Source organism: Leucoraja erinacea, unplaced genomic scaffold (genome assembly GCF_028641065.1).
Source record: "Leucoraja erinacea ecotype New England unplaced genomic scaffold, Leri_hhj_1 Leri_53S, whole genome shotgun sequence".
Lineage (NCBI taxonomy): Eukaryota > Metazoa > Chordata > Chondrichthyes > Rajiformes > Rajidae > Leucoraja > Leucoraja erinaceus.
In genome coordinates this window covers 323,822-387,500 of record NW_026576443.1, presented here as the reverse complement: position 1 = coordinate 387,500, position 63,679 = coordinate 323,822, and the positions used below count along the sequence as shown (strand labels likewise).

The 63,679-nt window shown below is 46.3% G+C and overlaps 1 protein-coding gene across 1 annotated transcript; it reads left to right on the top strand.

The window, feature by feature from the left end:
* The first annotated feature begins 3,124 nt into the window (after window positions 1-3,124).
* tlx2 (T cell leukemia homeobox 2) lies at window positions 3,125-62,840 on the top strand. The gene is made up of 3 exons (XM_055630822.1): window positions 3,125-4,418; window positions 53,654-53,891; window positions 62,618-62,840. The coding sequence occupies exons 1-3, from the start codon at window positions 3,956-3,958 to the stop codon at window positions 62,835-62,837; spliced, it is 921 nt and encodes a 306-aa protein (XP_055486797.1). The 5' UTR covers window positions 3,125-3,955; the 3' UTR covers window positions 62,838-62,840.
* Window positions 62,841-63,679: the final 839 nt, after the last annotated feature.

Sequence of the window (63,679 nt, the reverse complement as noted above, 5' to 3'; positions counted from 1 at the left end):
GAGCTAACAAGAGTGGGTGAATTTAACTGCTATTTCACGCAACAAGTAGCGATAGGATGGGCCGAATGATCTCCAAGGCGGTCGGATTAATCTAACCCGTGGAAACAAAGGGAACGAGAGCCTGGATCTAATTCATAAATAAATGTATCAAGTCGGTGATGAAAACATTGTCTGTTGTTAGACGAATCAATTTCTATTTAATAGCTACAATATCCCGCGCAGACAAATGTAATGAAATATGTCATATTTTTTGTCCTTCCACCGTTACTGCCAAAGGACACAGGGAAAAAAACCCCAACAACAAATCACCCTGTTTATATAAAACATCATTAAATCTCGGGAATGTCCCATGGTGGGTCGTTTAAAAATGAATTATTTCACTGGATATTAACTTAATGTGCAGGCGAGCGGAATAATCTATTAGAGCGCTGTATCTACGCGGACACGTTTTGCTGTTAACAATGCTTGGCCGCTGCATCTGTACAACGCGCGTTTGTTCCGGAGATATTGCCCGGGTCTTTGTTTACGAAAACAGATTCACGAAATTAAGACAAGCCAGAGCCGCAAATAAGCCTTATAGGCACCAGGTTACAGATCATATGTGTACCAGGCTGATAATTAAGGCGCGCCGTACAGCAATGTAATGCACCAAATGTCTAATGTAAATTATGTGTGTATATATATATATATATATACTTTTAACGTTATCTCGATCTGTATTACACATGTCTACACACTACGGGGGAATATTATTTTTTTTTTGCACTGGAATAGCGGTTATTAATGCAATGGTTTTTAAAAATTATTACACATTATCTGTACGTGTGTTGCGTTCACAGTCCTGTTAAGACATTGCAGGTAAGAATTTTATTGTTCCGCTGTGGGTGTAGATGACAAATAAACTCTATTGATTGTAATGTAACATAATGTCGATTGTCCGTTGAAATTTTCATTAATTTATTTTAGCTGTGATTTAATTTAATTAATTTATGTGAAATCGTTTTTTTTTTTTAATAACAAATTAAATTAGGGATCATTATCAGACAGGCTCTATTGAAATCTGGAGCAGGATGGATTTAATTTCACGCTCCCCCCGTCTTTGGTAAGGTGGTGGATTTTAACGTGCATTTATTTTTTCAAGCGTTTTTAGACGCGGAGAAAATGAAATCAAAAAATGCAGGAATATCGTGGCGCACTCATAAACCCCTCTCCCCTAAATTCGAAATATCTGACCACAATTTCCAAACCATCCATTAAATATATATTTACTCGTTTGCCAAAACACATTCATGGAATTAAGACGGGCTGACCACATTGGCAAAACAAACCTTGTGTGTACTATTTGAAATTGGCGATGAAATTTGCAGGAGATATCACCTTATATTTCAGAAAACAAAAAGGTTCTTTGAATGGTAGTAAATTCGGATTTCAAAATTAAGTACCCGGCTTTTTCCGTGTCTACGGTTTAAACCATCATCTGAAGTTCCTTCCTACGCGTTTACCTGTCTATTAGTAATTACATGGTAAATCTCTTATTTATTGTGTGAATGGTTATAACGTGCCCAAACGTTTAGTGTATACCTGTATAGTTAGAGCATTACATTGCAGTATACTGCATATTCATTATGGTACACGTACAATCTCTAACATGGTGCATATAAGGCTTATTTCCAGAGATACTGTCTGACCAGCCGAGTTACCCCAGCATTTTGTGCCCATCTTCAGTGTAAATCAGCTTCCTTCCTACACAGCCTTATTTGCGAGTCTATTTCATCTTAATTCCTCGAATCAAATAAAGATCCGACCAACTTCCCCTGAACAAAGACACCTTTTACAGATATTATTGACTGCTATTAGTGTGCGATTTAAAAAAAAAATACCATTATAATATTGTACATTATCAATATAATATTGTACTATTTTAGATATTTAGAATTGTATTTCAATTTAAAATCGGTGATGAAATTTGCCGCGATAGATTTCGTAAGACAAAAGATGGCTAGCAAATTCGGGTTCTAAATTAAACATCCAGCCATCCAACCAAGGAGTGCAAACTGTATCGGCTGCTAATTTCTTAGATTTTTGCACAGGGCGTTAAATTCTGATCGCCGAGATTAAGAAAATCGTCCAAGCGTGGCAAGGAAGACGATAGCCCATTACAAAACGCGCGACAGTAAACGCAATAAGATGAATAATACTCACCAGAGAAATGTTCCGTCTGGCGGGCAAAGTCCTTACATTTGTTTTTAAAGAATATCTCCCTGTGCACTCGGGATAGTTTTGGCGCCCTGTTAAAATTCCGTGCCAAATGTGAAATGGATTTCTAAACAGACCTTGGCAAATCAACGCAGCGAGGTAGCCGTGCCCTGCTAAAACTAAATAATTGAAACCTCATTCACTAGAGTGGTATTACGTCCTGCATAGCGTATAGCGCAAAGAAGGGAGTTGATAACAAACTCAAAAGATTTTAGTAAAATTGCATTTTGATCATATTCATAAGTGATGGGAGTAGAATTAGGCCGCTCGGCCCATCAAGTCTACTCCGCCATTCAATCATGGCTGATCTATCTCTCCCTCCTAACCCCATTCTCCTGCCTTCTCCCCGTAACCCCTGACACCCGTACTAATCAAGAATCTATTAACTCTGCTTAAAAAATATCCACTGACTTGGCCTCCACAGTCGGCTGTGGCAAAGAATTCCACAGATTCACCACCCTCTGACTAAAGAAATTCCTCCTCGGCTACTTCCCTAAAAAGAGCGTCCTTTAATTCTGAGGCTATGACCTGGTATAAATGGTCCTAGACTCCCCCACTAGTGGAAACATCCTCTCCACATCCATTCCATCCCACAGTGTTTGTCTCTGTACTATACACTGCACAATGACAATAAAGAATCTGAGGCCTTTCACCATCCGGTAAGTTTCAATAAGGTTTCCCCTTCATCTTTTTTTGTTCCTGATGAGGTTTGTTTTTACCCCAGCATATTTCCTATTTTACCAGGAAACTTCTGGCTGACTGAAGCACGATCATTTGGTGCTTTTTCTTAAATGCCCAAGGTCATTTTGGCGTTTTTTTTTCCTGTCTCACCTCTTTTATCTTAAATGTTTTTTGTTTTGTTTTTGCAAAGCGTTTTTTTTTTAATTCCTTGTTCCTCGCCCCTAATGGTCACGCTGGAGTTGCAGGGTTGTTGTTTTTTTTCCCCCCTTGCTGTTAGTGTTTTATTTTTCTTGCAGCAAATGGGTCGGTGCAAATATTCGGGGCGCGCACCGCCAATTCTTCAAGCGGCGGCCAATGGCGATTGAGACCCCTGGGGAATTGAGGTGTGTGGTGAATGGGACCAATCGCCGTCGGGGATCGCCCAGATCCCGGCCTCCGATAGGGTGCCCGGCCCGTCAATCATGGCGGCCGGCGGCCAATGGGGTGCGAGGACCCCGGATTTTCGCCGCCGCGTCTCTCTCTCTGTCTCTCTCTGTCTCTCTCTATCCCTCTCTCTCTGGGTTCCCCAGCAGAAACTTGGACCTTGCAACTCTGCACAGGCGAGATGCACCCTAATTATTTTTGGCTTCGCTGTTTTCTTTTCCAATGCACCCAGATCTGGAGGAGGAAGATTTAAACCAAAAAATACAAACTCAGTGGTGGGGGAGAGGGAGAGGGAGGGGGAGGCCTTCAAACCTTGCACCGTGTGGATTTATTTTGTGTGTTTTTTCCACACAAAAAAACTTTTCTCGTTCAATTTTGCAGAGACAGACAGAGGAAGCAGTTTTTGGTGTTTAAGAAGGAACTGCAGATGCTGGAAAATCGAAGGTATACAAAGCAGTTTTTGGTGGTGACACAGAGAGAGAGAGAGACTGATTTTTAAATTGTTATTTTGCTTTTTCGTTTTTTGGTGTGTGTGTGTGTGTGGGGGGAAATAACACGAACACAAGACCAGCGACCGTTCGGGTGGAAGGACACCATGGATCATTCTGCAATTGAGCAAACGCACCCGCACGAACACGAACCCATCAGTTTCGGCATTGATCAGATACTCAACAACCCGGACGCGGGCAGCTGCATGCACGCCAGCAGGATGGCCGATTCGGATTACCACCTCGCAGCCAGCGCGTACAACTCTCACATGGCGGACGGCGGCTACGCCAATGCTTACAACAACGCCTGCGGTATGGTCGGGCTGCCAGGATCCTATAATGTTAACATGTGTATGAACATGAACGTAAGTATGAATATGAATCTTAATATGAACAGCGGGGCCGGGGTGATCCGAGTGCCCGCACACAGACCCATGGCTCATCCACAACTCTCGGCCGGTTTGCCGACAGTACCTTGTATCCCCAATCTGGGCAACGTTGCAAACATGTCCACTTTAACTTTTCCGTGGATGGAGAGCAGCAGACGCTTTGCGAAAGACAAATTAACAGGTGAGATCATCAATTTGTGTGTGGGTGTTGGGGGGGGGGGGGGGGGGGGGGATGTTTGATTTAACTTGAAGACTGACATAAAAAAATAATTTAGCGGGGAGAAAAAAAGGTTTGATTTAAACATAGAAACATATAAAATAGGTGGAGGAATAGGCCATTCGGCCCTTCGAGCCTGCGCCGCCATTCAATATGATCATGGCTGATCATCCAACTCAGTATCCTGTACCTGCCTTCTCTCCATACCCCCTGACCCCTTTAGCCACAAAGGCCACATCTAACTCCCTCTTAAATATTGCCAATGAACTGTGGCCTCAACTACCTTCTGTGGCAGAGAATTCCACAGATTCACCACTCTCTGTGTAAAAAATGTTTTTCTCATCTCGGTCCTAATGGATTTCCCCCTTATCCTTAAACTGTGACCCCTTGTCCTGGACTTCCCCAACATCGGGAACAATCTTCCTGCATCTAGCCTGTCCAACCCCTTAAGATTTTTGTAAGTTTCTATAAGATCCCCCCTCAATCTTCTAAATTCCAGCGAGCACAAACCGAACCTGAAGATTGACACAAAAAATAATTCAGTGGGATAGGCAGCATCTCTGGAGAGATAGAATGGGGCGGTCACGGTGGCGCGGCGGTAGAGTTGCTGCCTTTTACAGCAACATGGAGCGCGGGAGACCCGGGTTCGATCCCGACTACGGGCGCTGTCTGTACGGAGTCTGTACATTCTCTCCCCGTGAGCTGCGTGGGTTTTCTCCGAAATCTTCGGTTTCCTCCCACACTCCAAAGACTCACAGGTTGGTAGGTTAATTGGCTTGGTAAAAAGGTCAAATTGGCCAAGATGGCGATATGCAGAGTACTGCCCTGCCAATAGACAATAGGTGCAGGAGTAGGCCATTTGGCCCCTTCGATCCAGCACCGCCATTCAATGTGATCATGGCTGATCATCCCCAATCAGTGCCCCGTTCCTGCCTTCTCCCCATATCCCCTGACTCTGCCGACTACAAATTTCAGAAGGATCAGAAGGGTGATGTTTCGGCTCGACATCCTTATTCAGTCATGAAAAGAATCACAGCGTGATACAGCGTGGAAACAGGCCCTTCGGCCCAACTTGCCCACATTGGGTCAACATGTCCCATCTACACTAGTCCCACCTACCCGCGTTTGGCCCATATCCCTCCAGTATCTGACTAACCGTTTCTTAAGCGGCGGGGTAGTCTCTGCCTCAACTCCCTCCGCCGAAACAATTAGTTTGGATTAAAATGTTACCCTCTATAGATTTATAAAAATGGGGGAAAGCGAGAGAGAATGCTTTAATATTTTTTCCCCCATTTCATATCAAATTCAGTGTAACGTGAAACATTATTGAACCATTCTACCTTCCCTTGATCCACGTTTGTCTCGATCAGTCGTTTTCACACCTTGCCCTTCCACATCTCTGTCCCCCTCTCCCCTGACTCTCGGTCTGAAGAAGGGTCTCGACCCGAAACGTCACCCTTTCCTTCTCTCCAGAGATGCTGCCTGTCCCGCTGAGTTACTCCAGCATTTCGCGTCTGTTTATCTTCGGTGTAAAACCAGGATCCGCAGTTCCTTCCTGCGCAGTTATTTTTCGCTCATAGAAACATAGAAACATAGAAACATAGAAAATCGGTGCAGGAGTAGGCCATTCGGCCCTTCGAGCCTGCACCGCCATTCAATATGATCATGGCTGATCATCCAACTCAGTATCCTGTACCTGCCTTCTCTCCATACCCCCTGATCCCTTTAGCCACAAGGGCCACAATTAACTCCCTCTTAAATATAGACAATGAACTGTGGCCTCAACTACCTTCTGCGGCAGAGAATTCCACAGATTCACCACTCTCTGTGTGAAAAAGCCTTTCCTCATCTCGGTCTTAAAAGATTTCCCCCTTATCCTCAAACTGTGACCCCTTGTTCTGGACTTCCCCAATATCGGGAACAATCTTCTTGCATCTAGCCTGTCCAACCCCTTAAGAATCATTGTGCCTGTACGTGGGTTTGCGGGTTAATTGACCTGTGAAAATCGCCCTGAGCCTGCGGGGGAGTGGGTGAGAAAGCGGGATGGCTTAGACTGAACAAATTACACGCAGCTACTTCCTATAGATTTGAACAGTTTAGTTTATTGTTCTCACGTGTACCGAGGAACGGTGAAGAGCTTTTTCGAGCTTTAAACGTGCTGTCCAGTCCGTTTAAAGACAATACATGATTACAATCAATCAGTCCACCGTGTACAAAATACGAGTTAAAGGGACTAACGCTCAGTGCAAACGAAAGCCGAGTTCATTACCATATGCACAAGTGTGTTCCCGATGTCGGGGAAGTCCAGAACAAGGGGTCACAGTTTAAGGATAAGGGTGAAGTCTTTTAGGACCGAGATGAGAAAATCATTTTTCACACAGAGAGTGGTGAATCTGTGGAATTCTCTGTCACAGAAGGTAGTTGAGGCCACAGTTCATTGACTATATTTAAGAGGGAGTTAGATGTGGTCCTTGTGGCTAGAGGGACCTGGGGGTATGGAGAGAAGGCAGGTACAGGAAACCGAGTTGGATGATCAGCCATGATCATATTGATTGGCGGTGCAGGCTCGAAGGGCCGAATGGCCTACTCCTGCACCTATTGTCTATGTTTCAATGTGAGCTGCTTGACTCGAAACATACAGCATGGAAACAGGCCCCTCTGCCCACCGAGGCCACGCCGACCATCGATCATCCATTCACACTAATTCTATGTCCTCCCACTTTCTCATCCACCCCCCTACGCTCAAGGGGGCAATTGACCGACAAACCCAGATACAAGTACAGTACAGATTTAATTTTTTAAAAATGGTTCACTGAATCTGAAATGAAATGGAGAAAACGAGATCAGATTAAGGGCTGAACGAAAAAAGTATAACAGTTTGTAAATGAAGGAAACGCGACTTCCCGACTGAGAGATGCAACCTCCATGTGCAGAGCGCGGTAACTTACCGCATACCCTTTTGAAACAATCATCCACATTAGAGTAGACACACAACGCGTGTAATTAATGACAATCAAATGGAAGAGCAAGGCATTTATTTTAATAAATAGTTCGGAAAATAAAATCACAGCTGGAAATGAACACGGACTGAACATCCCCTTGCGCTGTCAATTGACGATAACACAAATCTTGCCACTAGGAATCATTCAGTCGAATTTAATGCGCGCATAGAACGTCGTGTTTAAGTGATTTTTTTCGGGCCCTGTTTGGTTTTTAAACCAATTTAAGATAAAGATTTTAGATTTAGATAGAATTTATTGCCACCCAACCAGGGTCGGTGGAAATTTGGGTTGTCAGCAGTAGTACAATAATAAAGAACACACAGCCACAATAAAACTGTAACACAAACATCCACCACAGCATTCATTCATCACTGTGGTGGAAGGCACAAAATTTGGCCAGTCCTCCTCCATTTCCCCCCCAATAGACAATAGACAATAGGTGCAGGAGGAGTAGGCCATTTGGCCCTTCGAGCCAGCACCGCCATTCAATGTGATCATGGCTGATCATCCACAATCAGTACCCCGTTCCTGCCTTCTCCCCATATCCCCGACTCCGCTATTTTTAAGAGCCCTATCTAGCTCTCTCCTGAAAGCATCCAGAGAACCGGCCTCCACCGCCCTCTGAGGCAGAGAATTCCACTTTTTCTCATCCACTCTCTGTGAGAAAAAGTGTTTCCTCGTCTCCGTTCTAAATGGCTTACCCATTATTCTTAAACTGTGTGGCCCCTGGTTCTGCGCTCCCCCAACATCGGGAACATGTTTCCTGCCTCTAGTGTGTCCAAACCCTTAACAATCTTATATCAGTCTGAAGAAAGGTTTCGGCCCGAAACGTTGCCTATTTCCTTCGCTCCATAGATGCTGCTGCACCCGCTGAGTTTCTCCAGCAGTTTTGTCTACCTTAACAATCTTATATGTTTCAATGTTTCAATCTTGTATGTTTTCGGGCCCTGTCCGGTTTTTAACCAATTTAAAATAAAGGTGTCCTTTCTAATTGTAAAATGAGGTGATGATAAATCATCGCCATAACCCTGATAATTCGTGCCTTGCTTATTCCTAAACCATGTCACCAAAAACCATGCATAATTTAAATCTAGACGCGAAAGATGCTGGCTTATGAAATTTCCAATCCAAAAAGCGCTGGAGTCATTCCCTGACCCGCTGAGTTACTCCAACACTTTGTGTCTATTTTTTCTCTGCGTTATCTAAATGGTTCGGTGTAAAATGTAAAAAAAGTGACTCCATTACGAGTCAGATCTTTAATGGAATGAAGGTTAGACAAAAATGCTGGGGAAACTCAGCGGGTGCAGCAGCGTCTGTGGAGCGAAAGAGATAGGCAACGTTTCGGGCCGAAACCCTTCGTCAATTCTTTAATTAAACGAGTAGGAAAGGAACCGCAGATGCTGGTTGATACCGAAGATAAATGTTAAATTAAATGGAATTAATTCTAGGTTCATAACTCGTGTCTGAAAACATGTGTTGTGCAATATTGTCGCTGTGATATGTACCACCTGAGATTTCGTTGAAGGCGTGTCATTACTGCTCGTACCTGCCGCCGTTGGTGTGATTGGGGTCGGTCTGAAAACATAATCTTGTCGGTTCTTGTGAGTTAATGTTGTCCGACAGATTCTCAGCCCGGGATCTCTGCGCTGGTTTTCTCTGTAACAAACAGTCGGTCGGGTAGGTCTTACCGAGAAACACAGCGCAGGCCAAAATAAAATCCACAAACGAGCGCGCATTGTGGTTATATTCTATATATATATATATATATATACTTCAAAATAAACTGTTTTTCGGGAAACTCACAGTTAAAGCAGAATTCCCAAATTAATTAGGTACACAAAAATGCTGGAGAAACTCAGCGGGTGCAGCAGCATCTATGGAACGAAGGCAACGAAATAGGCCCGAAACGTTGCCTAATTCCTTCGCTCCATAGATGCTGCTGCACCCGCTGAGTTTCTCCAGCATTTTTGTCTACCTTCGATTTTCCAGCATCTGCAGTTCCTTCTTAAACACGTCCCAAATTAATTAGCGCGCTGAAGCTGGCTGGCGACAAATGAATGATAAAACTCATCTATCCTAGAGTTGTGGACAGATACACAAGGGGGGTAAAAAACTGGAGTAACTGAGCGGGCCAGTCAGCATCTCTAGAGAAAAGTAAGAGGCGCCGTTTCGGGTCGAGAGCCTTCTCCTTCTTCAGATTGAGAGTCAGGAGAGGGCCGCGAGAGGTGGAGACGGTGATTATAGAGAGAGAGAGACAGAGAGAATAAATGAATGAAAGATATGCAACAAAAAAAAGTATCGATGATTAAGGAAACAAGCCACTCATTGTTAGCTGTGGGCTAGGTTGCTTATCGAAAACTGAACGTAGATTCTTATTGTGGCAATTTCATACTGAAGTGAACAAGAGGTGACTCATGTTTATGCATTATCCTATAACAACATTTCATCTTCCCATTCAATTATCATGTGAGCGTTTACAATTATAATGTTCAATGTATAATATCAGCGTTTAAAGGCAACTGTCTCACCACAAGGACAGCCTTTGCACGTAGCCGGATGCGTGTGTTTTTTTGCGATCTGTTACACATTTGCGATCTGTCACGGTCATTTCACCGAGTCCAGCGTGCGTTTATATTTGTTTTGGAGTCTCGCAATTCTCTTCGGTTGCAACTACATCAAACGCAGGGAGCTCTGGCTCACTGGTAGCAGAAGGGCATTAACGTGAGGATATTGCCTCGCGCATCACACAGAGCTAAGCAGGACTCCTCGCTGCGAGAACCAGGGCTATTTAAAGTATTCGATTAATTATATTTGGCGGCCAAATTGGGATTTATTTAAGGCACAAGTTCGATGCAGCGACGGGAAGGTTAATGTATGAATGGATGTAATCTGTCTTTTCCAACACATAACTCTATTGTTGTGACATTATTGGGGCCGGGTTTACCCAAATAAATATCCAGTCAGATAAATATGTAGCATATTTAAATATGTATTTAATATAAAATACGTGCGTGTGTGTGTATGTGTGTGTGCGTGCGTGTGCGTGCGTGTGTGTGAGTGTGTGTATGTGTGTGTGTGCATGTGTGTGTGTGTGTGTGTGTGTGCGTGTGTGCGTGCGTGTGTGTGTTTGTGTATGTGTGTGTGTGTGTGTGTGTGTGTATGTGTGTGTGTGTGTCTGTGTGTGTGTGTGTGTGTGAGCGTGTGTGTGTGTGTGTGTGTGTGCATGTGTGTATGTGTGTGTGTGTGTGTGTGTGTGTGTGTGAGGAGACTGTTTACTTTTAACAATAAATATATTGTCATATATATAGTGTTGAAAGTAGACTGTCCCTCTCACACACACACATTAGTAAAAATTAGTGTTAAGAGCTTACTTTTATATTGTAGACAAGAGGGTATATTATATACCTTTAATAATATTTAATTCTTGTTAAAATTATTATTTATAGCTTAATTTAAAAGCTTACTTTTAACACCATATATATATATAATAGTGTTAAAAGTGTGTGTATGTTTGTGTGCGTGTGTGCCATACATATATATATTTTACTTTTAACACTATATATATATAGTGTTAAATGTAAAATATATATGTGTATGGCACACATACATATGTATATACTTTTAACTATATATATATTGTTAAAAGTAAGCTTTTAACACTAATGTTAACAAAAATCAATTATTATTATTATTATTATTAGTATATAATATACACTCGTATCAACCCGAGGCGTCGCCTATCCTTGTTGATCAGAGTTGCTACCTGACCTGCTGAGTTACTCCAGCGCTTCATGTCCAGTAAATCGTAGCATTAGATCTCAAAGAATAGAATGGCTACTGCGTTGATTCGATGCTCGCGCACACACACACACACACACACACACACACACACACGCGCGCGCACGCACACACACACACACACACACACAAACACATGCACACACACACACACACGCACGCACGCGTATATATGTGTGTGTGTGTGTGTGTGTGTGTGTGTGTGTGTGTGTGCGTGCGTGTGTGTGTGCATGTGTGCGTATATGTATGTGTTTGTGTGTGTGTGTGCGTGTGTGCGTGTGTGTGCGCGCGCCATATATATACATAATATTATATAAGTACTACATCGGGAAGTATTCGGATCCATTAAATAGATAACACCATACAACGTAGGAGCAGAATGAAGCCATTCGCCCCATCAAGTCTACTCCGCCATTGGCTGATCTATTTCTCCCTCTCAGCCCCATTCTCCTGCCTCTCCCCCCATAACCTTTGACTCCTTACTAATGGAGAACATATCAATCTCCGCTTTAAAAAATACCCAATGACTTGGCCTCCGCCGCCGTCTGTGACATATTGTTATAAATATCCCTGTTCTAACGCACCCCTTTAATACAAAGTAAAAACGAATGTAATGATATATTGATTCTTGCAGCGCGCAGGTTTCTACAGATTCACTAACATATATCATTTATATTTTATACGCATGGATTATACAAATATAATTATTTATTTGTTACTGCACTACCTAATGATGTGGCAAATATATTTGGTCTGCGATAGTTCTAATAGCCGGCAGGAAGATAGATATTGAAAGCCTTGTATAGCACAGATAAAACATAGAAACACGAAACTGCAGATACTGGTTAATGCCCAATAAAAGGCACAGAGTGCTGGAGTAACTCGGGTGGGTCAGGCGGTATCTCTGGAGGACATGGTTAGGTGAGGTTTCGGATCTCAAGCCGAAACGACCCCTGTCCGTGTCCTCCAGAGAGATGCCGCCTGCGCCGCTGTTACTCCAGCGCCTTGTGTACTTTTAACCAGCACCTGCAGTTCCTCGTGCATTTATACCATGTAGGATGGAAACTGGTTAAAACCGCAGATAGACACAAAATGCTGGCGTAATACAGCGGGCCGGCCAGCATTTCGGGGGCGAAGGAATGGGTGACGTTTCGGGTCGAGGCTGTTGTTTCTATGTTTTAGTGCGTGCGCTTTGTACCATTTTCAACGAAGAAATTATATCTCAATGAACAGAATTAATACCGCTTTGATTCGGTGTTTTTTTTTATTCTTGTGATGCGGGCTCTCTAGTAAAAGGTATTATATGTTGGTATAAGATTCGGCATCTGAGTATTTTGCCGCTGAAACGCCTTTACTAAGGTGGATGGGCGAGGGAGGGGGCGGGGAGAGGGGAGGGGGGGGGAGAGGAGGAGGTAGAGAGGGAGTTGGGGTAGAGGGGGAGGGGGGGAGAGAGAGGGAGGTGGGGGGGGGGGGGGGGGGGGGAGGGTACGGGAGGGGGGGTAGAGGGGGAGCGAGAGAGGAGGGAGGGGAGGAGGGGGAGGTGGGGCGAGGGGGGAGGTGGGGGGGGAGAGGGGGGAGAGGGGAGGGGGAGAGGGGGAGGGGGAGGGGGAGGAAGGAGAGGGGGAGGTGGGGAGGGGGGGAGGGGAGGGGGGTGGGGGGAGAGGGGAGAAGAGGAGGGGGGAGGAGGGGGAGGGGGAGAGGGGAGAGAGGGGGAGAAGAGGAGAGTGGGGGGAGGGGGAGGGGGAGAAAGGGAGAGGGGGGGGAGAGGGAGAGGTAGAGGGGAGAGGGGGGGGAGGGGGGGGAGAGAGGGGGGGGAGGGGGGGGGGGGGGGGGGGGGGGGAGGGGGGGGGGGAGAGGGGGAGAGGGGGAGGGGAGAGGGGGGGAGGGGAGGAGGGGAGGAGGAGAGAGGGGAGGAGGGGGAGGGGGGGAGAGAGAGGCCACTGTCTCGAGGCCCACTACAGCCTTTCCAGGAAAGGTGCCCGCTCAGTGCTAGTCAGCAGAGAGAAAGGAGCGACCATCGCATTATGGCGACGCATATTTTAATTAGGGAAGATAGACACAAAATACTGGAGCAACTCAGCGGGACAGGCAGCATCTCCGGAGAGAAGGAATGGGTGACGTTTCGGGTCGAGACCCTTCTTCAGTCTGAAACCCGAAACGTCACCTATTCCTTCGCCCCATAGATGCTGCCTCACCCGCTGAGTTTCTCCAACATGGTACATTGTTAGCAGAGGGGAAAGTGACAACGGGTCACACAATCAGCAATATCTTGGGAAAATAAATCGGTGACGTTTCGGGTCGAGCCCCTTGTTCAGCCTGAGAGTCAGGAGGAGACGGAGACACGTAGATTTCAAACGGTGCAGAACAAAGACCAGAACCGAACAAAACAAAACTCTTGGTAGACCAAAATGCTGGAGTAACTCAGCGGGTCAGGCAGCATCTCTGGAGAATATAGACGCGAAGTACTGGAGTAACTCAGCGTGTTGACATTACGTATAACGTAAAATTGGATTAGGAGGCCATGATTGAATGGCGGAATAGACTCGATGGGCAGAATGGCCTAATTCTACTCCTCTAACTTGTGAAGTATACGCGTTTATAATAAAGCCGTCAGCAGTATACCGATACAGGACAACGGGAATAACGTTTCGTGCAAAATAAAGTCCAGTGGGGTCCCATTAAAGGTATTTCCAAGGCGCTGTTGTGTCTTAAGGAGGGTGCCGGTCCGTAACGGCGTTTCTCGTCGTGCTGGCTAAAGCAGGTAGGAAATGCTTCAATTCTACACGTTGTGAGGTCGTTTTTGACGAGAATTGGCTCACACGCTTCCGTCGACGACCGCTGTAGTGCTGCGAGCCACTGCAATGGTTGGCGAGCATTTGGGGTTATCTGTTTTAGAAACATAGAACCATAGAAAATAGGTGCAGGAGGAGGCCATTCGGCCCTTCGAGCCAGCACCGTCATTCATTGTGATCATGGCTGATCATCCCCAATCAATAACCCGTGCCTGCCTTCTCCCCATATCCCTTCACCAGCTCTTAGAGTATCTAATTATCTCTTAAATCCATCCAGTGACTTGGCCTCCACTGCCCTCTATGGCAGGGAATTCCATAAATTCACAGTGTTTAAGAGGGAACTGCAGATGCTGGAGAATCGAAGGTTACACAAAAAAGCTGGATAAACTCAGCGGGTGCAGCAGCATCTATGGAGCGAAGGAAATAGGCAACGTTTCGGGCCGAAACGTTGCCTATTTCCTTCGCTCCATAGATGCTGCTGCACCCGCTGAGTTTCTCCAGCTTTTTTGTGTAACCTTCCATAAATCCACAACTCTCTGGGTGACAAAGTTTTTCTCACCTCAGTCTTAAATGGCCTCCCCTTTATTCTAAGACTGTGGCCCCTGGTTCCGGACTTACCCAACATTGGGAAAAAATTTCCAGCATCTAGCATGTCCAGTCCTTTTATAAATTTTATATGTGTCTATAAGACCCCGCCCCCCCCCCCCCCCCCCCCCCCCCCCCCCCATCCTTCTAAACTCCAGTGAATACAAGCCTAGTCTTTTCAATCTTTCCTCATATGACAGTCCCGCCATCCCAGGGTCAATCTCGTGAACCTACGCTGCACTGCCTCAATCACAAGGATGTCCTTCATCAAATTAGGAGACCAATACTGTACACAATACTCCGGGTTATCTGTTATGTTTCAGAAGGAACTGCAGAATGCTGGTTTAAACCGTAGATTGACACAAAATGCTGGAGTAACTCAGCGGGGCAGGCAGCATCTCTGGGGCCGTTTCGTGTCGAGACCCTTCTTCAGAATCTGTCTGTCCCCGCTTTGAAACTGCCGGTTGACTTGGCCTCCACAGCCATCTGTGGCAAAGAATTCCACAGATTCACCAACCCCTGTCGATGTTACGAAGGAATTCTTCCCCCATTTCCCCCCCGCAAGTAACGATACACCGCGCTGGTGTAACTCAGCGGGACAGGCAGCGTCTCTGGAGGCATGGGTAGGTGACATTTCGGGTCGGGAGTAGACGATTCGGCCCTTCGAGCCAGCACCGCCATTCAATGTGATCATGGCTGATCATCCCCAATCAGTACCCCGCTCCTGCCTTCTCCCCACATCCCCCGACTCCGCTATCTTTAAGAGCCCTATCTAGCTCTCTCTTGAAAGCATCCAGAGAACCGGCCTCCACCACTCTCTGAGGCAGAGAATTCCACAGACTCACCACTCTCTGTGAGAAAAAGTGTTTCATCGTCTCCGTTCTAAATGGCTTACCCCTTATTCTTAAACTGTGGCCCCTGGTTCTGGACTCCCCCAACATCGGGAACACGTTTCCTGCCTCCAGCGTGTCCAAACCCTTAACAATCTTATATGTTTCAATGAGATACCCTCTCATCCTTCTAAACTCCAAAGCCCTCGGCTGTTTCGTTTATAGTTAAGAGATACAGCGCCCTTCGGCCCACCGAGACCGCACAGACTAGCGATCCCCGCACGCTAACACGATCCTGCACACACTAGGGATAATTTATATTGATTCCAAGCCAATTAACCTACACACCTGTATACGTCTTTGGAAACCCCGTACAGACAGCACCCGAAGTCAGGATCGAACCCGGGTCTCTGGCGCTGTGAGGCAGCGGCGACTCTACCGCTGCGCCACCGTGCTGCCACTCGGCTGTTGTTCGTGTGGCGTTTACAGTGGTTTATCCGGGTGTTGTCAACAAGTTGGTATATTCAATAGACAATAGACAATAGGTGCAGGAGGAGGCCATTCAGCGCTTCGAGCCAGCGCCGCCATTCAATATGATCATGGCTGATCATCCACAATCAGTACCCCGTTCCTGCCTTCTCCCCATATCCCCATCACTCCGCTATTTTTAAGAGCCCTATCTAGCTCTCTCTTGAAAGCAATGGAAATCCCAGCATATCATTATTTCGGAGGCTACTCAGTAAAAGACTGAACATATTATAGAGGACTGCTCGGTGGCGCAGCGGTAGAGTCGCTGCCTCACAGCGCCAGAGACCCGGGTTCGATCCTGACTACGGGTGCTGTCTGTGCGGAGTTTGCACGTTCTCCCGCTGCTCCGATTTCCTCCCAGTTCCCGAAGACGTACAGGTTTGTAGGTTAATGTTAGGCTTCTGCAAATGACCACTAGTGTGTGAGATGTACGGGCGTGACCACTGGTCGACGCGGTCTCGGTGAGTCGGTGGGGTATCTCTAAACACTGAACACAGACACAAAACGCTGGAGTAACTCAGCGGGTCGGGCAGCATCTGTGGAGACAAAGGAACAAGTCTGAAGAAGGGTCTCGACCCGAAACGTCACCCAGTCATTCTCTCCAGAGATGCTGCCTGTCCCGCTTGAGTTACTCCAGTATTTTGTGTCTGTCTTCGGTTCCTACCGACACATATAAACACTGAAGATGGGTTTCGGCCCGAAACGTTGCCTATTTCCTTCGCTCCATAGACGCTGCCTCACCCGCTGAGAATTTCTTTTTGTCTACCTTCGATTTCCTAGCATCTGCAGTTCCTCCTTATACATATAAACACTGCCAAAGTCTGCCCGCTGCTTCGTATTTATACTAAATGTTGCGAGGACGGGAGGAAGAGAAGGGGAATTGAAGAGGGGGGCGGCGAGGTTGTAACAAAGGTGGAAACGACTGGGGGGGGGGGGGGGGGGGGATGATCGAGAGAGAAAGAACGAGTAAGGGGCAAAGAAGAAGAAATAAAGGGCGCAGATGCTGGAAATCTAAAATGAACAGAGGCAAATCATCTTGTAATTACTCAGCGGGCCAGAGCACATGCAGTCCCTTGCAACACATCACTAAATTCGTGTTGTGACTGCGATATTCATATGCGGTTCAGTCGCTGTGGGCCGAAGATAGACACACAATGCCGGAGCAACTCAGCGGGACAGGAGGCATCTCTGGAGAGAAACGAATTTCAGGTCGACGCCCTTCCTCAGACTGAAACAACCTTTTGACGCTGAGTCTTCTTCCCCGAGTATTTCCAGCGTTTTGTGTTTTAATTTGATCTGTTTTGTAGTCAAAACAGCCTACCTACTATGTTCTGTTGTGCCGAAGCAAAGCAAGAATGTCATTGTCCTATCAGGGACACATGACAATAAACTCACTTATAACCATATAACAATTACAGCACGGAAACAGGCCATCTCGGCCCTACAAGTCCGTGCCGAACAACTTTTTTTCCCCTTAGTCCCACCTGCCTGCACTCATACCATAACCCTCCATTCCCTTCTCATCCATATGCCTATCCAATTTATTTTTAAATGATACCAATGAACCTGCCTCCACCACTTCCACTGGAAGCTCATTCCACACCGCTACCACTCTCTGAGTAAAGAAGTTCCCCCTCATATTATCCCTAAACTTCTGTCCCTTAATTCTGAAGTCATGTCCTTGAATCTTGAATTTTCCGAGGGCAGAGAAAGAAATATTGAAACATTGGAAATGGCAACAGGGAAGAATGACAGGACGAGAAAACGAGAGGAGCCAACAGAAATCGAAATAAACAAACATGAAAATACGAGATAATTATTAAATAATTTAGTATTTCGATCTCTGTTTAATTATTTGTTTAATTATATATATAATTAAATAAACGCCGCATTTTTTTTCGAAGGTAGACATAAAATCCAAGACCAGGGGTGGGGAACCTTTTCATGTTGGAATGCCGTATTAGCTGTTTACTAATAAGGCAGCATCCAAGAAACTTCAATTAGATATACTTCAAAATGTACATTCTTATGTAAAAATCTACTATGCACTAACTTCAAGAAAATGAAAAAAATGTTGTTCATTCTAAAGTTAACTAACCTCTTAATGACTTTGTTGTGACTGCTTTTTGTGGGGAAATATTTGGTTGCAACATGGAGGCGCGCAGTTTCAATAGACAATAGACAATAGGTGCATTCGGCCCTTCGAGCCAGCACCGCCATTCAATGTGGTTATGGCTGATCATCCCCAATCAGTACCCCGTTCCTGCCTTCTCCCCATATTCCCTGACTTCGCTATTTTTAAGAACCCTGTCCAGCTCTCTCTTGAAAGTATCCAGAGAACCTGCCTCCACCCGAGGCAGAGAATTCCACAGACTCACCACTCTCTGTGAGAAAAAAGTGTTTCCTCGTCTCCGTTCTAAATGGCTTACTCCTTATTCTTAAACTGTGGCCCCTGCTGATCTTCCAGATGGGTATCCGTCATTTGGGACCTTAAGGGCGTCTTGATTAGAGTTAGGTAGGAGAATGTCGATTCGCAGCAATGCGGTTGAAAAGCAAGAAAGCATTTTTCGTGCATGTTGCCGAAGACGTGGGCTATTCTACTGCATTTTCCCATATTTTTCCATATTTCAATTGGATCTTTTTAGCGTCAAAATACGGACTTTAAAATGTCATCTTCTGAGAGCTCAATCAATTCAATCTGTACTTCTTTAGGAGTCTTGCAGACATCAACTATGTGAGGTTGAAATGCTAGTTTGAATGCCAAAAAATGCCAATTTCGTTACATCTTCTCTTACTCTTTTGGTATTTTAAATACGTTCATTTTAAGATTAAAATAAAAATAATATAAGACGAAAAAAAACCATATTAATAAAAATAAAAGGATTTGTTCTACAAAATGTGGGTTCATTCATAAGGCCGCACCTAATGGCTCAGAAAGCCGCAGGTGCTCCACCTGGAGTAACTCAGCGGGACAGGCAGCATCTCTGGAGAGAAGGAATAGGTGAATTTCGTTTCGTTTTTTGCATCTAATTGTTACCAGATAGGCAGTTCTCATTTTTATACTTATGTTAACATAAGGGCTTATTTTGTCCCAGTCTTGATGACAATAAATTCCGTTTGTTACTGTCGCGTTTAACGAGAGACTTTAGACTTGAGAGATACAGCGTTCGGCCCACCGCGATCCGCCGTATGGGGCAATGGTACAATTTTAAAGAAGCCCAATTAACCTACAAACCTGCACGTCTTTGTAGTGTGGGAGGAAACCGGAGATCCCGGAGAAAACCCACGCGGGTCACGGGGAGAACGTACAAACTCCGTACAGACAGCGCCCGTAGTCAGGGTCGAACCCGGGTCACCTACTCGACCCCCTTGGCCAACAATTAATTATTTCTCAGTGTACGAATTAATTAAGGAATCCGACAGTTTTGTCTGTGTGTGTGTGTGTGTGTGTGTGTGTGTGTGTGTGTGTGTGTGTGTGTGTGTGTTTCTGCGTGTATGTGTACCTGTGTATTGTGTGTGCATGTGGGTGAGAGCTTATGTGTGTGTGTACGTATGTACCTTTGTGAGTGTGTGTATGTGTATGCCTGTGAGTGTGCGTGTTTCTGGATGTGTGCGTGTGTGTGTTTCTGCGTACATTTGTGCGTGTGAAAGAGAGAGTGTGTGTGTGTGTATATATATAGATATGTGTGTGTATCCCTGTGTATGTGCGTGTAAGTGTGAGGGAGAGTGTGTGTATATGTGGATGCCTGTGTGTGTATTTCTGTATTTAGTATGTGTATACTTCTGGGTGCCTGTGTGTGTGTGTGTGTCTGTGTGTGTATTTTTCTCTGTGTGTTTGTGCGTGTTTCAGTATGTGTGTGTGTGTTTCTGTGTGTGTGCGCGCGGGTGTGCGGGTGTATGTGTACGTGTGTGTGCGAGTGTGTGTGCGTGTGCGTGTATCTAAGTGTGCGTGTGTGTGTGCCTATGCATCTGGGTGCCTGTGTGTGTTTCTGGATGTGTGTGCGTGTATGTGTGGGTGTGTGGGTATGTTTCTGGATGTGTGTTTCTGTGTGTGTGTGTGGTGTGTGTGTTTGTATGTATGTTTCTGGATGTGTGTTTCTGTGTGAGTGTGTGTATGTGATTGTGCGTGTGATTGTGCCTGTTTCTCTGTGTGTGTGTGCGTGTGTTGCTGTGCGTGTGCATGTGTTTATTTCTGTGCGTGTGTGTGTGTACTTGTGTGTGTGTTCTGTGTGCGTGTTTGTGCGTGTTTCTGTGCGTGTGTGTGTGTGTGTTTCAGAGTGCGGCATGTATCTCTGTATACCACTCAGACAGACACAGCGACACGGCGGATGAGAACCTTCCCACTTTCAACACACCACGGGAGAAGGGTTCCTTTAATTTTCAGAAAGACAGACACAAAAAGCTGGAGTAACTCAGCGGGACAGGCAGCATCTCTGGGGAGAAGGAACGGGCGACGATTCGGGTCGAGACCCTTCTGTTCCAGACACGGTTTTCCAGGCCCTCGTGACACCATTTTCAACATGCGAGGGTGGTGAGAAGAGAATGTTTCTCTCTCGGCCCCCTTGTTATGACTGGGAAGCGCCACTTCAAGCCTTAGTGGAAACCGATTCAATAATAACTTTCAGAGTGCAATTGGATATTTCCAATGAAAACAGAGAGCGAGGTTAAGTGGACAGCCCGGTGGAACTTTAGACTCAAGGGGAAGCTCTTTCAAAGCGAAAACCAGAAGAGAAAAAAATGAAAAATGCATATGCTGGAAATCTAAAATAAAAACAGAAGATGCTGGTAATACTCGGTTAGTGAGGTCATTCCAGTGAGAAGGGGAGTGGGGATCAGGTTTCAGGTCACTGATACTCAGCTGAACAGTTCCGTGTCATTTCCACAGAAGACCTGCCTGGTGAACACTTCCAGTATAGTCTGTCCTTATTTTAGCTTTCATCTGTGTGTGTGTGTGTGTGTGTGTGTGTGTGTGTGTGTGTATGTGTGTGTGTATGTGTATGTGTGTGTGTGTGTGTGTGTTTATATAAGTTTAAAGGTATATTCTGTGGCAAAGAATTCCGTAAAAAAACATGGAGTGAAGGAATGGGTGACGTTTCAGGTCGAGGTCCTTCTTCAGACTCAAGATGTCACCCATTCCTTCTCTCCAGTGAAGCTGCCTGCCCCGCTAAGTTACTCCAGCATTTCTGGCATCTGCAGTTCCTTCCTACACATATATATTCTGTGTGTTTGCGCGTTTTCCCTTGCCTATATTAACTCTAGGCCCCTATATTAAATGACTGGAACATCCCTTCTTGCTTATGGAGTCTGTAAAGAATTCTATTAAGAATCATACATGCCCCGTGTGTTTGCCTATATTAACCCTGAGCCTTGGAATAGATTGGGTAGATGTACTGGGTCGCTTGCCCAGAGTAGGGGAACTGCAAACCAGAGGTTTAATATTAGTTTAATATTAGTGATTATTTACAATAAGATACGATAGACAATAAACAATAGACAATAGGTGCAGGAGGAGGCCATTCGGCCCTTCGAGCCAGCACCGCCATTCAATGTGATCATGGCTGATCATCCGCAATCAGTACCCCGTTCCTGCCTTCTCCCAATATCCCCTGACTCCGCTATTTTTAAGAGGCAGCTTTATTTATCCCAGGAGGGAAACTGATCTGCCAACAGTCATAAAAATACAAAATACATGGAACATGAAATTATAGTGATTAGTGGACAGGATTGGGGAGGGAGGTTGGGGGTGGGGGTGGGGGGTGGGGTGGGTGGGGTGGGGGGGGGGTGATGTGTAATCAGTCTACCACTCGTCAGAAGGGGTGGAGTTGTACAGTTTGATAGCCACATGGGAAGAAGGATCTCCTGTGGCGTTCTGTGCTGCATCTTGGTGGAACCAGTCTGTTGCTGAAGGTGCTCCTCAGGTTGACCAGTGTGTCACGGAGGGGGTGAGCTGTATTGTCCGAGATGCTCCGCAGTTTGAGGAACATCCTCCCCTCCAAGACCAACCTCCCGTGAATCCAACTCCAGCTCCAACTCCGCCCCCAGGATGCAGCCGGCCTTCCTGATGAGTTTGTTGATGCTAGTAATGTAATAATTAGATTTAGGTTTATTAGTGTCACCGAGGTACAGTAACATCTTTGTTTTACATGCTCCTCCATCAGATCAGGTAATACTCTATATGAATACAATCAAATCAACCTCAAGTATAATAGGAAGAATTTGAATAATTATTCAATATTAGAAATTATTTCATAATTAGGTTTAGGTGTATTATTATCACGAGGCGTTCACGGTGGCGCAGCGGTAGAGTTGCTGCCTCACAGCGAATGCAGCGCCGGAGACCCGGGTTCGATCCCGACCACGGGTGCTGTCTGTTCTCCCCGTGACCTGCGTGGGTTTTCTCCGAGATCTTTTTGTTTCTTCCCACACCCCAAAGACGTATAGGGTTGTAGGTTAATTGCCTTGGTAAATGTAAAAATTGTCCCTAGTGTAGGGTAGTGTTAATGTGCGGGATCGCTGGTCGGCACGGACCCGGTGGGCCGTAAGGGGCCTGTTTCCTCGTTGTATCTCTAAACTAAACTAAACTAAACCATACTAAACTGTACAGAGGGACGGTGTAAGCTTTGTTTTGCCCGTCGATAACAACGATGGCCGCTTGTGCAGTCTTAATTCTGGTGAGATCTGACATGGCTTTTATAACGAGGAATCAAATATAGGAGCAAAGAGGTCCTTCTGCAGTTGTACAAGTGAGACCACACCTGGAGTATTGTGTGCAGTTTTGGTCCCCTAATTTGAGGAAGGACATTCTTGCTATTGAGGGAGTGCAGCGTAGGTTCACAAGGTTAATTCCCGGGATGGCGGGACTGTCATATGCTGAGAGAATGGAGCAGCTGGGCTTGTACACTGCGGAGTTTAGAAGGATGAGAGGGTATCTCAGTGAAACATATAAGATTGTTAAGGGTTTGGACACACTAGAGGCAGGAAACATGTTCCCGATGTTGGGGGAGTCCAGAACCAGGGGCCACACAGTTTAAGAATAAGGAGTAAGCCATTTAGAAGGGAGACGAGGAAACACCTTTTTCTCACAGAGAGTGGTGAGTCTGTGGAATTCTCTGCCTCACAGAGGGCGGTGGAGGCAGGTTCTCTGGATGCTTTCAAGAGAGGGCTAGATAGGGCTCTTAAAGATAGCGGAGTCAGGGGATATGGGGAGAAGGCAGGAACGGGGTACTGATTGGGGATGATCAGCCATGATCACATTGAATGGCGGTGCTGGCTCGAAGGGCCAAATGACCTACTCCTGCACGTATTGTCTATTGGCTCGCTAGTCCAAATCATGCACCGCATACTCGAGGACAGTGGGGGCAGATTATGGTCATCCATCACTGGCGGGTTCTGGGCTCACTAGGCGGCGCTCCTCATAGCTGGCTCCTGTCCGTACTGCTGCGCGCCAGCGTGTTCTGTCGCTGGCCCAGGCTCTCAGTTGCTTGGGCACAAGGCCACAATAGTGGAGGTGGTCCTTGATGCAATCTTTGTAACGCTTTCTGGGATATTCCCAGGGGACATAATTACACTCAAGTAAAACTCAAGTACAATGTGTAGAGTATTAGAATTTTTTTAAATAATTTTGTTTAGTTTTATTATTAGACAATAGACAGTAGGCCATTCGGCCCTTCGAGCCAGCACCGCGTGGGTTTTGCCCGGGTGCTCCGGTTTCCACCCAAACTCCAAAGGGCTAATTGGCTTTGGTATATTTATAAATTGTCCCTAGTGTGTGTGGGATAAATGGTTAGTGTGCTGGGATCGCGGACTCAGTGGGCCGATGCAGTGTTTCCGCACTGCATCTCTAAACTAAGGGGCCCAACCCGAAACCGCACCTATCCATGTTCTTCTCGAGATGATGCCTCACCCGCTGAGTTCCTCCAGCACTTAATGTCATTTTTAGTTTAACGTGGCATCATTTGCGGCACAGGCATTGTGGGCCGAAGGGCCTGTCTGCGTGCTGTTGTGTACACTCTGTTCTGCGCTACTTTGACAGACAATAGACAATAGGTGCAGGAGGAGGCCATTCGGCCCTTCCAGCCAGCACCGCATTTCAATGTGATCATGGCTGATCATCCCCAATCAGTACCCCGTTTTGCCTTCTCCCCATATCCCCTGACTCCGCTATCTTTAAGAGCCCCATCTAGCTCTCTCTTGAAAGCATCCGGAGAACCTGCCTCCACCGCCCTCTGAGGCAGAGAATTCCACAGACTCACAACACTCTGTGAGAAAAAGTGTTTCCTCGTCTCCGTTTTAAATGGTTGACTCCTTATTCTTCAACTGTGGCCCCTGGTTCTGGACTCCCCCAACATCGGGGACATGTTTCCTGCCTCTAGCATGTCCAAACCCTTTACAATCTTATATGTTTACAATCAGATCAGATAATGCTGCATATTAATACAATCAAGTCAAACCCTTGTGCAAACAGGTAGAGTATTTGCAATGATTTCATAATCAGTAATTATTTAATAACTTATTGCAAACAATAATGTTGTCTATGGAAATACACACAGAAAGCTGGAGTAATTTAGTGGAAAAGGCAGCATCTCTGAAGAGAAGGAATGGGTGACGTACAGGGTCGAGACCCTTCTTCAGACACGTATTGTTTTCTAAGCATCTAAATTCAGCTTCCCATATTTTATTTCCAACATCTGTAAAGATAGCGGAGTCAGGGGATATGGGGAGAAGGCAGGAACGGGGTACTGATTGGGGATGATCAGCCATGATCACATTGAAAGGCGGCGCTGGCTCGAAGGGCCGAATGGCCTCATCCTGCACCTATTGTCTATTGTCTATTGTAATTAAAATAGAAATTTGATGATTTTGATTTGATTTTCAATGTGAAAATCAGCTATTGGATAAGGTAGGGCAATGGGGGCCTGGGGGGGGGGGGGGGGGGGGGGGGGGGGGGGGTGCAGGGAGGTTTGTTGAGCCAGTAACCAAGGGCAGGATCCCGAATACTGGACATAGTACTGGAGTAACTCAGCAGGTCAGGCAGCATCTCTGGAGAACATCGTAAGGTGACGTTTCAGATCAAGACCTTTCTTCAGACTGAGAATTCTCAGTCTCTCCAGAGTCCGAAGCTGGGCCCAGACCAGAGATGTCTCATATCCATGTCCTCTACTGATGTTCCCTGACCTGCTGAGTTACTCCGGCACTTTGTGTCTTTCTTTGCCCTAAGCCAGCATCTGCAGTTACTTATTGTTACATTTACACAGTGTGTGTTTGATTAATATATACGGTCATTAATTCATAGTCATAGAGGTACACAGCATGGAAACAGGCCCTTCGGCCCAACCTATCTAGGCTGACCATACACTAGTCCCATCTGCCTGAGTTTGGCCCATATCCCTTTACACCTATCATATCCATGGGCATGTCCAAATGTTTATAAAATGTTGCGATAGTCCCTGCCTCAACCACCCCGTCCGGCAGCTTGTTCCATACACCCACCACCCTTTGTGTAAAGAAGTTGCCTCTCAGTTTCATCTTTCTCCCATCACCTTAAACCTATGTCCCTTTGTCCTTCATTCCCCTACTCTGGGTAAAAGACACTGTACATTCACCTTATCTCTTCCCCTCATGGTTTCATACGCCTGTTTCAGATCAAGCCTCCTGCACACCAAGGAATAGAGTCCCAGCCTGCTCAACCTCTCCCTGTAGCTCAGGCCCTCAAGTCCTGGCAGGATTCTCGTAAATCTTCACTGCACCCTTTCCAGCTTGTATGACTTTGCTTTTTATAGGCACAGTTTTAGTGCATGTAATGTTTTGTGGTTTTAACCAACATACTTCATTTATGAACCTCATCGGCTTTTGCCCGCTCTGTAGCGCAATTAACTCCGAATTGCCATTCATAACAACGCAACGGAAGTCACCTAAACTTCATCTAATTTACGCTCGTCTCCACGAGGTCCCTGCCACCTAAGCGGTTGGGCGCGTTGAAATTTCGCACAAGTCCCTGAACAGAGTTTTAAAAAGAATCAGCTCTGATCAGTGCGTCTTACAAGCAAAAGGGCATCTGTGGAGAACATGGATAGGTGACGTTTCACAGAGTGCTGGAGTAACTCAGCGGGTCAGGCAGCATCTGTGGAGAACATGGATAGGTGACGTTTCAGTGCTGGAGTAACTCAGCGGGCCAGGCAGCATCTCTGTGGAGAACGTGGATAGGTGACGTTTCACAGAATGCTGGAGTAACTCAGCGGGTCAGGCAGCATCTGTGGAGAACATGGATAGGTGGCGTTTCACAGAGTGCTGGAGTAACTCAGCGGGTCAGGCAGCATCTGTGGAGAACATGGAGCATCGCTCCCGACCTGAAACGTCACCTATCCATGTTCTCCACAGATGCTGCCAGACCCGCTGAGTTACTCCAGCACTCTGTGTCCTTTTGCTTGTGCAGGCATCATACGGTGGCGCAGCGGTAGAGTTGCTGCCTGACAGCGCCAGAGACCCGGGTTCGATCATGACTATGGGTGCTGTCTGTACGGAGTTTGTACGTTCTCCCCGTGACCTGCGTGGGTTTTGCCCGGGTGCTCCGGTTTCCACCCAAACTCCAAAGGGTTAATTGGCTTTGGTGTATTTATAAATTGTGTCCCTAGTGTGTGTAGGATATATGGTTAGTGTGCTGGGATCGCGGACTCAGTAGGCCGATGCAGTGTTTCCGCACTGCATCTCTAAACTAAGGGGTCCAACCCGAAACCGCACCAATCCATGTTCTTCCCGAGATGATGCCTGACCCGCTGAGTTCCTCCAGCACTTAATGTCCTTTTTAGTTTAACGTGGCATCATTTGCGGCACAGGCATTGTGGGCCGAAGGGCCTGTCTGCGTGCTGTTGTGTACACTCTATTCTGCGCTACTTTGACAGATAATAGACAATAGGTGCAGGAGTAGAGGCCATTCGGCCCTTCCAGCCAGCACCGCCATTCAATGTGATCATGGCTGATCATCCCCAATCAGTACCCCGTTCCTGCCTTCTCCCCATATCCCCTGAACTCCGCTATCTTTAAGAGCCCTATCCAGCTCTCTCTTGAAAGCATCCAGAGAACCTGCCTCCACCGCCCTCTGAGGCAAAGAATTCCACAGACTCACCACTCTCAGACAGCCGCACAGTTGATTGTAAGTTAATAGGTCTACTCGTTTAAAAAAAAACCCAACAGAACTCGATCAGGGGCCAACATGCTTTATTATTTGGATTGTATAATAGTGATTCATCTTTGTCATTTCAAAACAATAAACATTTTTGACAGCTCAACGTTGGTTTGGTGTTCACCTCAAACTTATTCTCCCTCTTTCTACACCACAAAGAAAATGTGCAATTATTTAATTATTTATCTGTCGAATGAAAATCAGCCCGGGGCCCTTCAGGGTGACAGTAATTGGCATGGAACCTCAGAAGTTGTTAGAAGGGATGACAAGGCACTTATTAAAGAGATTGAATACAAAGAGCCGGAGGAATTTACCCGAGGTTTGGTGCAGTCTTGGCTTAAGGCTGGGGCTCTAATGGGCGAGAAGGGCGGGGAGGAATTGCAGGAATCTAGAGTCACGGCTTAACGCTGTGGGACAACACCGGAAGATCCCAGATTCAGGAACAGTTTCTTCCCGGCTGTTATCAGGCAACTGACCCACCCTACCACAGCCAGAGAGCAGTGCTGAACTACTATCTACCTCATTGGTGACCCTCGGACTATCCTTGATCCGACTTTGCCGGCTATATCTTGCACTAAACGTTATGCCCTTTATCATGTATCTGTACATTGTGGGCGGCTCGATTGTAATCATGTATTGTCTTTCCACTGACAGGTTAGCACGCAACAAAAGCGTTTTCACTGTACCTTGGTACACGTGACAATAAACTAAACTAAACTAAATTGAAACTAGATACGGTTTAAAAGAAAGTGTGGGGGAGGGGTGGGGAGGGGGGGGGGGGGGGGGGGGGGGGGGGGGGGGGGGGGGAGCCTGGGAAAGATTTCTCCATGAGAACTTTATTTCGAAACACGAACAGCCCCACCCAAGACAGCAAGGTGTCACAGAAAGTTGCGGACGCAGACAAGACCATCGCTTCCATTGACTCCATCCACACCTCACGCTGCCTCGGCAAGGCCAGCAGCATCATCAAGGACCAGTCGCACCCCGGCCATTCCCTCTTCTCCCCTCTCCCATCAGGCTCGAGGTACAGAAGTGTGAAAACGCACACCTCCAGATTCGGGGTACCAGCTGAACCATCCTCTCACCAACAAGAGAGCGGTCCTGAGCTACTATCTACCACAATGGGGATCCTTGGACTATCTTTAATCAGATTTTGCTGGACTTTATCTTGCACTAAACTAAAGTCGCATATCCCTGGAAACATTTTGGCAAATCTCTTCTCCATCCTCTCCAAAGCTTATTTATCCTTAAATGAGATGTCCACAGATGGGTGCAATGCTACAGTTGTGATGGAAACAGTAGCTTTATGAGAAATAGCTTCACCCCAACAGCCTTCAGGCTATTAAACACTACAACCTCCAAATAAGCTCTAAGCGACATAGACTGGGGGGCACTGGTTTTGCACTATAGTGGACTTTCTGAACTATTGTTAATTTGCTTTATCTGTGATGTATGTATGTATGTATGTATGTATGTATGTATGTATGTATGTATGTATGTATGTATGTATGTATGTATGTATGTATGTATGTGTATGTATGTATGTATGTATGTATGTATATAAGTATTTATGTATGTATGTACATATGTATGTATGTATGTATGTATGTATGTATGTATGTATGTATGTAAGTATTTATGTATACATGTACATATGTATGTATGTGTGTGTATGTATGTATGTATGTATGTATGTACGTATGTATGTATGTATATAAGTATTTATGTATACATGTACGTATGTATGTATGTATGTATGTATGTATGTATGTATGTATGTATGTATGTATGTATGTATGTATGTATGTACAATACAATTTATTTGTCATTTGAACCCCATTGAGGTTCAAACGAAATGTATGTATGTATATAAGTGTTTAAGAAGGAACTGCAGATGCTGGAAAATCGAAGGTACACAAAAATGCTGGAGAAACTTAGCGGGTGCAGCAGCATCTATGGAGCGAAGGAAATAGGCAACATTTCGGGCCAAAACCCTTCTACCTTGTATGTATATAAGTATGTGTGTATACATGTACATATGTACGTATGTATGTATGCATGTATGTATGTAGTAGTAGGCCCCCCTCGGTGATGACTGACCATGGGTGATGCATCGTGGTCGGATGCAAGCCTGGGCGATCGATGTCATATGGAGGACAGACAGGCTGTTGCCCATGCAGCACGTCCCCCCTCTCCACGTCGCTGATCGATCCAAAGGAACAGCAGGGCCGTTACAGTTTGGCACCAGCGCCATCGCAGGAGCTGCCAGAGCGAGGTTGTAGACAACGACGAACTGCCTTAGGGGCTCCGACTCCGGATTGTCTTGAGGTTTACTCCTGGAGCCTTTTCCATGACTGGATATGGATGGCCACAAGGCAGTGGAGGTTGTAAATCAGAGTTTCCCCTCTCCTAGATGGACTGCCTTCCCAGGCTGACGAGCCCCATCTGCCCGAGACTCGTGGGGGCGGGAGCGTCTACCTTCCCCTGCAGGTCTATAGCACCTGCCCACTGCCCACAGGTCATACATGTATGTATGTATGTATGTATGTATGTATGTATGTATGTATGTATGTATGTATGTATGTATGTATGTATGTATGTATGTATGTATGTATGTATACATGTATGTATGTATGTATGTATGTATGTATGTATGTATGTATGTATGTATGTATGTATGTATGTATGTATGTATGTATGTATGTATGTATGTGTGTATGTGTGTATGTACATATGTATGTATGTTAGTATGTATGTGTAAGAAAGAACTACAGATGCTGGTTTAAATCGAAGGTAGACACAAAATGCTGGAGTAACTCAGGGGGTGAGGCAGCATCTCTGCAAAGAAGGAATGGGCGACGTTTCGGGTCGAGACATTGCTTCTCTCCAGAGATGCTGCCTCACCTGCTGAGTTACTCCAGCATTTTGTGTCTAAGTATGTATGTATGTTTGTATGTATGTATGTACAGTATTATGTATGTATATATGCATGCATGCATGTGTTATATATGTTTGGAAAAGATGACAAAAAAGACTCTTGACTTGACTTCTTCGTAGAATTCCTTGCTCTTATACTTTCAGTCCAGTTTAGTTTATTGTCACGTGTACCGAGGTACAGTGAAAGCTTTGTGTTGCGTGTGTTAACCAGTCAGCGGAGAGACAATACATGATTACAATCGAGCCATTTACAATGTACAGATACATGATAAGGGAATAACCTTTAGTGCAAGGTAAAGCCAGCAACATCCGAGGGTCACCAATGAGGTAGATAGTAGTTCAGCACTGCTCTCTGCTTGGGGTAGGGTGGTTCAGTTGCCTGATAACTAATTCAAGTCAAGTCAAGTTTATTCGTCACATACACATATGAGGTGTGCAGTGAAATGAAAAGTGGCAATGCTCGCGGACTCCTAATATCAGGCTCCCCTGAGCTAGTTGAACCACTGTCTCAACCTGTCCGGCGACTTCCAATGAATTGTACACATGGGCAGCATGGTGGCGCAGCGCTAGAGTTCCTGCCGTACAGCGCCAGAGACCCGGGTTCGATCCTGACTACCGCTGCCGTCTGTACAGAGTTTGTACCATCTCCCCGTGACCTGCGTGGGTTTTCTCCGAGATCTTCCTTTTCCCTCCCACGCTCCAAAGGATGTACAGGTTTGTAGGTTACTTTGCCTGGTATGAATGTAAAATTGACCCTAGTGTGTGTAGGATAGTGTTAGTGTGCGGGGATCGCTGGCCAGTGCGGACTCGGTGGGCCAAAGGGTCTGTTTCCACGCTGTGTCTCTAAACTAAACTAAACCCTAGATAGAAGTCTTCTTCTTGTGTGTGGCGTGCACAGCCTAAAGTTGTAGATCAGGGGTAGACATCCAGGGCAGGACAGCATATAACCATATAACCATATAACAATTACAGCACGGAAACAGGCCATCACGGCCCTACAAGTCCGTGCCGAACAACTTTTTCCCCTTAGTCCCACCTGCCTGCACTCATACCATAACCCTCCATTCCCTTCTCATCCATATGCCTATCCAATTTATTTTTAAATGATACCAACGAACCTGCCTCCACCACTTCCACTGGAAGCTCATTCCACACCGCTACCACTCTCTGAGTAAAGAAGTTCCCCCTCATGTTACCCCTAAACTTCTGTCCCTTAATTCTGAAGTCATGTCCTCTTGTTTGAATCTTCCCTATTCTCAAAGGGAAAAGCTTGTCCACATCAACTCTGTCTATCCCTCTCATCATTTTAGAGACCTCTATCAAGTCCCCCCTTAACCTACTGCGCTCCAGAGAATAAAGACCTAACTTATTCAACCTTTCTCTGTAACTTAGTTGTTGAGAAATAAGTTCTCCGCCCAGTAACCCATCAGTTACTGGGGTGGATGGCTTTGATGCCACCTCAGTGAGCAGTCATTCAGGATGTGTGGGATGGTCTAGTCTGTATGGCCACAGTCACAAGCAGGGCTATCTGTCATGCCCCACTGATGCAGGTGATGGTCTGTTCTTGCAGATTGCGATGGAGGTCAAAACCCAGTGGTTTCACTGTGGGGTCTGTGATCACCTCTCCGCTATTGGTGTTGGCATCTTTCCAGGTAGACGTAATCGAATTCTAAAGCTGTAGAGCAGGGACTCAGGACGATCGGCCTCCCACATCCATGCCGACCAAGTTGGCATTCTGGTCTAGTCCCATTTGCCTGCATTTGGCACATATCCCCCTAAACCAGTGGTTCTTAACCTGGGGGTCGTGACCCCCCTATGGGGATCATTTGGGGCTTTGCCGGGGGTCATGAAGGGGCCACAAATAACATGTCAATTTGTTGAGCCCATGTTTAGGAACCTAACAAAGGTACATACCACATACAGTATTTTTTTGCGTATGTGCGTACTGGTGCCAAAAAGGTTAAGAACCAAGTCAAGTCAAGTCAAGTCAAGTTTATTTGTCACATACACATACGAGATGTGCAGTGTGGTGATGCTCGCGGACTTTTGTGCAAAAGACAAACAACAAAACAACCAAACAAATTATAAACACAATCATAACACACATATTCTTTTACATAATAAATAATGGAAGGAAAAACGTTCAGTAGAGTTAGTCCCTGGTGAGATAGGCGTTTACTGCTCTAAACCCTTCTTATCTGTAGACAATAGACAATAGACAATAGGTGCAGGAGTAGGCCATTCAGCCCTTCGAGCCAGCACCGCCATTCAATGTGATCATGGCTGATCATCCCCAATCAGTACCCCGTTCCTGCCTTCTCCCCATATCCCCTGACTCCGCTATCTTTAAGAGCCCTATCTAGCTCTCTCTTGAAAGTATCCAGAGAACCTGCCTCTACCGCCCTCGGCAGAGAATTCCACAGACTCACCACTCTCTGTGAGAAAAAGTGTTTCCTCGTCTCCGAGAATAATGGCTTCCTCCTTATTCTTAAACTGTGGCCCCTGGTTCTGGACTCCCCCAACATCGGGAACATGTTTCCTGCCTCTAGCGTGTCCAAGCCCTTAACAAACTTATATGTTCCAATGAGATCCCCTCTTATCCTTCTAAACTCCAGAGTGTACAAGCCCAGCTGCTCCGTTCTCTCAGCATATGACAGTCCCGCTATCCCGGGAATTAACCTTGCAAACCTACGCTGCACTCCCTCAATAGCAAGAATATCCTTCCTCAAATTAGGGGACCAAAACTGCACACAATACTCCAAGTTTGGTCTCACTAGGGCCCTGTACAACTGCAGAAGGACCTCTTTGCTCCTATATTCGATTCCTCTTGTTATGAAGGCCAACATGCCATTCGCTTTCTTCACTGCCTGCTGTACCTCTCTCCTTATTGCATCACATAACTCCAGCAAGCTGACGGCGTGTACGTAAGCTTTGGTTTATTAGTGTCACGTGCACTAAGGTACAATGAAAAGCTTTGTTTAGTTTAGCTTATAATCATGTGTACAGTAATGGGGTACAGTAAATCTTTTTTTGTTTTTCCGTGCTATCTAGTCAGCCGAAAGACAATACATGAATGTTTTGAAGAATGAGGAGTCAGGGGATATGAAGAGAAGGCAGGAACGGGGTACTGATTGGGGATGGTCAGCCATGATCACATTGAATGGCGGTGCTGACTCGAAGGGCCGAATGGCCTCCTCCTGCACCTATTGTCTATTGTCTACTAATCCAATGAATCTGTACTTCCCCCCACCCCATTCTCCTGCCTTCTCCCCACAACCCCTGACTCCCGTACTAGTCGAGCACCTGTTAAATTTCCGACTTACAAGTATATCCATTGACTTGGCCCCCACAGCCATATGTGGCAATGAATTCCACATTCACCACCCTCTGACGAAAGAAATTAGTCTGGATTGTGTTTCCTTCTCCGAAGTGGGATTTCAATAGACAATAGACAATAGGTGCAGGAGTAGGCCATTCAGCCCTTCGAGCCAGCACCGCCATTCAATGTGATCGTGGCCGATCATCCCCAATCAGTACCCCGTTCCTGCCTTCTCCCCATTTCCCCTGACTCCGCTATCTTTAAGAGCCCTATCTAGCTCTCTCTTGAAAGCATCCAGAGAACCGGCCTCCACCGCCCTCTGAGGCAGAGAATTCCACAGACTCACCACTCTCTGTGAGTAAAAGTGTTTCCTCGTCTCCGTTCTAAGAGACGAATTTCCAGAGCTTGTGATTCCGAAAAGGCGGATCTGAACTGGGATTTAAGTGTCGTTATCATCGTAGTACAAACATCCGCCCTCTCTAAGTAGCTGCCACTGAGTGATGCTTTAAGGCAGGAACCCTGTTTGATCTACGCCGTCTCCAACACGTAACATGCAGGCTAATTGTCACACACCTGTGGAACACTAAAATGCGTTAGTTTAAATTACTGCCTGACTATTTAAGAGCAGCACGGTGGCGCAGCGGTAGAGTTGCAGCCTCACAGCGCCAGAGACCCGGGTTCCATCCTGACTCCTTGCGCTGTCTGTACGGAGTTTGCACGTTCTCTCCCCGTGACCTACGTGGGTTTTCCCAGAGATCTTCAGATTCCTCTCACACTCCAAACACGTGCAGGTTTGTAGTTTAATTGGCTTGGTATAAATGTAAAATTGTCCCTAGGGTGTAGGATAGTGTTAGTGTGCGGGGATCGCTGGTCGGTGCGGACCCGGTGGGTCGAAGTGCCTGTTTCCGCGCTGTATCTCTAGGCAAAACTAAACCAAACCAAACTAAATGTGAATTCAGACGTCAATGTCCAGGAATAGAGTTGAAGTTGAAGAGTAACTCAGAAACAGGCCCTTCGGCCCAATTCCTCTGTCCCATAGACTGATGCAGCATTGCAACATGTCCCTCACTGCCCACCATGTCCCAGCTACTTTAGTCCTACCTGCCTGCGTTTGGCCCTTATCCCACTGAGCCTGTCCTATCTATGTACCTGTGTTCAAGAAGGAACTGCAGATGCTGGAAGTTCGAAGGTATCTATGTACCTGTTTGGCTGTTTCTTAAACGTTGGGATAATCCCGGCCTCGTCCAGCAACTCAGTTCAGTTTAGTTTAGTTTACTGTCACGTGTAGGAAAGACATTCTTGCCACAGAGGGAGTGCAGAGAAGGTTCACCAGACTGATTCCTGGGATGTCAGGACTTTCATATGAAGAAAGACTGGATAGACTCGGCTTGTACTCGCTAGAATTTAGAAGATTGAGGGGGGATCTTATAGAAACTTACAAAATTCTTAAGGGGTTGGACAGGCTAGATGCAGGAAGATTGTTCCCGATGTTGGGGAAGTCCAGAACAAGGGGTCATAGTTTAAGGATAAGGGGGAAATCTTTTAGGACCGAGATGAGAAAACAAATTTTCACACAGAGAGTGGTGAATCTGTGGAATTCTCTGGCACAGAAGGTAGTTGAGGCCAGTTCATTGGTATAGTTAATAGAGAGTTAGATGTGGCCCTTGTGGCTAAAGGGATCAGGGGGTATGGAGAGAAGGCAGGTACAGGATACTGAGTTGGATGATCAGCCATGATCATATTGAATGGCGGTGCAGGCTCGAAGGGCTGAATGGCCTACTCCTGCACCTATTTTCTATGTTTCTATGTACCAAAGTACAGTGAAAAGCTTTTGTTGGCAGCTTATTCCATATACCCACCTGGTGAAGGTGTTGCCCCTCAGACCCCTTTAAATATTTTCCTTCTTTGGGCAGGTACATGGATAGGTGTAGAGGGATATGGACCAAAAACAGGCAAATGGGATGAGCTTAGCCGAATATTGGAACATAGACATAGAAACATAGAAATTAGGTGCAGGAGTAGGCCGTTCGGCCCTTCGAGCCTGCACCGCCATTCAATATGATCATGGCTGATCATCCAACTCAGTATCCCGTACCTGCCTTCTCTCCATACCCTCTGATCTCCTTAGCCACAAGGGCCACATCTAACTCTCTCTTAAATATAGCCAATGAACTGGCCTCGACTACCCTCTGTGGCAGAGAGTTCCAGAAATTCACCACTATCTGTGTGAAAAAGGTTCTTCTCATCTCGTTTTTAAAGGATTTCCCCCTTATCCTTAAGCTGTGACCCCTTGTCCTGGACTTCCCCAACATCGGGAGCAATCTTCCTGCATCTAGCCTGTCCAACCCCTTAAGAATTTTGTAAGTTTCTATAAGATCCCCCCTCAATCTCCTAAATTCTAGAGAGTATAAACCAAGTCTAATGGGGTTAAGAGGGAGAGATAAATCAGCCATGATTGAATTGATGAGCCTAATTCTGCTCCTATCACTTATGAGCATAAATGTAGTTTAGATGGGACAACTGGTCGGCATGGTCATGTTGGGGCCTGTTTCTATGCCATATCAAAGGCCCTGTTTCTATGCCATATGAATCTATGACATGACCTTAAAGCTATGTCATCACGTTTTATGTTTGGGAGACAGAAACTGTGGCTTTCTACCTTATCTGTATCCATTATATGAACTATCAGATCACCCTACTGCCTCCTACGCTCCAGGGAATACATTCCCAGTTCATCCAGTCTCACATAATTCAAGTCCCAGTACCATCTTGTTGCCTAGGGCAGCACAATAGTGCAGTGGTTGCTGCCTTACAGCACCAGAGACCCCAGTCCGATACTGACTACAGGTACAGGTTTGCACGTACTCCCCATGACCGTGAGGGTCTTTCTCCAAGTTTCCTCCCACACTCCAAAGATATACAGGTTGTTTAAGAAGGAACTGCAGATGCTGGAAAATCGAAGGTAGACAAAAATGCTGGAGAAACTCAGCGGGTGCACCAGCATCTATGGAGCGAAGGAATGTTTCGGGGCCGAAACTCTTTTTCAAGTTAATTGGCTTTGGTAAGAATTGTTAATTGTCCCCCAGTGTGTAGCACAGTCTAGCATACGGGGATCGCTGTTCGTCATGGACAAGGTGGGCCGAAGGGCCTGTTTCCGTCCTAGATCTCTAAACTAAACTGAACTGTGTTGGTGACACGTTGTGTTTAAGAAAGAACTACAGATGCTGGAAAAATCGAAGATAGACAAAAATGCTGGAGGAACTCAGCGGGTGAGGCAGCATCTATGGAGCGAAGGAATAGGTGATGTTTTGGGTCGAGACCCTTCTTGGAGGTGGGGGGTGGGAAGAAGAAAGAAGGAGGCGGAGACAGTGGGCTGTGGGAGAGCTGGGAAGGGGAGGGGAAGGAGGGAGAAAGCAGGGACTACCTGAAATTGGCGAAGTCAATGTTGCGGGCCGCTGAAGATGTTCTCCGTTGGGATTCGGCGTCGGCGTTCCATCAGCCCGGCGTGAAGGCCTGAGCATCGGGCAGCCCGTGGCGGCGACTGCGGGTGCTCGGGAGGCCCCGACCACGGGTGAACATCTGGGAAGATCGGCGGGGAGGCTGGCTGGACTATGGTACCTTCCTCAACTTAGGTGCCGCTGTGTTGTGTTGTGGTTATGTTGTGTCGTGGACTTCTGTGTTTGTGCTTTTTTTTTTTTTTTTTTTTTTTAATTTTAATATGTTTTAATTATTTATTATTTATTTATTTTTATGATACTTGACTGTAAGAAATATTTATTTCATTGTCTCATATTAATGAGATAATGACAATAAATTGAATACAATACATAGCATGTAATACAATCATACCGCTGGGGTGTAAATTGGTAGCAACTGCGTGGGTTTCCTCTGGGTGCTCCAGTTTCCTGCCCACACCCCAAAGCCGAGCGAGTTTGCAGGTTAATTAGCCTCTGTAAACTGCCCCCAGAGTGCAGCGAGCAGATGAGAAAGTGGAATATCGTAGAACATAACCTAGTGTGAACGGGTGATCGATGGTAGGCGTGATCTCGGTGGGTCGAAGGTGTGTTTCTATGCTGTAGGTATGTTGCAAAGCCTACCTGAAGCGTCGCTGAAAATCTGTCCCAGCCCGTGTGCGCGATTTTGGCGCCGTTTAGAGGGGGGCGGGTTTAAAACGCGATTTTTCACTAGGCTGTTCAAATCGAGGTTTTTCAGCCTAGTTAATTATTAACGAAAAATCGCTGGAAGATTCTGTAGCTGGAGCTATTTTTAGTTTTAAGGGCTTTCTTTACTTGTTATAGTAGGTTAACAAATTAACCTCTAAACTCCGACAGCCGGCAACCGGCCGGATCTCATACAGGGGAAAACGGAAGGTAGGCTGTTTATTTTTATGTTAAAAAGGGCTTCTTAAGATCCCTTTATACAAAGTTTAAAGTTGCGAGTAGCTCATTTTGGGCCCATTATATCCCACAGTATTCTTCTGGGCATTTGAGGGCACAAATCCAGCGCAATGTGAACGTTCTAAACCAGCGCGTTCACAGGAACCCACTGGAAAGCTGATGGACTTTAATTTACAGCAATTGAACACTAAATTCCTTCCATTTGGCCTATAAATTAATGTAAATGAGACTTAAAAATCATGTTTTATTGTGAATTATTTGTGAATATTATTTGGACACTTAGGCTATTTAAAAATGTTAATCATTTATTAAGAAATGGATAGATGTTTAGATCTAGTAATTGAAGTCTGAAATTAGCTACAATTGGGTAACTAACTAATTATATGCTTTAATTTCAGGTCATCCAAGTAAGATTATTTTATATTTGTTTCAGAATGCTTCAATCTATGATAACTGAAAATTTTATTCAGTTCTCTTAATTTTTAAGAACGTTATGGGCTTTTGACTGTCCACGATCACAGCTTTTTTGTTATGTCCATAGAAAATCAATAGGGAACAAGATGCTAATTTGCGAGTATGAAAATGGCCATAACTTTTTAAATACTTGAGATATGAAAGTGAATTAGGTGTCAAATTAAACTTATTTTTATGCTTTGTCTGATGGGATAAATTGCAGACTTGATTTTTAAAATCGCAAAATGTTGTAACATTGCTATATGCTGCATCTGTAAACAAACCTAAACATGGATTGCAGAACATTACAGCACAGAAACAGGCCCTGCAGCCCACAGAACACGATGGCAAATTTGATCTCATCAGAAGATTTATGAGGATGTTGCCCAGACTTGAGGGCCTGAGCTATAGAGCACTTGACTGTATTCCTTGGAGCGCAGGAGGGTGAAGTGTGATGTTACAGATGTGTATGAGATTATAGACAATAGACGATGTATAGAAGGTGACGATGACATAGTAGGTGCAACGAGACCTGGGTGTGTTTGTACATCAGTCACTGAAAGTAAGCATGCAGGTACAGATTCAGATTCAGGTTCAGATTCAGATTCAATTTTAATTGTCATTGTCAGTGTACAGTACAGAGACAACGAAATGCATTTAGCATCTCCCTGGAAGAGCGACATAGCAAACGATTTGAATAAATAATAATAAGTGTCCGGGGGGGTGTGGTGATTGGCAGTCACCGAGGTACGTTGTTGAGTAGAGTGACAGCCGCCGGAAAGAAGCTGTTCCTCGACCTGCTGGTTCGGCAACGGAGAGACCTGTAGCGCCTCCCGGATGGTAGGAGGGTAAACAGTCCATGGTTGGGGTGAGAGCAGTCCTTGGCGATGCTGAGCGCCCTCCGCAGACAGCGCTTGCTTCGGACAGACTCAATGGAGGGGAGCGAGGAACCGGTGATGCGTTACAGCAGGCAGTGACGAAAGTTAATGGCACGTTGGCCTTCATTGCGAGAGGATTTGAGTTTAGGAGCAAGGAGGTCCTACTGTAGTTGTACAGATCCCTGGTGAGACCACACCTGGAGTATTGTGTGCAATTTTGGTCTCCATTTTGAGGAAGGACATTCTTGCTATTGAGGGAGTGCAGTGTAGGTTCACCAGGTTAATTCCTGGAATGGCGGGACTGACATATGATGAAAGAATGGGTTGACTGGGCTTGTATTCACAAGAATTAGGAGGAGAGGGGATCTTAGAGAAACATATAAAATTCTTAAAGGATTGGACAGGCTAGTTGCAGGAAAAATGTCCCCGATGTTGGGAATGTCCAAAACCCGGGGTCACGGTTTAAGAATAAGGGGTAAACCATTTAGAACTGAGTTGAGGAAAAGCTTCTTCACCCAGAGAGTTGTGAATCTGTGGAAATCTCTGCCACAGAAGGCAGTGGAGGCCAATTCTCTGGATGCTTTCAAGAGAGCGTTAGAATTAGCTCTTTGGTCTAAAGGAATCAAGGGGTATGGGGAAAAAGCAGGAGTTGGGTATAGACAATAGACAATAGGTGCAGGAGTAGGCCCTTCAGCCCTTCGAGCCAGTACCGGGTTTAATGTGATCATGGCTGATCATCCACAATCAGTACCCCGTTCCTGCCTTCTCCCAATATCCCCTGACTCCGCTATTTTTAAGAGCCCTATCTAACTCTTGAAAGCAACTGGGCATAACTATGGCAGATGAAGTTTAATTGCCATATGTACTGACAGTGGAACCATGGAAGGCTTACATGATGCATCTTTGCAGCCCCCACTAATATAATAACAGATCAATAAATATACAATGATCAATAACACTATCTTTTAAAAAAATATTTTATTTTTAATAATATTTTTATTAGAAGCATTTGCATAACATAATAAAAACATTTCTTGTGTATCAATCATACGTTACTAATAGGTGGGAAACTCAAAATAATGGTGGTCGTCCTTGATCATTTGTATATTAACTCTGCTTCTATTTGGGGTTTAAAAAAATATATATAGATTGAAAGTGAGAATTAAAAAAAGGCATGATAAAGAAGAATGGAGTAATTTACCGATAATACAACTTTGGAGATAGATCCGTAGAAAGCATAAATATTCATCTAATCCTGAGTTCGAGCTTCAGTCAGATTCCCAATTTACCCTTTCAAATAGTCAATGATTGGAAACCATATTCGAACAAATCATTCTTCTTTGTCAATTAAGACAGGTCTAGTTCTTTCCAAATGTAAGGTCTCCGACATTTCCATAATCCACATTTTAATTGTGGGGGACACTCAGTGCCGGATTTACGTATAAGCTAAACAAGCTATAGCTTAGGGCCCCCACTATCTAGGGGCCCCCCCGAAAAAATTGATGGGCCTCGAGATCTAGGGGGGCCTCCGGCCAAGGCAGGACACCTACCGTTCAACTCTGGGCGGCCCCCCCTCTCTATCTCTCTCTCTCTCCATCTCCCCCCGCTATCCGTGTCCGGGCCGCCGGGCTCCGCTCGCTCCTCATCCGCCGGCACGGCAGGCCGCCTGGCACATGCGCACAACCACGGCCAGCGCATCATCGGCCGCCCTGCGCATGCGCACTACAACGGCAACTGGTCGGCGCTGGGCACTTTCTCCCTCGCTTTGAATTGTGGGAGATTTGGCCGCCATGGCTGTCCGGTCGTTTGAGGGCCTCACAAGTGGAACAGCTTAGGGCCTCTCTTCATCTAAATCCGGCACTGGGGACACTGTGATCTTTAAGGGCTCTATCCAACTCTCTCTTGAAAACATACAGAGAACCGGATTGTAGATGATCAGCCATATTGAATAGCAGTGATGACTCGAAGGGCCGAATGGCCTCCTCATGCACCTATTTTACAATATTTCTATGTTTCTATGTTTCTAAATGGAGTCAATGGAAGGGAGGTTGGTTTGCGTGATGTTCTGGGCTGCGTCCACGATTCGCTGCAATTTCTTGCGGTCCTGGGTGGAGCTGTTCCCAAACCGAGCTGTGATGCTTCCCGATAAAATGCTTTGCGGTGCACTGCGTAAAATGTGGACGGCTTGATTGTAATCGTGCATTGTCCTTTCACCGACTGGTTAGCACGCAACCAAAAGCGTTTCCCTGTACCTCGGCATCACCTGGCAACAAACTAAATGAAACGAAACACAAATAAACAAAACTAAAGTAAACTAAACTGAACGAAACTATCCAGAGATGCTGCCGGTCCCGCTGGGTTACTCCAGCATTCTGTGTCTATCTCCAGTATCTCCAGTGGCTGCTCGATTGTAATCATGTGTAATGCTTCCGCTGACTGTGGTAGCACGCAAGAAAAAAGCTTTTCACACGTGACAACTAACGCTAAACTAAGCAAGTAAGTTGGGCAATAAATGTGGAATTAGCAGCTGCACCCAACCCTTGGGAATTACCTGAAGGTGGACAAAAATGCTGGAGAAACTCAGCGGGTGCGGCAGCATCTATGGAGCGAAAGGAAATAGGTAACGTTTCGGGCCGAAACCAGAAACGTTGTCTATTTCCTTCGCTCCATAGATGCTGCCACGCACGCTGAGTTTCTCCAGCACTTTTGTCTACCTTCGATTTTCCAGCATCTGCAGTCCCTTCCTGGAAGTCCAGGACAAGGGGGTCACAGTTTAAGGATAAGGGGGAAATTCTTTAGGACCGAGATGAGAAAAACATTTTTCACACAGAGAGTGGTGAATCTCTGGAACTCCCTGCCACAGAAGGTAGTTGAGGCCACAGTTCATTGGCTATATTTAAGAGGGAGTTAGTTGTGGCCCTTGTGGCTAAAGGGATCAGGGGGTATGGAGAGAAGGCAGGTACAGGATACTGAGTTGGATGATTAGCCATGATCATATTGAATGGCGGTGCAGGCTCGAAGGGCCGAATGTCCTACTCCTGCACCAATTGTCCATGTTTCCATGTTTCTAGGAAATACCTGTTTTGTTTATCATTGTATATTTTTTGCATATCATTCATTCATTGTTCTTTATCTCACCACATCACCGTCTATCTATCTCTCATTTCCCTTATCCCTAACCAGTCTGAAGAAGGGTCTTGACCCGAAACGTCACCCTGCTCCTTCTCTCTAGAGATGCTGCCTGTCCCGCTGAGTTACTCCAGCATTTTGTGTCTGTCCTTGAGAATGATCATTGTTTTGCATAAAATTCCCCCCCCCCCCCCCCCCCCCCCCAATTCCACTCCATTCATAACATCCCATCCGGTCGTGCAACAGGAGCCGGGAGATCAAAGCACAGATGTGGAGCGTGATCTCAGGGCCAGCCCTGGGGCCATGTGTGGCAATGAGTCACAGCGTCATGTTAGTGTGGTTGCCCGTAGCAACCAGTGGCTGCAACAAAACAGCACGCAATGTTATGCTCTGAACAACAGCCTTCATTTAACTCTTCATGCAAATTTAGTTCCGTACAGTTTAACGATTTGTAGGGATTTAGACAATAGACAATAGACAATAGGCGCAGGAGTAGGCCATTTAAGAGGGAGTGAGATGTGGCCCTTGTGGCTAAGGGGATCAGAGGGTATGGAGAGAAGGCAGGTACAGGATACTGAGTTGGATGATCAGCCGTGATCACATTGATCTGGCTCGAAGGGCCGAATGGCCTACTCCTGCACCTATTGTCTATGTTTCTATGTTTCTGTGACTCGATGACTTTTCTGAACGAAAGTGGTGGGAGGGGTTTTAGGATCTGAGGGACCTCCTTTGGGTGCTGTTTCTATTTGGCCCTTCGAGCCAGCACCGCCATTCAATGTGATCATGGCTGATCATCCCCAATCATTACCCCGTTCCTGCCTTCTCCCCATAACCCCCGTCCGCTATTTTTAGTGGTGAATCTGTGGAATTCTCTGCCACAGAAGGTAGTTGAGGCCGCAGTTCATTGGCTATATTTAAGAGGGAGTTAGATGTGGCCCTTGTGGCTAAAGGAATCAGGGGGTATGGAGAGCAGGCAGGTACGGGATACTGAGTTGGATGATCAGCCATGATCATATTGAATGGCGGTGCAGGCTCGAAGGGCCGAATGGCCTACTGCTGCACCTATTTTCTATGTTTCTATGTTTCTAACTCTACCGCTGCGCCACCGTGCCGCTCCATTAGACTGTATATCAAATTGTATGTCAAAGAGCATAAAAGGGATGTAATGCTGAGGCTTTATGAGACACTGGTCAGACTGCTGCTCAACGACACAGTATTGTGTAGTAAGGAACTGCAGATGCTGGCTTCCACCATAGATAGATACGAAATGCCTGACTTTCCCACTCGTAGAAACATCCTCTCCACATCCACTGTTCGGTGAGTGTCAATGAGGTCGCCCCTCATCCTTCCAAACTCCAGCGAGTACAGGCCCAGTGCCCTCAAACGCTCATCGTATGTGAAGAAAAGGTCTGAAGGAGGGTTCAGACCCCGAAACGTCACCTATTCCTTTTCTCGGGAGATGCTGCCTGGCCCGCTGAGTTACTCGAGCATTTTGTGTCTGTCTTTTTGTGCCCCCCCCCCCCTTTACAAGGAAGGATGTGCTGGCGCTAGAGAGGGTCCAGAGGAGATTTACGGGAATGATCCCGGGGATGTTTTGGCTAATGCCTGACAAACGTTTGACGGCTCTGGGCATGTACTGGCTGGATAGTGTTGGGGAAAATGGGTGAGATTTAATAAGTTATTCTTCTTCTCACTCCTTTTCGAGCTTAGATAGATAGATATGCCATTTATTGTCACTATACATGTACAGTGAAACTGAAAGCTGCTCGTACTCAGTGCATACATACAATTTAGCACAAAAAACAAGACACAGAAAAAACAAAAAACAGAAGGGAGATGGGAGGGGGGGGGGGAATAGGTGCACAAATTCTGCGGCGCTACATACATATATACATATATACAGATGGAAGTCCGTGTTGGGCGGTGTAGTCAGTGCATGTGTGAATTTGAATTTATAGTAGATATAATTCTCGGAAAGCAACTATTCCTGAGTCTGTTTGTCCTGGATTTGATGCACCTATAGCGCCTTCCAGAGGGCAGCAGGTCGAACAGTCCAAACGCAGGATGGGAGCTGTCTTTGATGATCTTCTTTGCCCTGCTAAGGCAGCGGGAGGTGTAGATGTCCATCAGGGAGGGGAGAGGGCAGCCAATGATCCTCTGCGCTGTCCTAGTTACCCTCTGAAGCCTCTCCCTGTCTGCCATGGGGCAGCTGCCATACCATGCTGTAATGCAGTATGTCAGCAGGCTCTCGATGGACGAGCGGTAGAAGGTCAGCAGCAGGTTAGAGTCCAGGTTGTGCTTCCTGAGGACCCTCTTGTACAACTCTTGTACAGACACAGAGTTGGACATTGGAAATTTGCTTTTTGTTCTTTTCATTGCTTGTAAATATTGATTGTAATGTCCAATTGTTTGATAATTTCGATGTTGTTACTATTAATGTCTTTAATGTCTTTACTGGTTCGGAATAAATAAAATAAATAAATAAATAAATAAACAGATAGCACACAACACAAAATCTTGTCACTGTCCCTCGATACACAGTACAATAAAAAATCTGCGCATTTCATTGCCATAGATGCTGTGGAGGCCAAGTCAAGGTGGAGATTGACAGATTCTTGATCAGTACGGGTGTCCAGGGTTATAGAAACATAGAAACATAGAAATTAGGTGCAGGAGTAGGCCATTCGGCCCTTCGAGCCTGCACCGCCATTCAATATGATCATGGCTGATCATCCAACTCAGTATCCCGTACCTGCCTTCTCTCCATGCCCCCTGATCCCCTTGGCCACAAGGGCCACATCTAACTCCCTCTTAAATATAGCCAATGAACTGGCCTCAACTACCCTCTGTGGCAGAGAGTTCCAGAGATTCACCACTCTCTGTGTGAAAAAAGTTCTTCTCATCTCGGTTTTTAAAGGATTTCCCCCTTATCCTTAAGCTGTGACCCCTTGTCCTGGACTTCCCCAACATCGGGAACAATCTTCCTGCATCTAGCCTGTCCAACCCCTTAAGAATTTTGTAAGTTTCTATAAGATCCCCTCTCAATCTCCTAAATTCTAGAGAGTATAAACCAAGTCTATCCAGTCTTTCTTCATAAGATGGGGAGAAGGCAGGAGAATGGGGTTAGGAGGGGGATGATAGAGTTCAGAGTATGTAAGTTTATAGAGTAAGGACTAAGTAAGGACAAGCTAGATGCAGGAAAAATGTTCCCAATGTTGGGCGAATCCAGAACCAGGGACCACAGTCTTAAAATAAAGGGGAGGTCATTTAAGACTGAGGTGAGAAAAAACTTTTTCACCCAGAGAGTTGTGAATTTATGGAATTCCCTGCCACAGAGGGCAGTGGAGGCCAAGTCACTGGATGGATTTAAGAGAGAGTTCGATAGAGCTCTAGGGGCTAGTGGAGTCAAGGGATATGGGGAGAAGGCAGGCACGGGTTATTGATAGGGGACGATCAGCCATAATCACAATGAATGGTGGTGCTGGCTCGAAGGGCCGAATGGCCTCCTCCTGCACCTATTTTCTTTGTTTCTATGTTTATTGGCCAAGTATTCACATACATGGAATTTGCCTTGGTGCTCCGCCCACAAGTAACAACATGACACACAGTGACAGTTACGAATGACTCAGAAAAAACTAAACGTTAATAATAATAAAACATTAATGATAAAACACCATTGATCAAGCATGTGAACCAACAAAATACCAGATCAAAAGGAGGCTACAGATTTTTGGCTGTTGAGTAGAGCAACTACTCGTGGATAAAAACAGTTTTTATGTCTGGCTGTGGCAGCTTTGACAGTCCGGAGTCGCCTTCCAGAAGTGATTCAAAGAGTTTGTGGCCAGGGTGAGAGGGGTCAGAGATGATCTTGCCCGCTCGCTTCCTGGCCCTTGCAGTGTACAGTTCATCAATGGAGGGAAGGTTGCAGCCAATAACCTTCTCTGCTGATCGGACGATTCGCTGCAGCCTCCAGGTGTCGTGCTTGGTGGCTGAGCCAAACCAGACCATGATGGAGAAGGTGAGGACAGACTCTACGATGGCCGTGTAGAATTGGACCATCATTGCCTGTGGCAGATTGTGCTTCCTCAGCCATGATTGAATGGTGCAGTAGACCTGATGGGCCGAATGGCCTAATTCTGATCCGAAAACCTATGAACTTATGACTCTTGCTTTTCCGCTAACTGGATAGCTCGTGACAAAAACTGTACCTTGATACTCCTGACAGTAATAAACTAAACTAAACTAGTAGCTCGAATTTGGGACTATAGATCTGGAACCACTCATAGCATTTTGAAGTAATTAAAGAAAAGCCAAATTAAAATGAGTCTCAGTAACACGGAAAGTTATTGTAAAAACTCATCTTGTTTACTAATTTGCCGCAAGGAAGGAAAGCTGTCTGTCTTAATTGGTTTGGTCTGAACATTACCACGGAGTCACCATTCTGATTAATGTTGCGGTGCCTCCAGGTCTGGTATGCACTTCAGAGGATAGAGTGAATATAGCAGAGAGAGGTTTATCTTGGGGCAGAGTTCAAGTTCAAGTTCAAGTTCAAGTGAGTTTATTGTCATGTGTCCCTGTATAGGACAATGAAATTCTTGCTTTGCTTAAGCACACAGAAAAAATAGTAGGCATTTACTACAAAACAGATAAATGTGTCCCTATACCATGATATAAATATATACACACATGAATAAATAAACTGGTAAAGTGCAAATAACAGAAAGTGGTTATTAATAATCAGAGTTTTGTCCGAGCCAGGTTTAATAGCCTGATGGCTGTGGAGAAGTAGCTATTCCTGAACCTGGACGTTGCAGTCTTCAGGCTCCTGTACCTTCTACCTGAAGATAGCAGGGAGATGAGTGTGTGGCCAGGATGGTGTGGGTCTTTGATGATACTGCCAGCCTTTTTGAGGCAGCGACTGCGATAAATCCCCTCGATGGAAGGAAGGTCAGAGCCGATGATGGACTGGGCAGTGTTTACTACTTTTTGTAGTCTTTTCCTCTCCAGGGCGCTCAAATTGCCGAACCAAGCCAGTCAGCATGCTCTCTACTGTGCACCTGTAGAAGTTAGAGAGAGTCTTCCTTGACAAACCGACTCTCCGTAATCTTCTCAGGAAGTAGAGGCGCTGATGAGCATTTTTGTTAATTGCGTTAGTGTTCTCGGACCAGGAAAGATCTTCAGAGATGTGCATGCCCAGGAATTTGAAGTTCTTGACCCTTTCAACCATCGACCCGTTGATATAAAAGGGGCTGTGGGTCCCCCTCCTACTCCTTCCAAAGTCCACAATCAGTTCCTTGGTTTTGCTGGTGTTGAGGGCCAGGTTATTGCGCTGGCACCATATGGACAGTTGCTCAGGGGAAGGTTGACAAAGGAAGGTGAGGGTGGAATTTAGTCAAGTCGTAGTCAAGAGGCTTTATTGTCATCGTTAGATAGATAGAAAATAGGTGCAGGAGGAGGCCATTCGGCCCTTCGAGCCAGCACCGCCATTCATTGTGATCGTTTGGTTAAGAGAAACAGCGCGGAAACAGGCCCTTCGGCCCCGCACACTCCAAAGACATGCAGGTTTGTCAGTTAGTTGGCTTGGTGTATGTGCAAATTATCCCAAGTGTGACAATAGACAATAGGTGCAGGAATAGGCCATTCAGCCTTTCGAACCAGCACCGTCATTCAATGTGATCATGGCTGATCATCCACAATCAGGATAGACAAAACTGCTGGAGAAACTCCGCGGGTGAGGCAGCATCTATGGAACGAAGAAAATAGGCAATGTTTCGGGTCTGAAGAAGGGTCCCAACCCGAAACGTTGCCTATTTCCTTCGCTCCATAGATGCTGCTGCACCCGTGGAGTTTCCCCAGCATTTTTGTCTCCCTTCGGTTTTCCAGCATCTGCAGTTCCTTCGTAAACATCCACAAACTGGATAGAGTTCGTGTGCGGGGATCGCTGGTCGGCGTGGACTCGGTGGGCCGAAGGTCCCGTTTCCGCACTGTATCTCCAAACTAAACTAAACTCAGTGCTGGAGTAACTTAGCAGGTCAGGCAGCACCTCTGGAGAACTTGAATAGGTGCTATCCGGGGTTTTGATGTTTTGCCTGTTCGTCGAAGGGCAGGAGGACGAGAGGTGATCTTATAAAGGTGTACAAAATCATGAGAGGAATAATGGAGTATTTTACCCTGGGTAGAGCAATCAAGAACCAGAGGATATAAGCTTAAGGTGAAGGGTGTAAGATGTAATAGGGACCTGTGGAGTAACGTATTTGACACAAAAGATGCTGGGGTGTATGGAACGAGCTGCCAGAGGAAGTAGTTGAGGCTGGTACTATCGCAATGTTTAAGAAACATTTAGACAGGTACATGGATAGGGCAGGTTCAGAAGGAAACCTGTTGGTCAGTGTGGACAAGTTGGGCCGAAGGGCCTCTTTTCTGCATTGTATGTCTCTGTGACTCTATGTAGCCATAGGGAATGGGAGCATTTCGTTTGAACCTCATGTGAGGTTCAAATGACTAATAAAGGTATTGTATTGTATTGTATGCTGGTTTACAAAAAGTGGCTGGCCTTCAGATTATGTTGGGGCGGCACGGTGGCGCAGCGGTAGAGTTGCCGCCTCACAGCGCCAGAGACCCGGGTTCGATCCCAACCACGGGCGCTGTCTGTACGGAGTTTGTAAATTCTCCCCGTGACCTGCGTAGGTTTTCTCCGAAATCGGTTTCCTCCCACACTCCAAAGACGTACAGGTTTGTTGGTTAAATGGCTTTGGCTGAAGTGTAAATTGGCCCCAGTGTGTGTAGGGTAGTGTTAGTGTGCGGGGATCACTGGTCGGTGTGGGCTCGGAGGGGCCGAAGGGCCTGTTTCGGCGCTGTATCTCCAAACTAAACTAAACTGTCTAAACCTTTCCTATCCATGTTCCTGCCCAAATGTCTATTAAATGTTGTTATAATACCTGGCCTCAGCTACCTCCTCTGCTGGCTCATTCCACATACACACCGCCCTCTGTGTGAAAATGTTGTCCCTCAGGTTCATTGCACCTCCCACCTTGAACCTATGTTTTTGATTCCCCTACCCTGGATAAAATACTGTGTGCATTCATCCCACCTATTCCCCTCATGTTTGCATGAAGGCCATTGAATGTTGATCAAGAAAAATATCAGTTCCTTTGATTCTGCAAGGTACCCTTTGGCAAATAAATATGGCACAGCGAATTACACAGTTTAAGCAAACAGTCTCCTCCCCTTCCTCAGTCCCCCTGCTGTCTCCTCCCATCCCCCAGCCTTCGGGCTCCTCCTCCTTTTCCCTTTCTTGTCCCCGCCCCCGATCAGTCTGAAGAAGGGTTTCGGCCCGAAACGTTGCCTATTTCCTTCGCTCCATAGATGCTGCTGCACCCGCTGAGTTTCTCCAGCTTTTTTGTGTAACCTAAGCAAACAGGTTGTTGGCTTGTAGAAACATTTAAGATTATCGAAACATATTCGTTTCTTAAGGGTTTGGACACGCTAGAGGCAGGAAACATGTTCCCGATGTTGGGGGAGTCCAGAACCAGGGGCCACACAGTTTAAGAATAAGGGGTAAGCCATTTGTAACGGAGACGAGGAAACACTTTTTCACACAGAGAGTGGTGAGTCTGTGGAATTCTCTGCCTCAGAGGGCGGTGGAGGCAGGTTCTCTGGATACTTTCAAGAGAGAGTTAGATAGGGCTCTTAGGGATAGTGGAGTTAAGGCATGTGGGGAGAAGGCAGGAACGGGGTACTGATTGTGCATGAACAGCCGTGATCACATTGAATGGCGGTGCTGGCTCGAAGGGCCGAATGGCCTACTCCTGCACCTATTGTCTATTGGCTATTGTCTATAGAAGTGATGACAGGACACAAGCTCATCAGATCTACCAGCACTGCATTGTTGCAGACGCGGCTGGCCTTCAGATTATGTTGGTGTGGCACGGCGGCGCAGCGGTAGAGTACCTGCCTCACAGCGCCAGAGTCTTGGGTTCGATCCTGACCTCAGGTGCTGTTCTCCCTGTGACCTGCGTGGATTGTTCTCAAGGAGCTCCGGTTTCCTCCCACACTCCAAAGACGTACGGTTTTGTAGGTTGATTAGCTTTGGCCCCATTGAAATCAATTAAACGTACACCTTATACCCCCCCCCCCCCCCTGGTCCAATCCCTCCCGCCCTATGTCCAAGGTGAAAAGAGTCTGATGAAGAGTCTCTACCCGAAACGTCACCTATCCCTTCTCTCCAGAGATTTTGCCTGTCCCACTGAGTTAATCCAGCATTTTGTGTCTCTTTTCTCACAATAACATTATGTTCAACTAGCCTTAACTATACAGCAGCAAATATGATTTACTATGCACTACATACTTCAGTTTTCACTGCTATAGTCTGGTTACTGAGTATTACTGTTATTAATATATTGTACTATTGATCATTGTATATTTATTGATGTGTTATTATATTAGTGGGGGCTGTAAAGATGCATCATGTAAGCCTTCCATGGTTCCACTGTCAGTACATATGGCAATTAAACTTCATCTGCCGTAGTTATGCCCAGTTGCTTTCAAGAGAGAGTTAGATAGGGCTCTTAAAAATAGCGGAGTCAGGGGAGATGCAGCGAGACCTGGGTGTCATGGTACACCAGTCATTGAAGGTAGGCACGCAGGTGCAGCAGGCAGTAAAGAAAGCGAATGGTATGTTAGCTTTCATTGCAAAAGGATTTGAGTATAGGAGCAGGGAGGTTCTACTGCAGTTGTACAGGGTCTTGGTGAGACCACACCTGGAGTATTGCGTACAGTTTTGGTCTCCAAATTTGAGGAAGGACATTATTGCCATAGAGGGAGTGCAGAGACGGTTCACCAGACTGATTCCTGGGATGTCAGGACTGTCTTATGAAGAAAGACTGGATAGACTTGGTTTATACTCTCTAGAATTTAGGAGATTGAGAGGGGATCTTATAGAAACTTACAAAATTCTTAAGGGGTTGGACAGGCTAGATGCAGGAAGATTGTTCCCGATGTTAGGGAAGTCCAGGACAAGGGGTCACAGCTTAAGGATAAGGGGGAAATCCTTTTAAAACCGAGATGAGAAGAACTTTTTTCACACAGAGAGTGGTGAATCTCTGGAACTCTCTGCCACAGAGGGTAGTTGAGGCCAGTTCATTGGCTATATTTAAGAGGGAATTAGATGTGGCCCTTGTGGCTAAAGGGATCAGGGGGTATGGAGAGAAGGCAGGTACGGGATACTGAGTTGGATGATCAGCCATGATCATATTGAATGGCGGTGCAGGCTCAACGGGCCGAATGGCCTACTCCTGCACCAAATTTCTATGTTTCTATTTTTCTATGAACGGGGTACTGATTGTGGATGATCAGCCATTGAATGGCGGTGCTGGCTCGAAGGGCCGAATGGCCTCCTCCTGCACCTATTTTCTGTGTTTCTATGTTTCTATGAAACCGGAGCACTTTCCCGACTTACTCACGAACTCTCCTGATTCCCTTGAACCCTTGATTCGAACTCGGAGAATTAAGGTAATGGCCGTTCGTACGTACTCGGGGCTATTTTTTTTAACTCGTGGACATTTTTCAAAAGACGTCCCAACTCACCTGATGCCCCGAGTTCCTACGGCTGGCATTACGAGCTGCTAACGAAATATCTACAGACTGTCTACGGACATTCCTCGACATTCCCCGAGTTTCGGATCAAGGGGAAAACTCGGGAGAGTTCGTGAGTAACTCGGGAAAGTGGGACAGGGCCTGAAGAATTGGTCATTACATCATGTTCGGCGTAGAATATGGCTTTTTGACTTTACCTATAGATACATAGTGTGAAAACAGGCCCTACGGCCCACTGAGACCACGCCGACCAGCGATCACCTCGTACACTAGTGCTGTACTCCACTCTAGGGCCAATTTTACCATTTTTATCAAAGCCAATTCATGTAGAGACTGCAGATGCTGGTTTAAGCCGAAGATAGACACTAATCACTGGGGTAACTCAGTGGGCCAGACAGCATCTGCGGAGAAAAGGAATAGGTGATGTTTCGGGTCAGGACGAAGAGAATGTGCAAACTCTGTGCAGAGTCAGGATTGAACCCGGGTGTCGGGCGCTGTAAGACACTGTAAAGCCACCGCTGCGACACCGTGCCGCCCAAAACAGCCGGCTCCTGTACATAGAAAATAGGTGTAGGAGTAGGCCATTCGGCCCTTCGAGCCAGCACCGCCATTCAATATGATCATAGCCCAGAGCCAGGGGCCACACAGTTTAAGAATAAGGGGTAAGCCATTGAGAACAGAGATGAGGAAACACTTTTTCTCACAGAGAGTGGTGAGTCTGTGGAATTCTCTGCCTCAGAGGGCGGTGGAGGCAGGTTCTCTGGATGCTTTCAAGAGAGAGCTAGATAGGGCTCTTAAAGATAGTGGAGTCAGGGGATTTGGGGAGAAGGCAGGAACGGGGTACTGATTGGGGATGATCAGCCATGATCACACTGAATGATCACAACGCTGACTCGAAGGGCCGAATGGCCTCCTCCTGCACCTATCGTCTATTGTCTATTGTCTATTGTCTATCCAAAATCGGTACCCCGTTCCTGCTTTCCCCGCATATCCCTTGATTCTGTTAGCCATAAGAGCTAAATCTAACCAGGCTGATTCCTAGGATGGCGGGACTTTCATATGAAGAAAGACTGGAAAGACTCGGCTTGTAATCGCTGGAATTTAGGAGATTGAGGGGGGATCTTACAGAAACTTACAAAATTCTTAAGGGGTTGGACAGGCTAGATGCAGGAAGATTGTTCCCGATGTTGGGGAAGTCCAGAACTGTTGGGGTCACAGTTTAAGGATAAGGGGGAAGTCTTTTAGGACCGTGATGAGAAAAACATTTTTCACTCAAAGAGAGTGGTGAATCTCTGGAACTCTCTGCCACAGAAGGTAGTTGAGGCCACAGTTCATTGGCTATATTTAAGAGGGAGTTAGATGTGGCCCTTGTGGCTAAAGGTATCAGAGGGTATGGAGAGAAGGCAGGTCCGGGATACTGATTGGGGATGATCAGCCATGATCATATTGAATGGCGGTGCAGGCTCGAAGGGCCGAATGGCCTACTCCTGCACCTATTTTCTATGTTTCTATGTTTCTATGATATGGAGAGAAGGCAGGAACGGGGTACTGATTGTGGATGATCAGCCATGATCACATTGAATGGCGGTGCTGGCTCGAAAGGGCCGAATGGCCTACTCCTGCACCTATTTTGCTATGTTTCTATCTTTCTAACTCTCTCTTGAAAACGCCCAGTGAATTTGCCTGCACTGCCTTGACTGTACTGGTTTGTAGTCTATATTTGTGACGGTCTTAGTGTTTGTAGCCTCTCAATGACCTCTCCCCTCTGCTCCCACCAGCCGCACTGTCCCCCTTCACCGCCGCCAGGAGGATCGGACACCCCTACCAGAACCGCACCCCTCCCAAGCGGAAGAAGCCCAGGACCTCGTTCAGCCGCCTGCAGATCTGCGAGCTGGAGAAACGCTTCCACCGGCAGAAGTACCTGGCCTCGGCCGAGAGGGCAACGCTGGCCAAGGCCCTCAAGATGACCGACGCCCAGGTCAAGACCTGGTTCCAGAACAGAAGGACCAAGTGGAGGTAACACCACCCAGAGGGAAAGTCCCTCACACCCTAATGCCCCCTCCCACCACTTTGGTTCAGGACAGTAATCGAGTCGCAGAAACATAGAAAACAAAATAGGTGCAGGGGGAGGCCATTCCGCCCTTCGAGCCAGCACCGCCATTCATTGTGATCGTGGCTTGTACACTCTGGTGTTTAGAACGATGAGAGGATATCTCATTGAAACATATAAGATTGTTGAGGGCTTGGACACGCTAGAGGCAGGATGGTGGAGGCAGGTTCTCTGGATACTTTCAAGAGAGAGCTAGGTAGGGCTCTTAAAGATAGTGGAGTCAGGGGATTTGGGGAGAAGGCAGGAACGGGGTACTGATTGGGGATGATCAGCCATAGGTGCAGGAGCCCATGTTCACGATGTTGGGGGAGTCCAGAACCAGGGGCCACACAGTTTAAGAATAAGGGGTCAGCCATTTAGAACGGAGACGAGGAACCACTTTTTCTCACAGAGAGTGGTGAGTCTGTGGAATTCTCTGCCTCAGAGGGCGGTGGAGGCCGGTTCTCTGGATGCTTTCAAGAGAGAGCTAGATAGGGCTCTTAAAGATAGCGGAATCAGGGGATATGGGGAGAAGGCAGGAACGGGGTACTGATTGGGGATGATCAGCCATGATCACATAGAATGGCGGTGCTGGCTCAAAATGCAACATGACCTGCTCCTGCACCTATTGTCTATTGTCTATTGGCTGATCGTCCCCAATCAATAACCCGTGCCTGCCTTCTCCCCATATCCCTTGATTCCACTAGCCCCTAGAGCTCTATCTAACTCTCTCTTAAATCCATCCAGTGACTTGGCCTCCACTGCCCTCTGTGGCAGGGAATTCCACAAATTCACAACTCTCTGGTTGAAAAAGTTCTAAATGGCCTCCCCTTTATTCTTAGACTGTGGCCCCTGGTTCTGGACTACCCTCAACATTGGGAACATTTTTCCTGCATCTAGCTTGTCTAGTCCGTTTCTAAATTCCAGTGAATACAAGCCCAGTCTTTCCAATATTTCCTCATGTGACAGTCCCGCCATCCCGGAGATCAATCTCGTGAACCTACGCTACACTGCCTCAATAGCAAGGATGTCCTTCCTCAAACTATGAATTAATTACAGAGTTATAAGAGTCAAATTACAGAGTTATAATAGTCAAAGAGACTTAGAGTCTTATGCCCCTGTCCCACTAAGGAAACCTGAACGGAAACCCCTGGAGACTTTGTGCCCCACCCAAGGTTTCCGTGCGGTTCCCGGGGGTTTTAGTCAGTCTCCCTACCTGCTTCCACTACCTGCAACCTCCAGCAACCACCTGCAACCTCCGGGAACCACACGGAAACCTTGGGTGGGGCGCAAAGTCTCCAGAGGTTTCCGTTCAGGTTTCCTAAGTGGGACAAGGGCATTAGAGTATTAGTCACAGTCATAGATTCTCAGAGTCATAGATTCACAGTCATAGAGTCATAGAGAAATAGGTTTAAGGTGAAGCGGAAAAGATTTAATAGGAATCTGAGCGGTAACCTTTTTCACACGAAGGGTGGTGGGTGCATGGAACAAGCTGCCAGAGGAGGTAAATGAGGCGGGGACTGTCCCAACATTTAAGAAATAGGGTACATGGATAGGAGAAGTTAATGGGAGATGGAGCAACTGCAGGCAGGTGGGACTAATGTAGCTGGGACATGTTGGCTGGTGTGGGCAAGTTGGGCAGAAGGGCCTGTTCCACACTGTATCACTCTATGGCTCTAGGGCTAGGGTCATAGAGTTATAGTGCATGGAAACAGGCCGTTCAGCCCAACCTGTCCGTCCTGCACAACATGCCCCATCTAAACTTGGTCCATTCCTATCCATGTACCTATCCAAATGTCTCTTAAACATTATGATACTACCTGCCTCAACTACCTCCTCTGGTAGCTCACTCCATACACCCACAACCCTTTGTGTGAAAATGTTACATTTCCGATTCCTATTAAATTTTCCCCTCTCACCTTAAACCTATCAATTTGATTCCACTACACTGGGCAAGAGACTCTGTGTGTCTACCCGATCTATTCCTCTCATGATTTTGTACACTTCTATAAGATCACCCCTCATCCTCCTGCGCTCCAAGGAATAGAGACCCAGCCTACTCAACCTCTCCCTGTAGCTCACACCCTCGAGTCCTGGCAACATCCTCGTAAATCTTCTCTGCACCCTTTCCAGCTTGATAACCTGTTTCCTATAATATGTTGCCCAGAACTGAACGCAATCCTCCAAATGCGACCGCACCACCATCTTACATACCTCAGATCACTGCTCATCCTTCTGCGCTCCAAGGAATAGAGTCTGAGCCTGCTCTGCCTCTTCCTATAGATTCAAGATTCAAGAGAGTTTATTGTCATGTGTCCCTGATAGGACAATGAAATTCTTGCTTTGCTTCAGCCCAACTGAACATAGTAGGCATGAATACAGAACAGATCAGTGTGTCCATATAACCATATAACAATTACAGCACGGAAACAGGCCATCTCGGCCCTACAAGTCCGTGCCGAACAACCAATATACCATTATATAAATATATACACACATGAATAAATACACTGATAAAGTGCAAATAAACAGATAATGGGCCATTAATGTTCAGAGTTTTGTATGTTGGGTTTAATATCCTGATGGCTGTGGGGAAGGAGCTATTCCTGAACCTGGACGTTGCAGTCTTCAGACTCCTGTACCTTCTACCTGAAGATAGCGGGGAGATGAGTGTGTGGCCAGGATGGTGTGTGGGTCTTTGATGATACTGCCAGCCTTTTTGAGGCAGCGACTGCGATAAATCCCCTCGATGGAAGGAAGGTCAGAGCCGATGATGGACTGGGCAGTGTTTACTACTTTTTGTAGTCTTTTCCTCTCCAGGGCGCTCAAGTTGCCGAACCAAGCCACGATGCAACCGGTCAGCATGCTCTCTACTGTGCACCTGTAGAAGTTAGAGAGAGTCCTCCTTGACAAACCGACTCTCCGTAATCTTCTCAGGAAGTAGAGGCGCTGATGAGCTTTCTTTATAATTGCGTTAGTGTTCTCGGACCAGGAAAGATCTTCAGAGATGTGGACGCCCAGGAATTTGAAGCTCTTGACCCTTTCCGCCATCGACCCGCTGATATAAACGGGACTGTGGGTCACCCTCCTACCCCTTCCAAAGTCCACAATCAGTTCTTTGGTTTTGCTGGTGTTGAGGGCCAGGTTATTGTGCTGGCACCCTTTGGTCAAATGGTCGATCTCACTTCGATACTCTGACTCATCTCCATCAGTGATACGTCCCACAACAGTGGTGTCATCAGCTAACTTAATGATGGAGTTCACTGGCTATGCAGTCATGAGTATAGAGTGAGTACAGCAGGGGGCTGAGCAAACTCCACAATCAGTTCCTTGGTTTTGCTGGTGTTGAGAGCCAGGTTATTGTGCTGGCACCATATGGACAGTTGGGCACTATGGCTCAGACACTTGGGGTCGTGGCAACATCCTCGTAAATCTTCTCTGCAACTTTAAGATATGTCTGAGAAAGATTGCACTAAATTGATTTTTGAGATCAGCCCCTAAGGAGGCTTTGAGTAGAATGTGCCCACAGAGTTTAGAAAAACAAATATTGACTTAATCGACATTTAAAAATGATTGAGGAACGTAATTGCTGCTGGGAAGCTGTGGGGGAATTTGGAACCAAGGGGTGTAGTGTAAGTGAGAAAGGCTCAGTCATTTATGACTGGAGAGATGATTTATTTATGAATTTTCGACCTCAGAGGTTTATGGATGTTCATTATTTAAGCCTTTAAAAAACTGGATTGAAAAACTCTACAACGGTGGCACAGCGGGTAGAGTTGCTGCCTCGCGGCGCCAGAAACACGGGTTCGATCCTGACTACGGGTGCTGTCTGTACGGAGTTTGTACTTTCGCCCCTGGACCGCGTGGGTTTTCTCCGAGTGCTCTGGCTTCCTCCCACACAAACTAAACTAAACCAAACACTCCAAAGACGTACAGGTTTGTAGTTTAATTGTTCGGTGTAACCGAGGTTCGGTGAAAAGCTTTTGTTGCGTGCTATTCATCAAGACTGTCAGGACTGTCTTATGAAGAAAGACTGGATAGACTTGGTTTATACTTTCTAGAATTTTGGAGATTGAGAGGGGATCTTATAGAAACTTACAAAATTCTTAAGGGGTTGGACAGGCTAGATGCAGGAAGATTGTTCCCGATGTTTAAGAGGGAACTGCAGATGCTGGAGAATCGAAGGTTACACAAAAAAGCTGGAGAAACTCAGCGGGTGCAGCAGCATCTATGGAGCGAAGGAAATAGGCAACGTTTCGGGCCGAAACCCTTGGTTTCGGCCCGAAACGTTGCCTATTTCCTTCGCTCCATAGATGCTGCTGCACCCGCTGAGTTTCTCCAGATTGTTCCTGATGTTGGGGAAGTCCAGGACAAGGGGTCACAGCTTAAGGATAAGGGGGGAAATCCTTTAAAACCGAGATGAGAAGAACATTATTCACACAGAGAGTGGTGAATCTCTGGAACTCTCTGCCACAGAGGGTAGTCGAGGCCAGTTCATTGGCTATATTTAAGAGGGAGTTAGATGTGGCCCTTGTGGCTAAGGGGATCAGAGGGTATGGAGAGAAGGCAGGTACGGGATACTGAGTTGGATGATCAGCCATGAGCATATTGAATGGCGGTGCAGGCTCGAAAGGCCGAATGGCCTACTCCTGCACCTAATTTCTATGTTTCTATGTTTCTACGTTTCTAAGAAAGACGATAAGTAATTGGCTTCGGTAAAATTGTAAATTGTGTGTAGGATAGTGTTAGTGTACGGTGTTGGCTGATCGGTGCGGACACGGTGGGCCGAAGGACCAGATTCCGCGCTGTATCTCGAAAATAAACTCAACTAAAAAACTACAAAACCGTAAAAAACTACTAAGCTACGGTAATACCATGTAAAATGGCAGCTGGTAATGGACAAAGAGAGTAAGAAATAAAATAATTAAAAAACAAAGTTTAGTTTAGATACAGCATGGAAACAGGCCCTTTGGCCCATCCATCACTATTTCAATGTTATCCCAGTTTAGCAACCTCTAGATCAGGAGCAATTTACAGAAGCCAATTAACCTACAAACCTGCACGTCTTTTGAGTGTGGGAGGAAGCAGTAGCACCCGGAGTAAACCAGGGGCCACAGTTTAAGAATAAGGAGTAAGCCATTGTAGAAGCAGGCACTTATAGACAATAGACAATAGGCAATAGGTGCAGGACTAGGCCATTTGGCCCTTCGAGCCAGCACCGCCATTCAATCTGATCATGGCTGACGTTCCCCAATCACTACCCCGTTCCTGCCTTCTCCCCATATACCCTGACTGCGCTATCTTTAAGAGCCCTATCTAGCTCTCTCTTGAAAGCATCCAGAGAACCGGCCTCCACCGCCCTCTGAGGCAGAGAATTCCACAGACTCACAACTCTCTGGGTGAACATTTTTTTCCTCGTCTCCGTTCTAAATGGCTGACTCCTTATTCTTAAACTGTGGCCCCTGGTTCTATACTCCCCCAAGTTTCAGTCAGAATGTGTAAGAAAGAACTGCAGGTGCTGGTTTAAACCGAAGATAGACACAAAAAGCTGGAGTAACTCAGCGGGACGGGCAGCATCTCTGGAGCGTAGGAACGAGTGCTCGAAAACGTCACCCTTTCTCTCTGTGTGAAAAATTGTTCCCTCATCTCCGTTCTAAATGGCTTGCCGCTTATTCTTCAAGAAACCAATTAACCTACAAACCTGCGTGTCTTTGGAGTGTGGGAGGAAACCGGAGCACCCGGAGAAAACACACGCGAGTCACGGGCAGAGGGCACAAACTCCGCACAGACAGCACCCGCAGTCAGGGTCAAACGCGGGACTCTGGCGCTGTGAGGCAGCAACTCTACCGCTGCGCCACCGTGCCTGGGAGATTTCTTTGTCAGCGCTGGTGATTTCCAGTGCTGGAGGTATGCTTGTTCCTAATTCTGGTCTGACTCCAACTGTCTAATTGCCTGTCAGTGTCAGAAGAATCTGACACTTCCCCGCAAGGAACTAACAATTACTAAAATTTGTGCAGCAAATTACATCTATCGACACAGAGAGCTGAGCAGAACATGAGTCCAAACACGCCGCACCGTGTGAATACGATCAGATCGCAAGAATGTAGAACTGAGCAGAAGGCAGCATCCCCAAATCCATCAAAGATAGGCTGTTGGCACATTGGCCTTCACCAACCAGGGTATTGAGCATAGAGTGTGTCGGAAAGAACTCCAGATACTGCTTCAAATCGAAGATAGACTCAAAATGCCAGAGTAACTCAGCAGGACACGCCAGAGGCAGGAAACATGTTCCCGGTGTTGGGGGAGTCCAGAACTAGAGGCCACAGTTTAAGAATAAGGGGTAAACCATTTAGAACGGAGATGAGGGAACACTTTTTCACACAGAGAGTTGTGAGTCTGTGGAATTCTCTGTCACAGAGGGCGGTGGGCAGGTTCTCTGGAGAATTCCACACACTCACCACTCTCTGTGTGAAAAAGTGTTTCCTCGTCTCCGTTCTAAATGGCCTACCCCTTATTCTTAAACTGTGTGGCCCCTGGTTCTGGACTCCCCCAATATCGGGAACATGTTTCCTGCCTCTAGCGTGTCCTAAAACCCTTACAATCTTACATGTTTCAATAAGAACGGAGACGAGGAAACACTTTTTCTCACAGAGAGTTGTGAGTCTGTGGAATTCTCTGCTTCAGAGGGAGGTGGAGGCAGGTTCTCTGGATTCTTTCAAGAGAGAGCTAGATGGGGCTCTTAAAAATAGCGGAGTCAGGGGATATGGGGAGAAGGCAGGAACGGGGTACTGATTGGGGATGATCAGCCATGATCACATTGAATGGCGGTGCAGGCTCGAAGGGCCAAATGGCCTACTCCTGCACCTATTGTGTATTGTCAATTGTCTATAAGAATCCCTCTCATCCTTGTAAACTCCAGAGTGTACAAGCCCAGTTGCTCCATTCTCTCAGCATATGACAGCCCCGCCATCCCGGGAATTAACCTTGTAAACCTACGCTGCACTCCCTCAATAGCAAGAATGTCCTTCCTCAAATTCGGGGACCATAATTTACCAAAATTTGAGTTGAGTTCGGTTAAGTTTAGTTTATTGTCATGTGTACCGAGGTACAGTGAAAAGCTTTTGTTGTGTGCTATCAGTTCAGCAGAAAGACAACACATGATTACAATCGAGCCATTTACAGTGTTCAGATTCATGATAAGGGAATAACGTTTATACCAAGGTAAAGCCAGCACTAAAGTCCAATCAAAGATAACGGAAAAACTATGCATGATTACAATCGAGCTGTCCACAGTGTACCGATACACATTAAACGGAATAACTTAAAGGGAACAACGTTGGTGGATTAGAAACGCCAATCGGGTGTTTGAACAAAATTTTGAAATCATAGAAACATAGAAACATAGAAAATAGGTGCAGGAGTAGGCCATTCGGCCCTTCGAGCCTGCACCACCATTCAATATGATCATGGCTGATCATCCAACTCAGTATCCCGTACCTGCCTTCTCTCCATACCCCCTGATCCCTTTAGCCACAATGGCCACATCTAACTCCCTCTTAAATATAGCCAATGAACTGGCCTCAACTACCTTCTGCGGCAGAGAATTCCACAGATTCACCACTCTCTGTGTGAAAAAAGTTTTCCTCATCTCGGTCCTAAAAGATTTCCCCCTTATCCTTAAACTGTGACCCCTTGTTCTGGACTTCCCCAACATCGGGAACAATCTTCCTGCATCTATCCTGTCCAACCCATTAAGAATTTTGTAAGTTTCTATAAGATCCCCTCTCAATCTCCTAAATTCTAGAGAGTATAAACCAAGTCTATCCAGTCTTTCTTCATAAGACAGTGCTGACATCCCAGGAATCAGTCTGGTGAACCTTCTCTGCACTCCCTCTATGGCAATAATGTCCTTCCTCAGATTAGGAGACCAAAACTGTACGCAATACTCCAGGTGTGGTCTCACCAAGACCCTGTACAACTGCAGTAGAACCTCCCTGCTCCTATACTCAAATCCTTTTGCTATGAATGCTAACATACCATTCGCCTTCTTCACTGCCTGCTGCACCTGCATGCCTACTTTTAATGACTGGTGTACCATGACACCCAGGTCTCGCTGCATCTCCCCCTTTCCCAATCGGCCACCATTTAGATAATAGTCTGCTTTCCCGTTTTTGCCACCAAAATGGATAACCTCACATTTATCCACATTATACTGCATCTGCCAAACATTTGCCCACTCACCCAGCCTATCCAAGTCACCTTGCAGTCTCCTAGCATCGTCCTCACAGCTAACACTGCCCCCCAGCTTAGTGTCATCCACAAACTTGGAGATATTGCCTTCAATTCCCTCATCCAGATTATTAATATGTATTGTAAATAGCTGGGGTCCCAGTACTGAGCCTTGCGGTACCCCACTAGTCACTGCCTGCCATTGTGAAAAGGACCCGTTTACTCCTACTCTTTGCTTCCTGTTTGCCAGCCAGTTCTCTATCCACATCAATACTGAACCCCCAATGCATCTCCCCCTTTGCTAATCGGCCACCAATCAGATAATAATCTACTTTCCTGTTTTTGCCACCAAAGTGGATAACCTCACAACCTCACGTGGAATCGACCCCCTCGTTGATTTTTTTTTTGTTGTTTGTCGGTGCAGGAGGCAGACGGCCGAGGAGCGAGAGGCCGAGAGGCAGCAGGCGAACCGGCTGATGATCCAGCTTCAACAAGAGGCCTTCCAGAAATCGCTGACTCAGCCCCTCCACCAGGACACGCTGTGCGTCCACAACGCCTCTCTCTACGCCCTGCAGAACCTCCAGCCCTGGGCCGACGACGGGACCAAAATCACGTCCGTTACCTCTGTGGCTTCCGTGGTCTGACCCCTCCCCCCCCCCCCCCCCCCCCCCCCCCCTCGATTCCCTTTCCTCCTCCCCTCCCCCAGCAAAGACTCTGAAACCCCTGGTACCAAATAACGCTGCACTTCACTGTATATTATGGGCTTGGATTTCTTTTTCATTTTCAACCTTTAAACTCGAATGTTATTCATTTTAATAAAAAGTACTTGCTAAAGGGTTATTTGCAATGCAAAACAAACAAGGTGAATAAAAATGCAATTCAATAGACCAGGCTTCCCTTCGTGCTGGTTTGCTGTTGCGAAGATCAAACGGGGCCAAAATGGTCACAGCAAGGGCTCTGTGGGCGGCACGGTGGCGCAGTGGCGGAGTTACAGCCTCAAAGATCCAGCGACCCAGTTCGATCCTGACCACGGGATGCCGTCTGTACGGAGTTTGTACGGAGTTCTGCCCGTGACCTGCCTGGGTTTTCTCCAGGATCTCCGGTTTCCTCCCACACTCCAAAGACGTGCTGGTTTGGAGGCTAATCAGATTGGTAAAATTGTAAATTGTCCCCAGTGTGTGTGTGTGTGTGTGGGATTGTGTTGGTGTGTGCGGGGATGGCTGGCTGGCGTGGAATTGGTGGGCTGAAGGGCCTGTTTCCACGCTGTATCTCTAAACCAAACTAAGCAGAATCAAAGGGCCAAATGGCCGACGTCCAGTTCATAAGTTCATAAACATTGAAACATAGAAACATTGAGTAAAAGTAGGCCATTTGATACAAGATACAAGATACAAGATACATTTAATTGTCATTTGGACCCCTTGAGGTCCAAACGAAATGCCGTTTCTGCAGCCATACATTACAAACACATAGACCCAAGACACAA

What these genes read in the sequence shown, in the direction of transcription:
- tlx2 (XM_055630822.1), top strand. Translation starts at nt 3,956, where the DNA reads ATGGATCATTCTGCAATTGAGCAAACGCACCCGCACGAACACGAACCC. An exon ending in TGCGAAAGACAAATTAACAG is followed by an intron (nt 4,419 to 53,653) that starts GTGAGATCATCA and finishes TGCTCCCACCAG; the next exon opens with CCGCACTGTCCCCCTTCACC. An exon ending in AACAGAAGGACCAAGTGGAG is followed by an intron (nt 53,892 to 62,617) that starts GTAACACCACCC and finishes TTGTCGGTGCAG; the next exon opens with GAGGCAGACGGCCGAGGAGC.